This window comes from Falco rusticolus, chromosome 3 (genome assembly GCF_015220075.1).
Source record: "Falco rusticolus isolate bFalRus1 chromosome 3, bFalRus1.pri, whole genome shotgun sequence".
In the NCBI taxonomy this organism is placed as follows: Eukaryota; Metazoa; Chordata; class Aves; order Falconiformes; family Falconidae; genus Falco; species Falco rusticolus.
Window position 1 is genome coordinate 24,145,774 of NC_051189.1, and position 72,089 is coordinate 24,217,862.

Sequence of the window (72,089 nt, forward strand, 5' to 3'; positions counted from 1 at the left end):
AAAAAACCAAAGCCAGCTGGCCAGCTTTCAAGAAGAGCTCACTTGCTGGATGGAAAGAGAGGAACTTTGTTGACATGGAAACCTGTAATTTAAGTGTATATCTATAACAGATAAAATAACAAGATGAGAAAGACCTCAAAAAGCCGTGATCAACTATAGTTGTGAGAGAATTTTTAAGATCCAAATATTAGAAGTGAAAGAATAAAAACAGCAAGAAGGAAGATGTTGAAACAAATTGTTGTTTCAGGCTGATGTTAGAGGGCTTAACGGGAATGTGAGAAATGAAAAAACAGTAATTTGATGCTGGAGCATGGTTTTGTATCTGTGTTCTGTTGCTGCTATAAAAAGGAGCTTCATGTGGATTTTGTCTGTGCACATTCAAATGAGAGCCGCTGCCCTGAAAATTTCCAATCAGAATAGATGGCAGAGAGGGGGAAAAGGGTAAAATATCTCAAAAAAGAGGTGCAGCGAGTCAAAAGATGTAGCCACAATACAAATGCAGAGGTTGCACAACCACAGTCATATCTGATGACACAGGAGGACACTAAACAGCTCCTATTTGAGAACAATCCTTGGGACAAGGAGGTGGTACCAACCCTTTAGTCATCAGAGAAATCCGTATCAGAGATGACCTGGATGGAGAAGAGCGAATAAGACTTTCTGGACATTGCTGTACATGGTAGAAAGAATCCTTCCACTCCTGCTTTTCGCTCTTTCTGGGGCATTTCATGGCTACCAAAGACCAATTATGTACAGGGTGCTTCTACACATTGTGTGTATTATTCAGGTTTTGATAACGCTTCAGCAACAAGCCCTATATCCTTGGACAGGAACCTCCAAATAAGTACGTGGCCTAGGCATCAGTCCAAAAATAGAAGGGCACAAATCACAAGAGCAAGCTAACTTTTTCACATTCAGAAGTGACAGGCTCAGTCTGTCTAAAGAGAAAATGAGGATTGTTGTTATACTTTGCTTGGTATTTATTGTTGAAATACTTTCTGTTCCTGAATTCAGGTGTTTCACTGAAATATTTGGGCATGTGACATCCTTCACAAGTAGACAAGCACTGCTACAGGGATGACAGCAGAGACTGAACTAAATTCTCCGTGTCCCACCTAGAATGAAAAGGTAGAGTTCACAAGAGACTTCAGTTATGGTAACGAGTATTATCTCTAATACAAGGTCACTTGTATTTCTCCACTTGCCAAGTCTGGGCAGAGCTGGTGATGAAATAATATAATTAAAAAAGAGTCCATTCATTTGTATGTAAATGAGGTAAACACAACAGAGACTAACTGGAGTTACCATCTGCTGCACAGCTTTTTCACATAGATATAGTAACTACATGGGAGTAATGTAACTCATCTCTTGGTGTTTGATGGTTATTGGTCTACTCACTTTTCCAAAAGTCATTGCAAATTTGAGGCACTTTAAAACTTTCAGTAATAATGGGTTTTTTTCTATCCATTATGTGGTAGTATATGAGTGAGAGCAAAGGGAAAAGAACAAGATAATGTTTGAGATCACCCTAACTATAATAAAACAAAGGAGTTAAATGACAAGCTCCATTTTATTTTGTATCTTTTCATGTTTAACTACACCTTTGTAATATTCTTCCTTTCCTATTTTGTAAAATACAAAAGGCCAGAGGCTCCCTCATCAGGAAAAAAAGTTCATTGTAACTGGATCACTGATCTCTTCATCATTATTTTTATGGGCCTTGGGAAATTACAAGGGGATAAAACTGTGGAAATATAAAATAACTGCCTTCCTTGCTCTCTGTGCACCTGCCATCATCAGGAAAGAAAGGCACAATTTGCTGCATATCTGCTCTGCAGACTACTCAGACCCCCAGGTGTGAATCTCAGGGCAAAAATACAAACTGTCAGGCTTTTAAGTGTGGAGGGTGTTTCTAAGACAAGTCTTACATTAGGAGAAGTTAAACCTTGCGGCATAAATATATTATTCTCTTTCACATCATTTAAGATAGTTGAATGCTTCTTAGTGCTCAGTAAATATAGATGTATTTTGCTGCAGAGCCAGAACATGCTGCAAAGAGGTATTGTCCTGCTTAGGATGAAAACCAAGCATGGATTTAAAAGTCTTCCTCAGACAGATAGTCTGTTTTAATCAGTAGAACTTACATGAAGCCTAGGAACTTTTCTGCCTTGTCATTCACCAGTTGCCTCTGTGTACAAGTTTTCTAATTGTCCAGCTTAGAGGCTGTCATCACTTCAGCCACAAGCTCTATGACAAGGTTGTACTGGTTAAGTCGGCCATGGATAGGTAAGGTGATGGAGGTGGTGATGGGACTAGGAGGAGAAGAACACCAGCCCCATGCTCCATGCCGGGGTTATTATCCTCTTGCTGTGTGCCTTCGCCCCTCTGGCTAGGCAGCCCAGCCAGCCTGAGTATCAAAAATGGTTCATTTGAGCTAAAGAGGTCAGAATATGACAAGACACATCCCAGGCCAAAACCTGAGATAGTTACAGCTTTGTCTGTTGTCATTAGCTGTATCTCGATTTAATAAACCTTAGTTAATCACCGGACCTTAAAATTACAGAAGTTTTAAAGCAAATGTGACAGCTGTGGGCAAGCATGTACAATGTTGCATGACTTCTAAAAAAAACCCAACCAACCAACACCAGTATTCTCACACTGTATAATCATTAAAACATCACAGGCACAAATGTGATCAAGTCCTCCAGTCTGTGTTGACTGTCTCCTTTTTCACTGACATGACGGTGCTTCGTTAATTGTGCCATTGGTAGTCCAATGGCTGAAACAGGCATGAACAGTGAATAGATTTCAGCACCTGCACTACAGTGCATGGCTCAGATAATCTCTTTCAGAGGTAAATGAAGTGACATACCACATCGCTCTTCCTTTATCATGCTAGACAGACTCCTCTTAATGAAAATGCTGAACTGCACTGTCTTTCAATCAGTGTATCTTAAGCCATTGTTGATTATACGGGTCTGAAAGGGTATTTTGGGAAGTCTTGTGAGTTTAGTCGGGTGAAATACCTGAAATAAACTTAAAAAAACCCTTGTCTGGTCTTCAGGACTAGTCTTTTGCTATATGCCAAAGCAATAAATATCTCAGAAAAACATCCTTTATATTTTCCCTCTTACCAGAATAATTCTCTTTGGCCCTCCCAGGAAAGAGTGTTGAAAAATGTATTCAAAACCTGATTACATTTTCTGTCCCTTTTATACTTCTTTAATTAGCAAAAGTAGGATTTTAGATGTCTTAGGAGTCAGATTCTGCTTATTCTCACTAATTTCTGAGCCATATTACTGTATCACCTGACCCTGTACACATCAAGGCCTCCCTGTACTCTGTGCTGCGTGGCCTGTAACACAGCCCCTTTCCAAAGGGAGGGAATTCTTTCCCCTTGGAAGTCTACAGGAGTTCTGTCACTCATTGCAGCAAGTCACAGATCCTCCCCATAACAAGCTAAATGGACAGAGGTCCAAAAAGGACTACACCACCCAGGCACGTTTGGAACTTAGGCAAAAATAAATTAACATATTTTCCTGATGCACCCAGTGCCATCCTTTCTGTCATATGGGTTTTTTCACCCACATTTTTAACTGTCAGCCTGGGTCTGTAACACCAGCCCCTGATGCAAACCTCCGCATTTAGAATCAGACAGAAAGTAATTTCCCTCAGTCGGGTTATCCGAGGTGCTTTTTCTCTTAAATGCCTGTCTTATAAGTGCTTCGGAGAGGGTTTTCTTGCACAGATTTGGAGTCTGGTGAGTTACTCTCTGAGCTAGTCAGCAGACAGACATTTCTCCTTGCCATTTGGATTATATTTCCCTCTCCTTACTTTTTTCATTTTGCATGCAGCATTTCAGGATAATCAGTTTTATTTGTTTATTTGTTTGGTTTTGTGCTGGTTTATGCAGGATTCTGTAAGTCTCATTTCTGTGCTGGTGAAATATTGAGCAGGTGCAGATGCAGCCCATCTGTGAAATGTGTAGTTCATACTGGGCAGAGGGAGAGGGAGACTAAAGATAGTACTATTTTCCTTCTTTACAGGAGGAGAAGATAGAGGGAATAAAGAAGAGAAAAGTTACTGCTGTAGCTGCAGCTGGAAGGCATGGATTTGAGCATGCTTCACCCTGAACATGTGATAGTCATGTTTTGACATTTTCTGATTTTGACAAAATATGTCAAAACTTTGCTATCTAAATGATCCTGAAGAATGACAAAGACTGTCGTGAAAACCATATTGAAAACTCAACTATTTTTAGTTGTCACGGAGAATGGCTATTTCAGAGGCCTGATATCCCACATAACCATAGAATTGTAGAATATCTCGAGTTGGAAGGGACCCGTAAGTATCATCAAGCCCAACTCCCTTCTTGCAGGGCTACCTAAAACTAAACCATATGTCTAAGAGCATTGTTCAGACGTTCCTTGAACTAGGCTTGGTGCTGTGACCACTTCCCTGGGGAGCCTGTTTCAGTGACTGACCACCCTCTCAGTGGAAAACACGTGCATTCAGAGGACTGCTTTTCCTTTCCTGTGAAAACAGGAACGTGCAGCAAAGGTAGCTAAGGATAAAAGTGTTTGTCAATGATAAGAGGCCAAATGTTCCTGCTGTGGCCCTTTTTAGGAAGCACATAGACAAAATTTGCAGCTCTTTGTTTTCACCAAGATCGTGTATGCGTTTTGCACATTTTATCCCAGAACATGTACTGAAGTGGGCTCATCTGCAACTGATGCATCAGTTTATAATATGAAGAAGCACAACAGCACTCTAGCAGATGGGTCTAAGCATGCCCATGTCAGAAAATAAACATGTAAAATAAGTTTGAGTAAGACAAGTAGATAGATAATTTGCAAGGCAATACAAACATCTTGGTTCCCGCTGCTCAGTTAGCTCAAAAAGCAAAAAGCTGGTGTGTAAGATGTTCTGTCCTCAGGTATCTAATACAATTGAGCCAGTTCCAATGCTTTCAAGGTTTTCTGTAGCACAGAAAATCCTGTCAATAAACTCCTCAGCTAAACTTTGTTTTTAACTTCAGTGCGTGTTGTTTTAGTTTGTATTCACACAACATCCATGTAACCTAGGCAATTCAGTAAACTTTTAGCAAATGCTGGATGCTGTTTGGGTTTTTGACTTGTCTTTTTGTATCTGTCCCTGGTTTCCAGAAAAAATGAACCTTGATGCAGAAAACTCTTACAAATTTACCTTATGAGAGAGTTTAAGTACTAGGTGGGCTCTCTGAATAATCTCAAAGCATCTGACTTAGCATCATCACACTAAAAGCTGTGACTTACAAAGAAATAAATTAATTACCCAGCTGCAGATAATAATTTTTAGCTGTAACAAGTCTGTCTTGCTGTATTTTGGAAAAGGAAAAAAGTACTTTTTAACAATTTTCTGTGATAGAAATGTTTCTCACCAAAAAACCCCTTTAACTGTAGCTTTTGCCTGAAGAAACATATATATATATATATAATTTCTGCTAGCTATACTTAGATCTTAATTTCATAAAGACTTTTTTTTTTTTGTACTGTATCAGCACATTGATTTCTTTTAGCTGAAAAATGTTTTACAGAGAAATCATCATACACCTTTCTTTAAAAAAAAAAAAATTGTCTGGAAGAATAAAAAAGGGATGCTGGAACTGCCCTCGATTCCGTTTTGAAATGGCAGTAAAGTGTGCATTTGGACACCACACCACCAGTCTTAAAGTTTCCAGAAGTGGTGAGAATATTCTCTTGGCATTGATGGCAATACATATAAATCACGTCTCATATCTGACTTTAATGAAAGAATTTCATTACCAATTAATTCTATTAAGGCACCATTCCATTTTTTGTCAGGGAATTACCTATTACTGACTTGAAGTCATTACATTTTTCATGGAAGATCTATTTATAAGTACTCATAAAGCAAACTACTAGAAAATGTAATTAAATACAGGGAAGAATCTTAAATAAATGACAGATGCTTAGTCCCTAGATTAAGCACACTAAGCAGGCAATGCTTCTCACGTAACTTTTCCAGATAGTCCTGTATTACTATTCTGCCCTTGACAATGACTGCTGCAACTGTGTCATCCTCTGACAAAAAGGGGTATTTCAGTTCTGCTCAGGGGCAAGAGGAGAGCACATGTCTGGTCCCGATGGTGCTGGCCCCTGGCCATTGTGGAGGTTTTCTGCAGTCCCTTGCCAGTCTCAGCCAGCACGCCGCAGGCAGTGTGTGCACTGACCCTGGCACTGGCTCACACAAGGCACTGGACAATTTTAGTGTACAATGTTAAAAACCTCCTGCCCTAGGTTTTCATCTGGTTGCCTTCTGCTGTCAGTTCCCCCACACTGTAGAAGTTGCAATTTCATGTGCTTAAAATAATTTTAGGTGGCAGAGTTCCTTGGGAGGGACGGGGAATAACAAACCACCTCCTCTGGCCCTAGGAACAGCCTTGCCACGGCAGCACAGTGTTTTCACCAGACTGCATGCCAGGGTTGGCATGGCTCTGCAGGAGAGGCAGTGATTGAAAGAGATGATGGCTGGGAGTGATGGATTCAAGGAGATGACAGCTGGGAAAGGCATCCCCCGCAGATACAATCCTGGAAGGTGCTGTGCAGGATCCTGCTCTCCCCGCTGAGGCTCCACAGCACCATCCTCCCAGGTGGCTCCTGCCATGCCAAGCTGCTCAGCCACAGCCTTGCCAGGGCTGCCTGCCCACCTCTCGGCTTCGGCAGTGTAAGGACTGATATTTAGTATTTTCTAGAATAAATACTAAAAATAAGTAGTATGTAGTTACAAATGTAATAGTTTAACTAATTAATATGTTAACTAATTAATATATTTAATTTAACAAATTACTATATTAACTAATAATTTTAGTATTTTCAGCCTCCCTCATTATTTGCTGTGTTTCCCAATATTTTCATTGCCTGTACACATTGCCTGAACACTTAAGTGAATAACAAAGGCTATTTCTAACAGGGTTAACTTTTTCAAACCAGCCTGTACCAAAGTCTGTCATTAGCTTCCTAAATCTGCTGCCCTTCAGAAATGCTGAACTATGACAGCACCCATCAACTTCAGGCCTAAATGTGGCAGCATTGTCGGAAATGCTGTACATATCTCTCAAATGTCTGTCAAGAACAACTTTTCCATAAATGACATAGTGATGCTGCCTACCCGGCTACTTACTCCAGAGCTTGGACTCGAGTCCAAGGACACCACATCTGCTGCCGCTGCAGTGGCACCAGAAGCCATGTCCCTGCAGAACATTTGTGCAGAGATTACATGGGTCACTGTGCAGGAGCTAAACAGTGACATAGTGATAATATCACTTCACTCCAGTGTAAGTGAATTTCTAAATGGTGCCTCTTCTCATGGTTGCATGTGTATGATCAAAGAGGCAGAAATAATTGTTGCATATGTTCAAAATGACACTGCCATCCAGAGTGCCCTATATGTTCAGCTGGTCTATTATTTCACGCTCCATATAAACTTATGCTAAACAAATCTTTTCCTCCCTGCTAATCCAATATGAATTGAATTAATTGCCTCAGACTAGTGTTGAACATTAATGTGGCTCTCCTCTCCACCTCAGATTCCCTTTCCTTAGCACCATCTCCTATATACAGCTCATGGGACAGTGCTGGGCGTGCTGCATCGCCTGCCCAGCACGCAACACAGCGTGCTTCTCACTGCATCCATTTCTGCTCTTGGCAGAGGCTGAGGCTGTGAGCACACAGTAAAAGCAGAGCAAAGCCCACCATGCACAACAGGGACAGTGGACCCCAGGTGAAGCCAGCTGAAATCCTCCCGAAACACCTGTGCCCATTTCTTATTGATTGACTCTAAACTTTGTGAGGTATAGGAAAGCAGGCAGAGGAAAAAGGCTTAGAAACCAAACCTGAGCCTGCATGTGCCTGTGTCTGCCTGATCCTCAAGCTTTAGAAGAAAACCAGTTTCTGAGGTTATTGTACAGAGCTCATAGGAACAGAGTCCTGTTTCAGAACCCTTATGAAAACAAAACTGGAAGTTTCAAAGTAGTCTGTTAATTCTCAATTGTGTGAGCATAGAAAATGAGCAGGTAGATCCACCAATCTCTTCACTTTGCCAAGGCAATCTTTAATTTTCCTGTGATGCCTTGGGATTGCTTCGCAGAGCACACAACTTCCTTAAAAACATGCCAGCCGTGCTGTGACAGATAGGCATCCTCTTGTTCCAAGAAGACCTTGTTCTGCACTTTGCAGAAGCAAACGTGTCAGTGGAATGAATGTTCATGCAATGGATGGATTTGGAGATTAGAAGAAAGGTTGACTGGTGGCAAAAATACCACTGTTGGAGCATTTCTATTGCTCAGAGTAAATGTCAGCAGCACATGTTCAACTTCTGATTCTGAGCTTGTTCAGAGCACCCAGTAACTGAAAAATAAAATCTTCCACTTTGAAACATATACACTTGTCATTGCCAAATTAGAAGCTGGCAATAACAATGCAAGCAGATGTTTGGCTTTTTAAAAAGGCATTCTGTCTTTTGTCTGATTAATTTGGTGCCTGAAAAAATGTCAACATGAAATTTTCTGGACTAAAAAAAAAATCACCTATTCCAATACTAAAAGGTAGTGTTGACATATATTCTTAAGTAGAATAATGTTCTTTTTCAGATCATAGGCATAAATGTCATTGTAAAGCTTAACAAAGATAAGAACAAGCACATCAAAATCAAAATGCGCTTGAATCATCGGTTACTTAACAAATAGCAAATATGTGGATTTATGCTGATATAACTCGATGGCTGCAGTGAAATAATTCTGAATGTATATTAATACAGATGTAGTAGAGGTGAATTCTAAATTTTCTCTTACTCATTTATTTGTTTTTTTTTAATCCTGATTTGTCTTCGTTACACTGAATATATTACAACCAGAAACCCACACATCAGTAGCATCACACAAAGATTACAAAAGTGTAATCTTCAATTTACTGCATCCAAATTATTAGTGGCATTGGAATTATCACAAAACATTAAAATACACATATGTACTTAATTCTTCCTTTTTTGGAGGAATAGAAAAGCAAAACAGGCTGATCCTTTGTGAAACATGCTATCAGATGCTTACAGGTCTGGAAGTCACATGTAGAGAAAAAAAAGGAAAACATGGGGACTGAGTAAAGGTGGAGAGGACATTCCTGTCTACATCATATTGATCCTATCATCAGTCACATGAATTGCTTCCTTTTCCCTTTGTTCTCACTCTCTCCTTCTCCCATCATCTCATTTCTGCCCAGCTGAAGTGTCTCCAGCTACCAAAATCACAGACTTTGTCCCGGGTGATCTTCTGTGCCATTAGTTAACCTCTGGTGAGGCTTTTGAAGCCACAGATTTTTGATCATCATTGCCAAAGAGACAGTGGCCTCTTTCTTTTCTGTAAGCAAACAGTGCTTTTCCTAGCCATCCAGATCCAGGGAAGGACACTTCTTTGCAGCATGTAAAGGTGCATCTTCTCCAGCTGTTTGGGTTTTTTTCGCCGGTCTTTTGCAACACTGATGATGCATGGAGATCTTCACATCTGGCTTCTGCATCACCTCAACATCCCATATTGTGCTAGAGGGCTGTGCTTTGTTATGGGTAAAAATTATATTGTTTCTTCAACTTGAGATTTATCATCTATAAGACAATGACCGTTAAGATAGATATTATGTGGGAAATTTTTATTTGCTTTAGCATAAGAGGCCAGCATGACATTTTGCCAGATGACTTACGCTGCTTGTTCATCTTTATTGGAAAATGACCTCACTCCATCAAATAAGATATTGTTTACTTACTCCTATTTTAAATTCCATGCTGCAGGATGCCCAGTTAGCACTCTAAATGTCCTTGACAAGAAATTAAAAGCACAATAAAGAAACATTTCATCCAAACAAAACAGCAGCAGCAGAACTTTTTAATAACTATTCAAACCTTCAGTTAGATTAGTTCCCCTCTCTTAGGTATGCTTTAATCTTTCACCACATCTGCCCATCAGGTATGTAAAAAGCAGTAATTTCTGAGCAAAAGTTTTGTTTTCTCCCTATGTCATCAAGGAAATACTTTAGGATTCTTCAAGGAAAAAGAGAGATCTGTGCTCTGCAAGGGGGGTATGAGCATGTTCAGGCACTTGGTCACAATGGCAGGGGATGCTATCAAGGCTCCAGGCATATTTCAGTATCTTGCATCACTGGTTAAATGAATTTTTTAGTCTTACATCCTCCAAATTTCCTCCAGCTACTCAGGCAATGATAATTTTGACATGTGATTACAAGAATTTGTTTCTAGTTTGAGCAAAAGAGGTCTCCAGTTTGAATGTGATCTCTTAGCTACTTAAATCTGTTTTGTAAACTGACATTGGAATACTTTTATCAAATCAAGGTAGGCTGTCTGGGTGGGATTCAGTTGCTGGAATGTAGATGTCTAGTGACATTTTAGATGCTTTAGGGTGTTACACACAGCTGTTGTTCTAGACAGTTGGGCTTTTGCTGTTTTATCTGCTATTTGGTATCTAAAACAACACTAGAAGCCTGTATTTAGATACATGAATGATTCATTCTGTCCTTTCCATTATCATCTTAAACGATATTTAAACAGTACTGTAGAGTTATTTCAACTCTGTATTACTGTCCTCTTTTTTCTGCTCTGCATAGTATTGTTCCATTTTATTTTCAGCATGCCTCACTGGAAAGGGTAAAAGCCTGGTTCTCCAGTGGAACTCTAACTGGAGAATAGTTACAGTTTCCCTCCCTTATAAATTATATTCTCCTTAACAACATTAAAGCACAGGTATTCTTCTTGAAAGAAGTAATTTCTTCTTAAACATCATAAATTTTCATAGAAGTCCATTTAAAATAACTTTTTAGGGGTCCAAGAGGCTTAAAATAATCATAGGTTACCATCTACCTAAATACATGATGATCCTTCCTGAAAGTTTCTACAGAAAATTATTTTCTGAACACTGTTATTCCTCCAAATTTTTGACATCTCATGTGACAGACAATACTTAAAGAAGTATGGACCAAAATGATGAGTTTCAAGGATAGTGACTTAATTTTATATTGAATTTTTTTCCAGCTTGCAATTTTAGAAATAAATTCCTGCAATTTATAAAGACTGAGCACAACAGCAACATGTCCTCAAACAATATTCAGATAACCTCGTGGCCCAAATATCCGCTTTACTTAGCAGCATTTTTCCACAACAGCAATTGAATTTATTCTCGGAAGAATGGATAGACATTACACAGAGTAGACTGACAAAGGAGAACAATGCATCCACTTGGCTACTTCTACTTTCTAGTTATTAATCATTACTTGTAAAGTTAAATTCAACATCTGAAAGAACAGCTACTTTCTCCAATAACTGGTGTTAGAATGGACCCTGAAGGCAGAAGTTAAAACAAGCTGCTGTTTTGCTGCAGCCAAAGTTACAAACAGCCTGTATTGGAATGAGCAGGCATTTGGCATTACTTCCACACTGGTAAAAAACGAAGTGTTTGCATTTCTAGAAATGCATAAATCATTTTTGTAATACCTGCATGAAAATGCATGCAGGATTAAAATGAAAAGCAATGTTTATGATGTAACATTATCTATAACAAACTACATCCATGATTCATAATTCCCAAGAATTTTTTTCAATATTTTCTTACTTATTCTTGCCCAAAACATGCTTGTATATTTTCAGTATATCTAGATTAAATCACCATTTGTCCATATTTATAGAAAATTTCAGAACAAGCTTCAGTATGGGCTGGGAAGTAAGTAAGTTTTATGTGGTACTGACCCACCAATATATATTCATAATTAAAAGCAGTCATTTTCAATAAAATTTTCAATTATAGGAAAAAAGTCAAAAGCTAAAGATGTAAGAATAAAAAATATTGTTTAAACAGAAATGTGATTTAGTATAAGAAAATATATTTATTATGAAATGCAATTTCTTGGTCCACATTCAAAATGTACCTTAACGACATAAGTAGAGTGAGATTATGCATATGCTGGCAGCTATACATGTTTTTAACACTTTGGCTAATTGGAAACCTCCATTGTTTAATGCTCACATCTCCGAAATCACATCTTTACATATGCATACAAAATTAATGCACTCATTTTTGTTGTAATAGCAAATAATGCAAATTTATATTTGCATGTGACTTTGTGAGAGTATTGATCACTGTCCTTATTAACTGAGTCTATGCTCTTCAGGATAAGGTTTAAATATGAATGATGAATAAATATAAACCTAGAGAGCAAAGCAGCCAGGTAACTGCCTCTTTCACCAATCCACCTACCTATCCTTTAAAGTGGGAAGTAGATGATGAGATGGATGAGGGATACAAACCCTACACTTGTCCTGACAAATTTATAGTCTCAACAGATGAACAACAGGAGTAAGACACAAGCCCTTGGTCAAGAAAATATATTCACTGCAAAGTTGTGAAACTGCTATTTCTTATGCATATTTCCAGATTCTAGAGGAACTGACACATACCCATTTCACAATTGAGCTGGTCTCTTACTCAAGGCAAATGCTTCAGATACTGGATCAAAATAGACTAAGTTCAGCAAAAATATCTGTCCTGTAGCAGTGGCTCACAGAATTGAAAACATTCCTTCTTCACCTCCATAAAGTCATATTCAACGTATGAGGGAAGCACAGGAGAAACAGAGAGGAAAGTAACGGGGAAAACCTATGAGACATGAGGAATAGGAGACAAGATATGAGAGAAACTGAAGCCTCCTCACCTAGATCAGACATAGGGCTTTTGGAGCCATGCTGACAAGGAAGCAGGTAGTATTTTTAAAGTGAGATTGTTAAATAATCCCACTGAAAATCAATGACAAGCGCCCATTTAGGGTAGGATTAATCTAAACGCACCTGTCTACAGTGACATTGTGTGACAGAGCCAACATGAGCAACGATGACAGTCAACAAAGTTTACTGCACAATTCATTTGGTCAGGTAAATCTCACCTTAAGCTCTGTTGACTGTCTTGAGCTGATCTTCCCAGTTACAATGGTAGCGAAGATGGCCTGTTCAAATGTTGGCATCTATGTTGCATAGCTCTACATTTAGTCAGATGAACGTCAACCCGAATCCATTGGATCTACTTGAATCATAGAATGGTTTGGGTTGGAAGGGACCTTAAAGATCATACACATCCAATCCCCCTGCCATGGGCAGGGACACCTTCCACTAGACCAGGTTGCTCAAAGTCCCATCCAGCCTGGCCTTCAAGACTTCCAGGGATGGGGCATCCACAACTTCTCAGGGGAACCTGTTCCAGTGTCTCACCACTCTCACAGTAAAGAATTTCTTCCTAATATCCATTCTAAATCTACCCGCTTTCAGTTTAAAGCCATTCCTCCTTGTTCTATCACTACATGCCCTTGTAAAAAGTCCCTCTCCGTCTTTCTTTTAGGTCCCCACAATGTACTGGAAGGCTGCTGTAAGATCTCCAGATCCTTCTCTTCTCCAGGCTGGACAACCCCAACTCTCTCAGCTTGTCTTCCTAGAAGAAGTGCTCCAGCCCTCTCATCATCTTCACGGCCCTCCTCTGGACTCACTCCATAGCTGAACGCAGCACTCCAGGTGTGCTCTCATGAGAGTGGAGTAGAGGAAGAGAATCACTTCCCTCAACTTGCTGGCCACTCCTTCTTTTGATGCAGCCCAGGATACAGTTGGCAATAATTAGAATAATTGCAACAAAACAGATTACTGTTGAGAAGACAGTCTTAACTGTCTGCACAGAATGAAGGTACCCAAGGAAGGAGAATCATCTGGAGGCCACAGGAATGTCTTGCACTAATCCATAGACTACATTTCATGGCTTTTAACATGCTAAATAGACACAATGTCATTTTCAGACTTGAATAATGTTAGGAATAAAATTAGATTATCTCCTGAACACTCATTGTCTTGATGCTTTAAGTACGTTTCCTAAATTTAGACTTTGCCATAGATGTCGTACTTACTAAGTTATTTAACACATGTTAGTGCAGAGTAAAGAAGTAACTTCATATTAGCTTAAATATCAGAGCTATAATCTTTTCTCCTCCTGCCCCAGCTTCTGGCCAATTTTGAGAGTGATTCACTTTAAGCCCAGATGTTGCCTCATGCAGCAACTTTAGCATCCTTTACTCGCATTGAATCAGTTAGCTCCTGTTCCCAGTGGGAGACATATGTTCCCTCCGCCTTTGGTTTCACACTTGTAGAGTTACTGTTTGCTTATTTCTCCTCCAGCACAAAAAGTGTATCATTTCTGTTTAACTGTGAGTTGTCTTTTTATTCAAAGATCTCAATATCTTTTAAAACATTAATGAGTGTTACAGATTCCATATGAGGAAGGAAAAGAGCAAGACAGGTTTGTAACAATGGACAAAACCATGGGACTTTATTCCAGGAAACTCGTGAAATAGGTTTCAGCAGACCAGAAGGATGTGTGGATATATATAGATATAGAAGGATATATCAGTTCTGAGATGAATTGAATAAAATCCTTCATGGTCACAAGTATCCTTTGATTTCTCCTGTCATCCAAAAATAGGAATGTAAATGCTTGTGGTTTAAAAATACCACAAGAAAACCAGATGAAGAAACAGATCAGTAGTTAAAAAGTGACAATATTTCTCAAAGATTGCAAAGCAATGCAATTCAAATAGTTCTCACACACCTTCTATTTCAATACTTCAGAACACAGGCAGAAAATTCAGTCTCCAGTGTAATCATATGTTTTATTACCTTCTGATGCTCAGGTAGGAAAAAGGGTGATCACATTGTAAGATTACAGATAGCTAAACCCCTACATTATGTACACCAAATCAGAGAGATACCCATCCCTTTGTTTCCTCCTCAGAAATTACCATTATTTGATTAGGTGGAAAGAATCCATCATTCAGAATGCACATAAATTTTTCTTCATCTGCTCCCATTATCCTTTCTTGCTATCTCTGCTTAAAGAAAACAGAATTTTTCTAAATTAATAAAATTAATCAATGAAGCTAGCCATAAATGTTTTAAATATTATTTTCTCAGTCTGATTTCATTTTTATAAATCCATGGTAGATGTCTTTACTAATCCTTTGGAAGTATAACCACGGGTATTTTTTCCCCTGCAGGATCATGCCTTTGAACATGAAGAAATTGTTGGTCTCTCCATTCATTTTTTATTTTCCGTGTTAATTAAAAACTTGTCCAGATGGCACTGTACAAATGTATTTAGTGCAGATTTCTGTCTTTGAAATGCAGCTACCCACCTCAAAATACAGCATTTCCGTCTGCTTGGGAAAATAGCTCTCGATGGTTCCTTTTATGTATAGTATTGTGCGGGGGAAGGAGTGTGCCACTTGGAGTAAAAGGAGTAGAGATTCATCTCCGAACCTCCCACTTGCCATGAAAATCTCCATATAACTCTTCGTGCGTGCATATGTTTCATACATTTATATATATCTGCGTGCGTGTGTGTGTATGTGTGTGTTTGTATGCACACAGGGATGCCTCAGAAGTAAGAGTAATCAAAAAATTCATATTACCTTAATATAATGTCTACATATAATCCTCAGCCAGGTCGTTAATGACAGCAGAATCAAGTAGCATCAACATATTTCACATCTTTTGAGGCAAACAAGTCTAAATCTCCACCCAAGAAGTGCCAGAAAACCACATGCCCTCGCTAGGTCTGACTTCCTCACTCATGAGGACTCTGAGAAGACATACAACCAGATAAATCTCTATTCAGGGAAAGACAAAACAGTAAAACATTGATCACCAGTAAGAACAAAACTCCCTTCCTCGCTCACCCACCTCCAGATGCCCCTCATCTAGGAGAAGCTACTTATCTGCAGGGATCCCTTGGCACCTGCAAGCTGCCTGCTCAGACTCACCAAGTGCTGCTCTGTCCCCCCCAGCTAAGGGACTCCCCCACGGCTACTTGGATCACCCAGGCAGTCCTCTCCTGGGCTGGGTAGGCATCCTGCCATCCTTCACACCAGCCCTCCTCTTTTGATTGCACTCAAGGAGGCCTCATGCCAAGGCATTTCTCAACAAAAAGCCTGTTACTTGTCATTGCCTCTTACCCCGAAATCCCCATTGCAATGGAAAGACCGTTCGGGGCTGTGTGATGGAGACTTGTTTGCTCAGGAATGTGGTCTTTGCCACAAGCAAAAATCACCTTCTCTTTTTGAAGAGCCAACATTCCTGTAAAACGCAATCCGTCTGCGGTGGCTCCCCAAATGTTACCAGAGGAACTGTTGACAACTAGTCAATGTAAACTAAGGCCTTTATGGTCCTGTTTTCTGCTTTTCCCCAGCAGTGGAACAGAGACCTCTTTACTTTCTTGAATGGATAGATAGACATGTATATGTAGTTATTACAAACAAATATTGATTTTCCATAAATAATGTATTATGAGCTCTTCCACTCCCCAAATAAGCAACTGCTTTTTTTCATACTGTGTCAATAGTTCTGTCTGCATGTTGCAGATTTTACTATCATTGCAGTTCTGTTGCATGCACAATATACTAACCAGATAAAAATTACTCTGATGTGTCATGAACAGAAAATTGTAAAACATTTTCTTTAGCAGCATGTGACTCTCCAAGACTTCTGTTTGTGAAAGAGCTAAAGCAGCTTGCTATCCCTATTTGAATAGATGGCTTCGAAACACAGTACAATTAAAAGCTATAAGTTGGTTTCATATAGAAGATGCCTCCTAACTAATGAAAAACAAAACCATCAGGCCAGATTTTTTCCTCTATTGGTTCCAGATCCCTCCATTAAGCCCAATTTTAAGAAGAGCTGTTATTCCATCCTCCAAGGCTATCAAAGGAAGACAGCAAATAGAAAGTTCTTAGGAATATGAACAGTGGCTATGTGACAAGAGAAAGAATGTTAACAGCCTTAACCATATCTGATGAATTAAATGTTTACTGCTCTGTGGGTGTTTGGTCTGCAATGCCTGCCACCGATTATCAATAGAGGTCTTGTTTAAAAACCTCAAGCTGCATTTTCAAAATTCAGGGGACAGGCTGGACTTTAAAGGTTTGATTGTTGAAAAAGATGAAATATTTTTCCTTCTAATTTCACTCTGATCACACCCCCTCGGAAAGCAAACAGTAACAAATCATTGGGCACCAGAGAGGAAAATACCTAGATAGAGGGTCTAGCTCACTCACATGGCCCCATGAAGGGCTGCTCCTCGCACTTTATTTTCTAGCACTTTTTTCAAACTGTTCTCAATATTTGAACAGGAAATGTTGCACTTCGGAAAAGTCTGCCAGATCCATCAGTACCCGTATTACTGTAATTAGTCTTATGTTTCCCCTTTTGTTCATCTAACCCAGGTTCTAGGACGTTGTATCCCAACAGATTTTTCCATTTCTTGCAGAAAACGTTCTACAGGGAACCTTATTATTACTAGGAGATGGGGAACGGCAGTGAGAAATCCTGGTCTGCTTAAAGTTGATTACAAAAATGCTACAGTGATTGTAATGGGGCCAGGACTAGACACATGGGCAAGGCTTTGCTCCACACATAAATTTAGCATGATATTCAGTGTGAGGGACTAGGGAAGAGACAAAGAGAAGGGGGAGGAAAAAGCTCTGCCTTGTGCTGTCTTGATTCTGGGCTATTGTGGATGCTAATTTAGATACAGATGACACGACCAGCAATCTGCATGAACCCTAGCACTGCTTCAAAACCCCACTGAAATACCTTCCTGGTGTATCTGATGCTATGGCTTATGAGCTTGATATAACTCCACAGCTCTCTTCCCTCATGCCAATGTCTCTCAGAGTTTCGCTTGCCCACTTCAGTTAGCTAAAAGGGGCAGAATGAGGAACATGGCTCAAGCTCCTACTCTTTTGTCTTAATGATCACGTCTTGATTTTCATGCTAATGTGTTGCTGGGCTTGTAACAAATTACACAAGCTCCCCGTGTTTCAGCTTCTTTGCCTTTAAAATGGGAATAGATTTCAGCTTTTGAAAGTACCTTTAAACGTGGGGACACAAAGCACTACCAAGAAAAGAAGGTGGTGTTCTGGGTTTTTTTTTATATTTCATCTTTTTAATATAGTCTCATTCCATAAATTATCAGCATTACCTCTCAAATGTGAGCACATCTTCATTGTTGTTGAAGATACACTTCTACACTTTGCTATAATATAGAATCTGTCTACTATTCTGATAATTTCTATAAAACCTCATTCTGTCACCAGCAATATATATTTTACTGAAGGCTGTGTGTCCTTGTCTTGTCAGAAACTGCAGCCTTCACTTTCTTCTTTCACCCATAGTTTTATGTATACTGCAACAGCCATGAGTAATTTTTGTTTCCAGATCCGGTATAAAGAAAAATCACTAGTTTATGGGTCAAGCTATTATTTCCTCATAGTATGTTACACTCCCCTTTTCTCTGCACTGTCCTCTGTCCTTCAAATCCCTTGCTTAAAGCCTCCTTGTTGATTTCTTTATCATCTTTATTAAGCAGCCTCTGATTTTCAGATTGGCTTCCCTGCAGGATAGTCTATCATCTTGCTTCTCCTTTACATTCCTCCATTCTGTAATAAGTATTTGCAGTCTGTGCTGGACATCTGGTGGACTACAACTCCCAGATCTAACATGTGATTACTGGAGATGAATCACTGTCATTCCATGTAAGTGCACAGGAAGGTGATGAGAATACTATCCAGGAAAGCATCTGGAAAAGGCACTGACAGGAATCAGTCGTGTGCATGACGTCTGGCACTCAGCAGCCACAGAGGATTCAGGGCTGTAGCCTCCAGTCTGTGAGGTGATCCAGGGAGAAACATGTCCTTAATGTCCCAGGCATGGCCATGGTGGGGAAAAAATGGAGGCTCTTGCGGGTGAGTGACAGCACAGTGTGGTATTTCCCCATCAGTAGGCAGACACCCACTGGTACACGTGGTAACCCCAGGTCCGTGGCAGGGAGGAGCTGTTTGGGGTCTGCTAAGGCTCCTTCAGAGCACACCGCATAGCTCAGTGCTCAGCCTTACAGAGGCATGCAGGGAGGCAGGAGGCAGCTCCACCACCCCAGCATCCAACAGCTTAGGCACTTACAGAGGTGTCCAGGTGCCTGGCACTGGGCAGCCAGTCCGCTTTGGACACAGCAGGGCCAGCTCAGGTATGTCCCACTGTGTAACCTGAGCCCAGACTGCTGAGAAAGAGCTGTGAGAAAGTCAGCGGGTTGCTAGAAAAATAAAGGTACACTCAAGGCTAGGAGTGCTGAGGTGGGGGTTGTAGTTGCTCAAGGATTCAGGAGGGAAAATGGCCAAGTCTGAGCTCCTGAAGGAGGAAAGTAGGGAAGCTTGTCAGGATGAACGGCAAAGCCTGGGGTAGTGGGATCAGGTTGCCAGCTCAAGTCACTGGTGTGGGCAGAGCGAGTGGGAGACAGCAGCTCTGGGACGCCCAGACCTGGCCCTTCCCCTCCTGGTGTCCCTGAGGCCAGTAAAGGCTCCACAGGTGCCACACCAGGAAGCAGACCTCAGCCTAGCAGCTTGTTAAATCCTACCTGTCCTTCATGTCTGTTAGCCCATAAATAATTGATTTACATTCCTAAGTTGCATTTTCCCACTTGCAGAGTGTCTTTGCATATAGTTAAAAATGTCCAGACAAGCTGACCCAAAAACCTGGTCTATAACAACCATGTTTTTCAAGTGATCAACAGCCTATTCTTCTACCCCTGCTCCTCCAGATCACCCTTTGCTCTAAGACTGAGCAGTCTCTTCTTTTGTTCTTGCTCAGGAGCTCTAGTTATCCACGCTGTGTTTTCACATACTCAGACATGGGAAGCAGAAGACTTTAGCAAGGATTTAACCTCCACTTGACAATTCTGGTGCATTGTACCACACATCTAGGGTTTCTGTGTCTCTTCATAAATTTATTTACTGTTGTGTCTTTTATTAATGCACAATGGATGTGCATTAGTGAAGCAACCAAAGTAGACTGAAATTGCTTTCCTATCTACTTTTGCTTTATAGACCAATAGATCTGTGACAGTAATGTGTTTTAAACACACAGAAATGCTGGATACTTCTCTTCATAGTGAGTTGTCCAAATATTCGCTCGCTATTCTGAGAATACTTACATTCTGTAGGCAAAAAAATATCACTTTTTTCTTTTGAACTTTATAAAAAACTTAGCTTTGCCTCTTCAGCCACTTCTATTACCTTTGTTATTTTTCACAGACCTGTATATAGGTCCATATATTTCTTTAATAGGTTTTAAATTTTCCTGCAACCCCTCGTAATTCACTCCCTAGCCTGTTTACTTTACTCAGCAATATGATCTATTCAAGTGGAAATGGGAAGTTTATGCAATAGTCTCCCCAGACTTCTCTGAATATATTATGCTCTGAGCCACACTGGCTGGAGTGCACCTTTATCTTAGAAGCTATGCAGTCTTGCAACACTTGCACAGGGACTGCTGGAAACCCAAGGTCCTGTGATCGTGCAGGGTGAGCAACTGAAGATTCTGTGAACACAAGATCACTGAAGGACTCTGTGTACATGTATTAAGCTGAAAGGAATAAAAAGAATAAAAAAGAATAAAAAAAATAAAAATATTTGGGGCAATGCTCCACGGAGGATCCCATCCAGCACTGGAAAATTTTCTGGACTGGTAAAAGCAAGCAGAATATTTCTAAATCCATCCTTCATCAGCCCATGATGGGATGCACCATTCAGAAAATTAATTCTAGCTTTGCCTGGTTTCTCTGGTGTCTTCAGGGCTGATCAGGCCTTCAGCAAGGCTACAAATAAACACACAGTTAGATGGGGTGAAACCATTTTTAGATCCTCACAAGCCTCCTTTCAGTCTTATACTGAGCATAGCTTACTGAGAACTGAAAAGCTACATTTATCTAGTTCAGACACTCATTTATAGTTGGGCCAACGGGAAGAGAGCTTCCAAGCAGGTGTAGAGCATGGTTTAAATTTAATCCTGTATATCTGAGATACCTTTATTAGTCTACTGTCATATCGCATATTATCGCTGTGTTGCTACCACAGCCCTGCTCAGTCTCTGAAAGGGTGGTATGATGTGGTAGGCTGCAGCAGAGAGAACAAGGCTCATCAACCCTGACGTCTACTCCAGTCTTTTATTCCTGTCCCATTGTGTGTCCATCACTGGTTTTTAGCTCTACGCAGCCATTTTTTTTCTATGACAAATGTTTTTACTTCCTGCCCTTGCTTGATTAAACTTTTCACCAGTTGTATTTGTGTTTGCAGAGTATGTGTTGCTATGCATTCATTTCACCACCTCCACACCTCAGAGCATTGGCAACAATCACTTACGTTCTTTAAACAAAAATGCTGTTAACTCTTTGCATCCAATGCAAGAAAAAGAAACATCAGTATTATGGATTGTGACTAGACAATGATTTTGACATAAGAGCCTGTGCACTGTAGGAGGCAAAGGAGGGACAGCATCACCTGGGAAGACATATAAGAGTAGACAACACTCTTATGTTAGATAGACAGAATCGTGGTTCCCTTTGTTTGCTCCTTACTTTGTGGGACTGTAATTATTAGCAACAAATGAATATACTTGTCCAACAAAAGCTGGCACACAATGGGGAGGAGAGTGGGTGGCAGAGCAGCAAGCTGTTTGTGTGTGTTTAAATAACAAGTAGCTAAGGCCCTAATAAGCCTCAAGAATATGTGCTGTAGCTCCTGGGTTTTGAAAGATCAATGACACAGTCAATTGCCGAGCACTGACAACAATTTCCTGCTTTTGTATCAGCTATCAGAAAGAAACTGCCCACCCAAGGCTTTGGCAGATTGTGCTGGGGCCCAGGAGAGGTGCTTGCTTTCTTTCAGGCTGCATTGCTGGGGCTGAACACCACCTCTTGCCCTGTCAGTCATTTAATTAAGACCTGTCTATCAGATATGGCAGGTGCAGCTTGCAGTGTCAGCACCCAATATCTATATATTAGTATCCTGCTGCTTCCCAAATGGAAATGTGCAATAGCCTTAATGAGAGTTTGCTTCCCTGTTTGCTTTTGTTCGAAAGTATTTGAACAATTTACAGACAGGCTTTTTTTGTTTGTTTCTTTGATTAGATTTCATTTACTCCTTTATATTTATTTCAAAGAGGGCATTGTTACAAAAAGCTCCAAGGACAGTCTGTGCTGTTTTCCCTACTCCATAATTTTCTCCTTACAATTTTTCTTCAAAGACTGAATAATACACTATTCAATGCTTTGAAACTGCACTCTGCTAATGGAAACATTGCCTGGAGCTCCTTTGAAACAGTGGTTCAAACCAGCCCACAGCTCTGAGCAATCTGTGAGATGGGCACTGAAAGTCCCCGGATAATAGCGTGTCCTGGCAATTTTGGCATTTATGGGAGTTATTGCCACAAAGATTTTAGTCTTCTTGTGCTAGGCCTTTTGAGTTTCAGCAGGGTTTGTCCTCAAAACGTTGCCTAATGCAGTGTTTCAGGACTGGCAGAAAGTCCTTACGCAGAATTGCCTTGTCCCTGGATGTCAGGACAGGTCCTTCAGATGGTTTGGTCTGTCTTTCTCTCTTCTGTCTTGTTTGGTTCATTCCCAGCTCGCTTTGCCTCCTGTGTCCCTGCTTTCCTGCCCACTAGTCGTGCAGGCACTGCTATTCCCGTGGGCATCCTCATTTCAGCCCCACGCCGAAGTCCCTCCCTCCATGCTCTTTGCTCTTTGCCTTCCCAAAGCCTGGCCTCGTCCCAACAGCACCCTATCCATCCATTGTTCATCTTCAGTTCCTCCTCCTCCACAATTTATTTTCACATTCTAGTTTATCACTTCAGAGAAAGCCTTGGCAAGAAAAGTCTGTGAAGGTTTGTACTAACCGGTCATTTATTTCAGTAAGCACCTTTTGGCAACAGTCTGGTGCTTTAGCAGTCATTTATACCTGCCAGAGAAAGTGTGCGGGGAGCCGCCAGCATGGAGTGAGCTCCTGAGACTTGCCTGAAAGTCCTGTGGGGCGGGCACGTTTCTTGAACTCTCGGCTCTGGGAGTGCCGCGCTCATTTGGGAATCTGACTTTTAGCTTTCCACGGTGCATGCCCTAAGCTCCCGTGACGATGGGGGAAAAAGAAAAAAAACCACAAAACCAAAAGCCCAGGTGATGCTCGAGCTAGGCGCTCGCATCAGAGCACCCCCGCCAGGCTCCCGTTGTCGAAGCGCCGCTCGAAACCCGTGCCCGGGCCCCGGAGGGGGCTGACCGGCCAGGCTGGCAGCCCGGCGGCGCGGGCAGGCGCGGCTCCTTGCGCTGCCGCAGCGGCGCGGCCGCCCGCCCGCCGCCTACAATTCCCGGCGTGCCGCAGCCACCGCCCGGCCGCCGGAGGGCCCGCCCGCCCGCCGCGCCTCGGCACTGCCCGGCTGGGCTCGGCTGGGCTCGGCGCCGCCGCCGCCGCCCCTGCCCTGCCCTGCCCCGGGGCGCTGGCCGCGGCGCCGGCGGCGGCGGGCGGGAGGTAGGTGCGCGGGGCGGGCGGGCCAGCCGCCCCGCCGGGCAGGTGGGAGCCCCGCGGGCGGGAGGCGGCGGCGGAGGCGTGCTCCTGCCTGCCGGGGCGTGCGTGTGTCTGTGCGTGTCTGCGCGCCTGTAACCTCTGTACCACTCGGGTCACACAGCTGCGTGTGGATCCAGCTACTCCCGCGCCGGCAGGATCGCATTTCCTAGCGTGGCCGGTTCCCGCTGAAGTCCCGGGAAGACCGTGAGTGAGCAGCGTCTGTTATCGATCATGTATATGCTATAGGCGCACATGTGTTTTCTACGCATGCAACACATACATCGAGGCTGCGGGCTTCTCCTAATGACACCGGGCATCGGCCTCGAGGGGGGTGGGGCGCGGCAGAAGGGGGTAATAACGAATTAATTGCAGATGAGAAGCAATATCCGTCTTTGAGTCATCAGTCTTTGAGGCATAATTTCATTCTGAAAGCTCTTAATCGAACGGGAGATCTGCTATAGGAAAGCGCTGCTTTTCCCATAGGATTATCAGATTTCCACCGGAGAATACAGATCCTGGATTATCGAGCTACACGGGATTTGCGTGTTTCTTTCTAATTAGTCTTTGAATCTGAGTTTTAAATTCTTCATTTGGAAGGGGGTGGGGGAGTTACTTGTTTCTAAAAGAACAGACGTCTCTTTTCTCTGACATTTTACAGGGTTATTGCAGTTATCCTGTGCTCTGTAGATGACTTACTGCCTTAATTGGATATTGGTGTCAAAGGTTGATTAGACTTCCTAATAGATTTTGGATCTGCAAGAGGATTGCACTTGTAAATGCGTAGTTAAAACAATCATGTTTGCCATCTCCTCTCAGACAGCTGAGAGGAAGACTGATGTATTGCATTTACGTTATCTTCTCTTCAGTTTATTAATGTATCATCGTGAGGTTGTCAGGTTTGGTTTTGTTGTTGTTTTCTTTTTTTTCTTCCCCCCTCTGCTATTTCATTTGCAGACCGAAAAGAAATGAATGTCAGAGAGGATTTGTTTAATCATTTAACAGCTGACACAAGCCATGTCCCTAACAAAACGTTGGTGAAAGAGTAGAAGATTTCTGGGATATAGCAGCTCCGGCACCGCGAAGCCGCTTCGGCAGGTCAGGGACAGCGTTTGCTGAAGGATGCGGTAGCCCAGGAGTCGGGGCTCGCCGGGACGAGGTCGATGGCTTGCATGGAGCTTCTCTACCTGGCCGAGGAGAGCAGGCAGGCACCCCTGGGCGCTGCTGCTGGCTGGAGCCTGCCCTCCCCGCCCTGTGAGCAGCAGCAGTGTGAGGGGGGTGAGATGGACCCTAGAGCAGCCGCTGCCGTGGCAGCCCTGCACTGCAAAAGGCATTGCAAGCCCTTGCAGAGGGGGCCTGTGGCTGAGCCCCCCCTGGCACCCCAGCCTTTCCCCCAGGAGGACCCTGCACCCCCCAGCACCTGCCAGCCCTGCCAGCCGCCCGAGCGCTTGCCCGGGGAAGATGATAGAGGGAAGAAGAAAGCCTGCTGCTGTGCCCAGGAACTTGAGACATCATTCACCTATGTGGATGAAAATGTAAACCTGGAGCATGCAAGAAATCCCCCCAGTCCTACAAGCAGCCACTGCCAGGATGCCCATCTGCAGCAGCATTCCTTCAGGGAGCTGGCACCTGGGTGGGTGCACGATTCTCCTTCGCTGGTCTCTGAGGAGGACGACACAGCCTCGGAGGCGGTGGCAGGGAAATCCGTGGACTACGGGTTCATTAGCGCTATTTTGTTCTTGGTTAGTGGCATTTTGCTGGTGATCATTTCCTATGTGGTACCCAGAGACGTGACTGTGGATCCCAACACTGTGGCTGCCCGGGAGATGGAGAGGCTGGAGAACGAGCGCTAGGATCGGTGCTCACTTGGACCGCTGTGTTATTGCCGGGCTGTGTCTCTTAACCCTGGGGGGCGTGGTGCTCTCCAGCCTGCTGATGATGTCCATGTGGAAAGGGGAGCTGTACCGGAGGAGCAGGTTTGCGTCCTCCAAGGAGTCTGCAAAGCTGTATGGGTCTTTCAATTTCAGAATGAAGTCTGGTGCAAATGATAATATGCTCGAGCTATCATTAGTTGAGGAAGATGTGCTTGCCATAGATAATTAGTGTTGTCATGATTTTTAAGGCAGCATTTCCACAGGAAAATACGTTTCATTAAAGAAAACAGATGCAGCTAAAGATAGCTGGTGATGCAGTTTATTTGTCTGACAAGAATGTTTTTTTTCTTAAGCTTTATAATCGAATGTTTGCAGTATATGAGCACTTGTTGTAAAGGGAAAATGTGCCAGAGAAAATGCAACTGATACAAAATAATGAAAACTACTGAATAAAAAGAGATTTGTGATAAGTAGGTTCCTCAGATACTCATTTATCCTAATATAATACATTCCAGTTGTCTTCTTGCCTATATAATTTTCTTATTACTCCCATGTAGAACAGGAGCGACCTTGACACTTCGGAAGCTGTTAATTATTGCAGCCTGCAGGATTATTAACAGTCTGCTTGGTAGACTGTTAAGAAGCAGGACCAATAATCAAATAGTAGGGTTAATATTTAATTGAGATGCTTTTTTATCCTTTAATTTTAAGCTGATTTTTCCTCTGCTATCGAGTGAGACCTAAGGGAAAAAAGAACAGCACTTGGTTGTGACTTGCCACAAACCTACCATATTTTCAAACAATTGTACAATTAGTGATGATTATTTAAAATATAAAATAAGAGGCAAAGGGCAGGGAACCATATGGCTTATGGTATTGGTAGAAGACAAAAGGCTCTTTCAGCCTGAGGTCAGTGGCTCCATTTCAGTTCAGATTAGCAATGATTGATAGTCATTAACTTCTGATAGCTATAGTGACCCATATAAAAGAAGTTTAGTTCCTGGGGGACAGATGTCTTTGTATGAAAACCGCCATAACTTGAATTAACTGACCTCTTGTTTGGAGTGTCAAAAGACCCAAAGAGTGAAAAAGCTTGGGGATGCTGAGCCTGAATACTTTTCCTTCAGTACGGATGCCAGAAGAAATTCAAGCTGAGCTGCAGGACTGTGCTTATACAGGGGCTGTCTGCATCTTACTAGTCCTTTTGAAACTTCAGTTTTATGTCACTAGGCTGTCAGCCTTCTCATAACCAGCAAGGAAAGGTCAGGAAGGAGCTTTCTGGGGCTCGTTCAATAGAAACCAATTTATCTGAAAAAAATAAATTGACAGGAAATGCAAAGGTTAAATATCAGGCAGTTTACTGGCTGACATGAGACTCACTGAACATAGGGAATGATCAAGGATACATGCTATTACTCACAGTTCTGTGGCACAGTAGCCAAAAACCTGTACCACTAATGCTATTTATTATCAGCCATTTTCTATGGAACATTAAAGTTGTGTTCTGGCAGTGCTGAGAAAACCAATAAAGACTGTTGTATGCACCACTGTCAGTGCTTACTGAACAGTGGTTTATATATATATATATATTTATATATGTGTCCTGTTAACATATATATGTATGTTAATACATACACACACACACACACACACACACACACACACACACACGCATGTCCCTGCCAAAGCTAAATGTGAGTGAAAGAGCTCTGTCTGTACAGTCCCTGACTTCTGAGTCTTGGTAGAAACATGTGACGCTATCACAGCCTTGTCAGTTGCAAGTTAAATCTCAATCAGGAATATAAAATATTTTTTAAATGATACTTTTTTTTCCACTGTGACATATCTGAGAAGAGTTCACTTGGGAAAGGTAGAGGACATCTCCTTTGTATGTCCCCTTTACCCAGGAATATGTGGCAGCAGAAGGTTCAGAATAACAAATGGCAGGTGGAAACATAGGGTCCTCACATGGAGAGACTGAACGCTATTTTGCAGTCTGGTTCCTCATTCCCTCTTCTCTGACTGTTCATGTCAGGAGACTAATGCAGCACCTCAGTCTAGCGCTCGCCTAGTTCAGTCCCTCCTGCTCGCCAGCCATGGGTGCTGGTACAGATGCCTTCGACCGAGGGCCCGAGAAGCTGCACTGCTCCAGGTTCATGCCTTTGGTCACTATAAATAGCATAGCGTGGTAGCCAGGCTTTAACATTGGCCCTGCAAAAGAGATGCTGCTTCAGATGTTGTCTGCTCTAACCGCCAGTTTAGTTCCGTGTTATTTGGTAATTAGCCTTATTAGGTGGTGCTGCTGCCTAGTAGCTGATTTTGCCAGCTTATGTCATGATGCTGAGAGTGTTTGCAGGCAGGAACTCAACAGCAGCCAGCATCTCCACAGTGATCTTCGGAGAGCTTACATCCCTCTGGGTGTGTCATCAGGGATTCAGGATTGAATTTCTAGGGTAAATAAATGGAAAAGCTTCCAGATGTAAGGAGAAGACTTCAGCCTATTGTGATCGGTGAGAGTGAGGAAGGAAATAGCCTGAGAAGCAGGACACAGAGGAAGAAGACCCCTTCTTAGCTGGCCTTTGCCTGCTAGTGGGTACGTGGGCACTGCCTGTAGGACCTGACACATGGCTTGAGGTGGGGCAGTGGGGACAGTGCTGCCTCCCATCCTACCCCAAGGATGAGGGGTCCAGGGAAAGCCATGCCAGGTGAGAGGGCAAACGCTGCTGAGCTGAGTACAGCATGACTGTGTGGGACAGGGAGCAGATGTTGCAGGGGATAAAAGCCCTTTCAGCAGCCTGGCCCCTGATGGGAGTCGCTATACTCACCTATGCGGTAGAAGCTCTAATACTGAGTCTGGTGGTTTTGAGAGCTATTATTTTTATTTTTTAATGATACATATGCATAAAATCAAAGTACATTCCATTATTGCAGAAAGATGACAGCTAAAGCTGTAAGGATCACAGATTCCTTGTAGGAACCATGGCATGCCTTAATGCTGATTATTAGCACTAGAAAAGGGAACGCTCCCCTGACTGTCAGTATGTTATTATCAACTGAGAAGTTTTCTGACACTTTGTAAAATGCCTGTCACAGATCATGAGCCTGCAATACTTAAATGAACCTCAAATTTTCCTTTTCCAAAAAAAAGGAAACATAAGTCAACCTAATAACCTAAGTGTGCACTGTAGAAGTGCGAGGAGTAAGAAAATTTAAGTAATAGGACTAACACGGTTTCTTTATTTTGGTGTTAGTGTGCACTATGAAAGAGGCGAAGGCAGGCATTTGGAGTGCAGGAGTTTAGCAGGTAAAAACTCTCAGGATGTTTCTCTGATCACCCAACAAGATACCTTTACACATTACAGGACTGGGCGGGTTGGTGGTGCGATATAAAACCTCTGGACTCTCAGGTTCTCGTGCTGTGTGGTGCAACAGAGACCAAAACACTCACTTTCCGGTGGCCAGTGGTGGAAAATGAATGTATTAGCTCACTGTCTGGTGAATGAGCCTTCGCATCGTTCACCTTGCACAAGGTGGTACCAAAGGCTGAGGCCAAGGGAAATTAATTGCTCTGTCGTGCACCCTCGCAATTTGATTTCCCCTGCTCAAAATTTAAATGCTTTAAGGGTACAAATGTAAGAAAAATTGTTGGTTCTTTTTGTTTGTTCGTTACGCCTGGGCTAAGGTTGTTGTGTGGATCACTGGAGAGCTTTCTTCTTTGGGGATCTAAATTTAGAGGTGTCCCAGTGTTTTAGGTGCTCCCTGAAGTACCCCAGAAATGTATCAGGATTTGTGCCGTTAGTCAGTTTATATCTGACCCACCCTGAACAGCAAAACCGGACATTTTTCCATTTTCTACCTCATGACACGCCTGCGGGCCGAGCCCTGGCCTGGCCTCAGCCTCCCCGCTGGGGGAGCACGGGAGGCCTGCAGCTGGGCCCGGTGCCGGCGGCCTGCGGCTGGCTCCCCGCTGTTCACACAGCTCTCTGGTGGCCCCTTCGCCCAGTTCCTTTTCCTCGATCAGATGCTTGTGGCCGAGGCTGGCCGGTTGGGATGTACCTGGCACCTGCTGGGAACTCTCACCACACAGGAGGCCCGGCGCCCAGCGTGGCTGCCAGGCCTCGCGTTCTCACTGCCAGCCTGAAGCCAGCCCCACAGCAGAACTGTCTGAGACTCTTAGGAGGCTACCCTGGGTTGTTGCTGTTTCTTTATATGTTTACAGGTTTTTAATCTTTGTAATTCTTTTACAAATCTGTCTGTGATGAATATAAAGTTTACCAACTGGGAAAGCAATGGGTTTAATCTTGTAAAACTCCCTTTTTGACCCGCAACAGGGTGAAACGTCACAGTCCCTCATGAGCTTTTCAATAGTGCATTTGATGCCTTATTATAATAGCAGCAGCATTCTGTACAGACTGAAAAATAAAAAATAAAACCCTATAAAGCTGAGCGCTGTTGTCATGGTCCTCTTTCCTCCTCACTGAAAGGCTGGTGGAAGTGGCTGGCGCTTCCTCTCCGTGCCATGGGCACAGCCCCTCGCCCTCAGCCTCCAGGAGCCATGGCAGAGCCCATGCGGCTGCACCAGTGCACGGAGCTCATCCTGAGCTCCCCCAGCCACCACGGCCCTGCCAGCTGCTCCTTCCCAGCCAGAAAGTGCCAGGCAGTGCAGGATTTGTAACTGTGCTGTGCCAGCGTCCCACCTCACTCTGTGTAAACAAAGAGGGAGGGTGGGACCAGCCGGGGCTGTGTGAGCAGGCAGCGGGGGGGATCACTTCAGTACCATGTCCTCACTGCAGCCTGGCTTGTCCGTGGTCGGTGCAGGATGGCAGGGCTGGTGCCAGGCCCAGAGCCAGCCACAATGATGACAAGTGGGCACGGGGTCCCCAGAAAGCGGTGGTGGTGGTGGGTGGTGTGGGGAGAGGCAGGAGCGGTACTCCTGGAGAGCAGCTTCACCTTCCCTTCCAGGAGGGACACCAGCATGCCATGGCTGTGCCAGAGTAGGGCAGCGATGGGGAGGTGCTGGTGCCAGAAGCTGAGTAGGACGTCCAGGGAGCCACAGTTTGCTTGTGTTTTTTGTTTCTTCCAGATCCCCAGTGTGTCTCCAGTTAAGCACCTTAACCACCTTTGACAATCTCTACTCCCTCCTAAATGCAATACGAAGGTATGCCATGCAGGTTATGCCTTGTCATGTCACTTTTCATTCCAGTGTGATGAGATCAGACCCTTTCCTGCCACTGTCACGTGAATCAAAGCGTGGGTGGGAATGCTGCGGTGGGTGTGGATCCAGGCTGGAGCAGGGGCTGTCTGCTCTTATTTTCCAGAGTGCTTGGTACAACAGGGCCCCGATTCAGAATTCAGATTTCAGGCTCTTACTGCTATAGCAGTAATAAATGTGTCCCTGAGGTGGCTGAATTGGCTGCAGTAACATTGCATTGGTGCCAGACATAGCCTATGGTTTGCAACCAATGGTTAGTAAGAGGTTAGGAGAGTAGGTGTATTTATAGATGTGACAATCCATTAGCTTAAAGATGTGGAAGGCTTTCTAACTGAAAGCAAACACTAACATCATTGTTACTCTTTTTACAGGATTCTTTTTAATCATATCTTTTTAAGTTTTGAAGGATTAATCATCATGTACTATATTCACAGGGACACTTTTTCCCCATGTTTATAAGTTCTGGCAAGGTCAAGAGTCCTGTAGACTACAGGGAGGTGAGACTTCTTTGAATTTCTTATCGGTTTAAATTAAATTGGGGCTGTTGAAAATTTGCATAAAACCAGACAAGAACCTCTTCTTTGAAGTGAACCTAGTTAATATTTGTGTAAACATAAGTGTGGTGCCCACTGTAGAAAGTCAGCCAAATAATGCAGGATTATATTAGATTTTCAATACTAAACCACAGTTAAAATACTTGTGCAGATTTGCTGTATTAAAGCCTTGTAAAGAATTTTCTGCTCATCTGTGTGCAGGTTTGCCCACCTTTAGTATGGTAAAAATACTGAGGTATTACCATTAGCCGAGTTACATTACACAAGGATTTGGTCCTTGTGAATAAGGGCATTGCAATCTAACTCATATATTTTTTATTCACCTGCACCCAGTGTATAACCTGCAGACCAGGACTGACAGTGCTTCCATCTGCATTGGGAAGTGAGATACCATACAGCACAATACATAATGTTTTCAAAAAAGATATCAAAGCTCTGTATAGAGTATATAGTGCCCTCCTATTACAGATGAAGTGAGTCACCTCCTTTGTCCAGAGAGCCAGCTGGAGAGCTGGAGGACAGAAAGCAAGGTCCTCTTAAGTCACAAACTATCACTGCAAGGAAAGAGATAATTATTACAGAACCCCTAGAAATAAATTAATCCAAAGGGACGACATTTTTTTTCTGAAGAATGCCATTAAAGTTTGATTTCAAGTGAAAAAATCCTAGCAAAGTCAAACCCAATCTAAATTTTGCAGGAATTTGGAGAAGGTTTGCACATTTAAGCATTTTTATTATAGTAAGCTTTTTTTTTAAGGTTTCAAAAAATCAATAGGCTTCTGTTGAAATAATAAAACAGGTATCTTTATATCAGCACAAAAGGCTTCTCTCTTTCCCATAATAATCTCTGCTTTGACAGATGTGTATGCAGGGAAATTTAGCTATTGTTGAATAAAACATTTCCAGAAGCAGAATTGATTAAGTCCCTTTTGTAGAGAAAAAAAATCAATTATTTCCATTAGAAGTATCTAAAAGATGTTGATCAGCTAGAAATGTAAATGAAGTCCTTTAATCACTATTCTCCAGCTTTAGTGTATCCATCTACAGGAGATTGTCTTTTGTCTCTTTATAGCTTAAAATAAACTTGGTTCAACTCTAACATGAAGTAGCTTCCAACAAACTAGGCAGAGCAACTGTGCTCGAATGTAAATAGTACCAAGTAGATATCCTGACATTTTGGTATTGCTTTTCTCATGGATTAGCTCTTCATGAAATGAATCTATACTTGATAACAATATATCCAAGCTGGGAACAAAAATATATTCAACTGAAAGGCCGGGTGGTAGAAAGTACGTGACTATTTCAAGCGTCTAAGTATTATTTTCTAATTTCATGTAATAAAGCCAGTACTTTCAAGATCTCTTGATTAGTAATTGTGAAGGGCTATTAAGGGTCATGGAGGGCTATGAATGGAAAGATGCAAAGTCTCTAGCTCTTTAAGTCCCTAACCTTCTGATTGCTAAGAGCTGAGAGAGTATGCTGGTGCATGCTTCCCCTACACTTTGTTTTAGACACAGCAGTATCTGCTGCAGGCTACTATCTGAGACAATTTTGTGAGATGGACCTTTGATTTGATACAGCCTGACCCCATATTCTCAAAACTTCATGCTTTGCCTATAGTGAGAATACCAAGTAGTTGCTTTGCCACTGTGGCTTCCCAAAGAAGGAACTATGGATCAATAAGTCACATTCTTACCTTTGTTTTCCCTCCTTACAGGAATGGTAACCATGGCTGGAAGAGCTCTTGAGAGGTCATTTTCCACTCTTCTGGAACTTCATTCCCCTTCCATCAGTCCTCAAAGATAATTGCTCATGGCTGTGAAATTGCTTTACTCAATTCCCTGAACACTCTGGGGTGAATTTCATAAGGCTTACACAATTTGAAGATATATAATGTATCTGTGTAGCCTCTTTTTCTGCTCTCTACCAGCCTAAGTTCTTAATAAGTTCCTAAGTCTATCCATAGTGTGATTTTTTTTAGATTTTTTAAATGAGGTAAAGAAAAATTATTAGGGTGAAGCACTTCAGCCTTCTCAGCATCATTTTCAATTGTGCTCTTTTCTCCCTCCCCAGAAAGCAGAAAACCCATTCTTTCTTTTTCTTTTTTTTTTCTTTCTATTATAAACATAGAGCATTTCCTCATGACCTTTTTTCCCCCTCCTAGCAGGTTCTCACTTGCTGCCCTTGCCTGTTGTCCTCACAAAAAAAAAATAAATTATTAAATATATGTCATAATTTCCCCAGTGGGGAAATTTCTTAAATTTTAGGTCACTCTCATGATTAGCCAAACCAATGTTTATAGTGCTTATTTTTCTTTCACATTTTCACATTTTCACATTTCAGATATGCTTATCTTGTTTCCTTAATTTTGGTTAAGCATCTGCTAAATTTCTTGAATGTCTTTTGCCTTTAAACTTCTGTTTCCTGGGAGGATACCAACTAGTGCTTCAAGTTTACTGATGTTTTGTGTTCCTTGGGACCCCTTGTCTGAAGACAGAAATAATCTGCTGTACCAGCTCTATACTGTGTTCTTTTTCTTTTTTTTTTTGGTACAGATTGAACAGTCTGGTGACTGGGTTCCCCACTCCGGTCCAGATCCATTCATTCCTCACTCAGCCTTTCTTCAATGTGGGCAGCAATAGTCCAGGATGGAGATTTTGTGGCACTCTTGCTCTTTGAGCCAAACCATGTTACTAAGGAAAATACTACTGGCTTATATATGGTATCAAAAGGCAATGCATGGCTATTGAGATGGGAAATATCTTCACTTAAACTTCACAGGATATTGAAACCAGTCTAAGCAAAGAGATGAGTTTAGAGGCAAAAATCAATATCGGACAATGCTAAAACGCCTCTGTTCAGTGGCTGCTTTAAGTGGCTTGTACAGACCTTTCAAATCATGTTGCCAACAAATGGAGGAAATACAGCTTTTAAAAAGTCAGAGAATTATTAATAGTGTGTTTGACCTACAGCTTTGCACAGTCTACAAAAAGAGCATCATTTGTCATATGCTGCTGCCTGATTCTGCAGCCCCTGTTGGGAAGCAGTTGCACATAGGAGAATTGCACTGCAGAGAGTAAGGGTCAAAGCTTTAGATCCCTGATGGACTGTGGGAGGGAAGGAGGGAGGAAACAGCTCACAGTCAACCCCTGAACCAAAAGGGAGGGGTACAGGAACCATTCACCTCATACATCATTCACATGCTAATGATATTTCTTGTCCTGGTGCATGAGAGAAGAACTTGACTGTGCTGAGGTTACACTTTCAGCTCTCCAGCAGGGATAGAGAAGTGTGGAGAGAAGCCAATGTCATATGTCTTCATGAGAAAATGAATGCTGCAGCCACCATCCTGGCGTCTGAAGTGGTCTGGTGCCCAGCACATCCAGCTGGGCTCCTCAGCAGGCTGGTCTGTCATGCAGCTTTTGCAGCAGAAAGAAGCAGCCTGAACCTTCATTAACTTTAACCACTGTCTGAGTAACCTAAAGTGACAATCCATCTCTCCTATTGCTGTCATTAGGTCAGTTTTGGACAATGCCTTATCATCTGCAGAAAAGAGGAGATGTAATGCAGACAGCAAGTTTCTAGGTAAAATTAAACTGTCTGAGAAGGGGACAAAAATGCCACATATTGGGCTGAACAAATCTTTGCATTGATTTCTGGAACAAAAGTCCTTATAGGAGCACCACAAATGCATGTCTTTATTTAGTGCTCGGATTCAAAGGGTTGTCAGTCTTTATCCAGACAACTGCCGTTTGTGTTCATGTCTGGGGTGGTTCAGGGTCATACATTATTTCTGCTTGTGCTGCTCTTGCTTTACACTTTGATGGCAGCTCCATGGTCCTTCATAAGCCTCACGTACACACTCACGCATACAGAACCACCTGAACACCACTGCCTTGGTGGCAGCGGGCAGTGTCTGGCTGACACATGGCACCACTGCAGCTGCAGGAGTTCACGCGTGAGCCTGTATAATGGAATACACTTCTGCTCTCATAGACAGCCTTAATTATCCTTTAAAATATCCACAGAGATCTCACTTTCACCTGAAAGCCCAAATCTTGTACATCAATGAACATGCCTGTGCTGTGCTGTGTGGCCCAGCAAAGAACTAGTTCCTCCTCTTTGTCCTACCTATTACCTGGTTCTGGGTCCAGTACGTAGGAATAAAAAGGCAATTATTTTATATGTCCCCTCCAATTCAGATGGGATTAAGCCTACCTTTCAGCTCAGGGTGGCTGAGGTAGCCCAAGATAAAATTCAGGGCTGCTATTAAGTTACTGCTCCTGCACAGAGCAAGATGAGAGGAAAGGACTTGTGACTCAGAGAGATAAACAGCTCCTGAGAATGCTCTGCCGCACAGCGGTAATAGCTCAAGGCTGTGGCTCAGAATCACAGTCTTAACAACAGTAAACAGAACAGTTTTTAGTGGGTGGGTTTTTTGCAAGGGTGAAGGCTAGAATTCAGGCCATAGAGAACCGGTATGGAAAGTCTGTACAATATTTAAGAATCCTTCACTGGAAATGCCCTCCATCCTATTTACAAGTGCTAGGACTCATAACAACAAGCTTACATAAATAACTACAGTCATTTATTTACACACAGGATGAACCAATGCATTGCAAGTAAGGAGGTCTGTATCAAAACACACAGAATGTGAATCTGTAACAGCTCTGAGGGAGATAGCATCTCTCTTTATCTTGCACTCAAGCCTTTCTCAGGGGATCCACAAGCTAGTTGCTATGTTCACCCAAGATGTTTACTGTCATTAATACAGGACAATGTTTGTATTAGTTCATGTCTTAATGATGGTGCTTTAAGCGCTCACGGTTACCTCTGTGTCTTGCTATTTTATTTATCCTGGTGGACAGAAGGGGAAAAGACAAGAAAAATATTTTTCTTCTTTTGTCAGGGAAAGTATATGGAACTAAAAAGAAGAAAATGGGAGGGGGGTGAAGGGCTTGTCGGCAAGCAGGTAGGAATATGGATTTCATAATGTAAATAGCTACAGTCAATAATTATTGGGGAAACAGATTGCCCATTTCCTACTGAATTGAATTTAGCCAGCTTGACTTACGCTGTTGTAATACAGGAGGCTAATCAAGACTGTAAATCAAAAAAAAAAAAAAAAGAAAACCAAAGTCAGGCCTTTACACAGCCATACAAAAGCAATGACTTACGGATGTTATGGTGGTGGTGAACTCTTTCTGAGTCACAATGTATCTATTTACAAAAATCACAGATTAGTCGTTCTTTCTACTAGTAAACTGATTTATCATCAATAATAAAAAGTCCTGATTTTGGAAGCAATGGCTCCTTTTCATAAAATATGTCCTCTAATTATGTTCAGTGTGTTCACAGATCCCTATCCCTTTCTATTTTAATGGAGGGGACAGTCACTTGCCAGGAGTTTCTTATGCTACACTATATAAGACCAATTATGTTTCAAGTGACAGTAATAGCAAAGACTTCCTTGAATTTAATTGCTTTGGACAGACCTTAAATTCTCTCTCACATCATTCTGTCATCTTTCAGAATAAAAGTTGATTTTGCAATTAATTTGAGGACACTCTACATTCTGCAAGTTTCCTTAAGGGCACAAATCACCCCAAAACCTTAGGCAGAGGCTTCATGAACCGCTGAACAAATCAGCAGTTTTCTGATGTACCAAAGAGGGATCTTGTTTCTCCTCCATTTTTTCTCTCTTCTTCACTACCCTCCCCCCTTAAATAATAATTTAATGATTATTAGCATAAGTTTTATCTCTCATTTCCATTTTCCTATGTCCCACTTGCTTTACTTCATAATACGTTTCCCTTCTCTCAGATTGTTTCAGAGCTAGAGACTTATGAGCACTTGGGAAGAAACTAAGATGCTCCTGGGAATTTGCCTCCTGGGGCATACCTGTGAGTGGGGACACAGGCAAACCCTTGCTTGAGCTGTGCAAGCTTTTGAGCTAATTGGACACAGAGCCAGGTCTGGTCCCAAGCAGCGCAGAGCTGCTGTAGTGTGGCACAGTGCCCGAGCAATATACTGTGCCTTTCAGCTACGTGGTTTGTGGAATGGAAGTGCCCCACGCATGGTTCCTCTAGGTTTGAGCAAGGGTAGCTTCAGTTGAACGCAGCTGCCTCTGTAGCCTTACATCCCTAACCTTCATGGTGATTATCCTCACTGCTCTGCCAGCTCTGCCTGTATCCTCACCCCTCTCCTTCCTCAGCAATCTCCTCTCCTGTTAATTCTATATCTCTCGCACTACTCACAGTCTCTTTGCTGTCATGAGCTGCATGCAACTGATGGGCTTATTGTTCAAAATCATGCGTTTCTGTTATCTTGATTAAATATGTGTATTTCATTTGATTTATTAGCTAATTAAACTAATGTCTAGAAAACTTACAGAATTTCTGTCCTGCAGTAAAGCTCATTTATCTGTTCAGTGCTGCAATAGGAAAACAGTACACTGCAGAAAAGTTTGATTTTCATACGTTTTTATCAAAAGTGTTTCAAAATAATAACCTAAAAGTCAGATTCAGATATTCAGGAACATTTAGCTGAATGATCTGCAGCAAAAAAAACCACATGGGAAGTACAGGCATAGCCTGATCTTACCTCTCAATCTGACAGACAAACTATTTGCCAAAACAGGGATTGCTTAGAAGTTAAGAAATAATTTCCTTTGCTCAGAAACATGTCCTGATGACTATTCGTTTCCTTTGGATGACACTCAGTGTGTCAGCCTGCTTTCAGAGTTTCATAAAAACTGCTGCTAGAGAAGAAGCCATTTCACAGACTCACACTGGAGGTTGTTGGACACATCTGGAGCTCATCTGGTCCAGCCCCTGCTCAAGCAGTGTCAGCAGGAGCAGATTGCCCATGGCTTATCTGGTTGAGTTTTGAATCTCTCTACAGATGGAAACACCACAGCCTTTCTGGGCAGCATGTTCCAGTGTTTGACCACCTGCACAGTAAAAAAGGTCTTTCTGATCATTAAACAGAATTTCCTGTATTTCAGTTTGTGCCCATTGCCTCTTGCCCTGCCAGTAGGTACCATTAAGACTGGGTTTGTCTTCTTTATCCCCCCTTCAGGTATTTATACACACTGATAAGATCCCTTTGAGCCCTCTCTTCTCCAGGCTGAGAAGTTGATTGTGGTAAAGCCAGAGCATCATACTTTAAAGTCATCATGCACCAAGGAGCACAGACCTTGAAACAATTACAACTTCTAGCACCTTCTGGCTGGATCTAGAGATCCCTGCCTCTTGACAGATGAAAAGAGAAACACTGTTTCAAAGCAGATGTCTCCTAAAGGAAAAAGATGTTTTTCCTTAACACAAGCAAGCACAACAAGGTGCTCTAGAAGGACTTTCAGGATTCTGCCTCCCTCCAACAAAACCAAAATATTTTGTTTAGCTTATGTCAGTTTGAAAGGCAAATATATGAAATGAGAAGCTGAAGCCTTTTGCACAAGCAAGTTAAAATAAAACTGTACCATTTTGTGAATTTCCCTGTCTTTAGTTCATCTAAAACTAGTCATGAACTGCAGTCTTTGACAATTTTATTTCTCATCATAACACTATTAATCATCTTCATCTCAGTTCTCCATCTATCTGGTACATTTTGATCTCCTCATTTTTGCGTGGGCTTGATTCATGAACACCAGAAATAAAACGCAGACACTGGGCATTTTAACATTTTTTTTTTAAGCTGAAGAAAGCAACTTCTAAATTAACAAAGTCAGATATCTGAGGCATATATCAATTCATGCTTCACACCAGCAAAGGCATTTCATTATTTTGCCACTTGCTTAGCTCATAAATGATGTCATGCACTTTCTTATTTACTTTCTACAGTGCAGGAGGTGTCTGCATGATAAAATCTCTCTCCTCTGAAGTTTTAAATATCATGGCTTTTTTACTTTCTTTTTTGCCAAAGGAGATGCTTGGGCTCTTTTGGATTAATACCAGTTTTCTTGACCTAAGATTAAAAAAAACAACAAAAAACAACCAGTAAGTAATAAAAAACTGTATCCTCCAGCTGGATTGTTAGCATGATTTAAAAATGCAAACAGCTTGTAATTAACTACAGTGTGTGAAGAGGTTTATTCTCTGGCCCTGAATCAATGGGAACTTTGCCAGTGGCTGTGGCCCACATTCTTCAAAATTCTCCAAAAGGAAGAAGTATTTCATCCATGGCTGTGAAAACAGATATAGCACTAATGAGATTTGAGGTTACAATTGTAATTGATCTTACTGATATGGAGACCCAAATTGTGCTCACTTAGTATAACAGCATCTCCACTGCAGTGTGATTCCTTGAGTGCCTTCTGTTTCCTGCCCTTCTGGCAAAGCCCCAAGGGATGCACTGCACTAAGTAGTCCTCTGAACACCAGGATGAAGGAGGCACTGCTTCCAGCAGATTTATGTCTCATAGTTAATTGAAGCTTTTCCAAAGATGTGGTTGCTGTTTCTGCTTCTTTGTATTGTCTGGTGTCTAATAAGGTGTGAGCTGTCGCTACACTTTTCTCTCAGCTGGAGCACTTAAAAGGTTCCTGTCTGCTATTCAATTGCTAATATTCACTGAATGTAACAATATATACAGCATTTATCACACACACCCACACCCCACACCCCACACACCCCCAGTCAAATTAGGTTGGGATTGGTTAATGGGATCAAAATTTATGGAAGAAAAGTTGCCAACATGTGAACGTGCATATACAGGGTAAATGCAGGAGCCTTATTTCACTGTGTGGAAGTGACCTACTGAAAAGACACTATCTATCACTAGAACAAAGCAGTCTGGGATTATTTTTTTTATGGTTTTGTGATTTGGTTATATTCACAGTTCTAACAATTTTTGGATCCAAAAATATTTTAGTAACAATTCATGGCTGCTGAAAGTGAATGTAATGTAAGAACTTGATTGTTTTATGTGCATGCTTTCAGCAATTCCCATTCTGATAGGATATTTGATTTGTTAATAAATCTTGGACAGAGATGAAGTTATACTTTCCTATAGTAATTACCCATTAAAATTATAGCAGTGCAGGCAGGAAGAAAGTACAGATTAAACAAGATCTAAAACAAAGGCACTTTGAAGACCAAGTTTCTTACGTTAGTCCCTCCTGGGAAATTTATAGGCACATTAATTACTGCTTTTTGCCTCGAAGTTCTCCTGCACTCTAATGGTACATACCCATGTACAAAGACTCAGAAAGTATCTCTGTATTATCCTATACCACAAAGCAGGGCATACTGTTATCTGCAACTCAACAGAAAACGATACATTGATCTTTGAGAAGCGAAGGACAAAAGGAGGTTTATGATCTGGTATTTTGAAGTAGCACCAGTAAAGCAAAACCTTATGAACAGCACCGTATCAGATCAAGCCCTTTGTCCTGACAGAGTGAAGGCCTTTGCTCTGCATTGTTTAACAGGTACACACACAAAAGTACAGGATGTTCTTGTCCCAGTATAAAAATAAGTACTGGAGACCAGAAATTGATAGTAGAGGGGTCCTGGATTTAACAGATGGATTTATAGCCTGACTGGCACTGGTAGTTTAAGCAAGTAATGTACCATGTGAATACTTTACCGAGGATTTTACATCCCTGGAATTTTTAAAATCAGGATGGATGGTTTTCCCAAAATAATAGTAATAATAACTATAATAATTATTATAACCGGCGCCCTGTGTGCTGTGTAATACAGGAGATCAGAGAGGCAATTACAGTCTCTTGTGACCTTAATTGATTGTAACTACTCTTCTTTGAAGCCTTAGCATGCTTTACTGGCCTGAGTTGGAGCCACTGGGTCATCTCATGCAGGTCATGTACCACAACCACTTTGCTTCAATTCTCCAAACCTACCGTTTTCCTTACCTTATATCCCTGCCTCACAGAGGAAGGCTGTGGAAGAGCAGTCTGAGCATCCCCTCTCTGCTCCTGTGCAGCAGCCAAAGGAGATAGTCGGCACAAGGAATGGAGTAAGCCCTTCCCTCTGCAGGGAGAAGTACACTATGCATCCCCTTGTTTCCCAGAGGAAAAGGGGAGGAGACGCTGTTCCCCAAGGAGCTGCCTCTGGATAACTGTGTCCCCAGGTTAACCTGGAGCCAGGACTCCGATGTATCACACTTACTGGGCCTATGGCTAACAAGACAATTTAGCCCTAAATGAATAAAATATCTGTCAGGCAAAACAGGGCTGTGTACATTCCCCCTGAAATGCGTGTGTGTGTGTGTGCCAAGAAAGGCAATCTGCTGGTACTGAGCATGCACAGAGTGGCCTTACAAAATGCTGATTCTCTGTGTGAGCAGGGCAGGAGGGTGCCATGTCCCATAAAACAAATTGCTACTGTTCAAACCCCTGATAACAAGCAGAAGGAGAGGCTGCTATTGAGTGCTCAGACCGTCTTGCACTCTCTCAGGATAAATGGTTGTTATAGAAAAGGCTGCTTCAGTATTTCTGGAATCTGCAACATAGTACATCAGGTTAGCAGGAACAGGTAAATGAACCTTATTAACTTATATCAGAAAGACTCTGTATTGTTAGATTTTGTTTTTCTTCCAGTGAGTGATCACATTTTTACAAGGTCAAGTGTCATTTGACTCCAAACATTCCATCTATTAGGAATGGACAAGAGGGAATTAGTCTAATGTCAGCTCAGGAAAAAATACTTTTAATACAGACATCTTTTTCTATGGAAGGAAGACTTCTATACTGCCTCTGCTGTGGGTTTTGTATTAGTTGTTTCTTAACTTCTTGGGAAATGCAGAGCTTGAACTGACAGATGTCTCTCATTTTATTAAGCACAGCTATTATGTAATATAACTTACTTATTGCTTCTTTGTTCACCTCACTGATTGGCATTTTCAGCACCTCTTGAAGCAATGCAGTAGAAATGAGAGGCAAAGGCAAAGGCAGAACCTCTCCCAACCTCCTTCATTCTTCTGCAAAAGCATCCGCTTGCAAATGCCAAACACAAACGGTGTTTTCTCCCTGTGCTTAGTGTGAAATGCAGAAAGGATGAAGAGAAGCTCCTTGGATTCATCTCTTACTTGATAAACAGATGATCCGGTTTCAAACCTAGAGTTCAAAAATGTGCTGGGTTCTTCCAGGCACAGAGAGGCAGAGGCTTCTGCTGAGCCTCTTGCAGCTTTTTTGACAAAAGCTGTCCTCCTATAGCCCCTTTCTCCCATGCTGCAAGTGTATCAACAACAAACCCAGACCTTAGCTGACACCCGCTGCACAACCCACTTTACCTGCTTCCAAGTAACACTGGTTTCTCTGCACAGGATCATGAGCAGACATCAAAAGTGGCCTTTGTGATGCCTTCCTCTGAGCAATAGGCTGGTTCCTACCCTTGTGCATGAGTACATCTGATGAATTTCCTTGGAGAAATGAAAAGCTGAAAGGTACTGCTTAGAGTAGCCTGAGAGACAAATGAAGAGTTGAGGATGGAAATTAGTGTAAAGGAATTCCCAGCAGACTGCTAGAGATGCAGATGTCTCTGAGATGAGGAACAGTTCTGCAAGGCAATTACCAGGAGCCTCAACACTTAAGCCACATGATATTAGGTAAGAGACTTAAGGGAACTGTTTTTCACAGGCAGGAGGAAGAAACGTAATCAAATTCATCTGTTCCACATAAGTGGATCTAATACTATACAACATCTATATGCCCAGGGAATTAGTTTCCCTTAGGATACCAAACTGGCCAATTACATGACAAAGTGTGTATAAACCTTGTTACGCTGTTTGTGAGATGCAAGTAGACAGAAAGCCACAGAGAACACTAAGATAAACACTGCCAAAATATAAACCGAAAGCCACACACTCTTACTAAAAGAAAATACCTGTGTGATGGAAGGAGGTGATGGTGGTGAGTAGGGACTTAGGCATTAAAGCATCTCCTATTAAATTGTTTATTCTATCTCTAACTCACACGGGGTTGTTAGGGGTTTTTTTCTAATGTCCCCAGTTAATTATAATCCAGTCCCAGCAAGATCACGCTAACAGCATTGACTAAAGAAATGCCAATAAAGTGTTAATAGACATGAAAAATGAATTCCCATAGCTACATTCATTACTCTTGCCTTTGTATAAGGTAAAGAAAATGTCAGATACATAATGAACTGCACTCTTGTACTCTGAACATTGAGAATGAAGCAAAATAGTTGTTTTTAAGTCCTACAAAAGGAAACCACCTAATTATGATTTCAGAAAGCAGTGATCCTGGTGTGGGACAGGGGGGCAGTATAAAGTAACTCATACAAGAGAATATCCTATGTGAACAGTGTCATTTTCCCAACTTTTCAGTTTTCCTTACAGTTTATATTAATTCACAGAATGCAGTTCAAAATTCATGCTATGTACATATGTGTTCACATATTTCTGAAGGCTGTTCTTTAGCTTCTTCAATTCATTTTTTGCTCTAATAATAAAGCAAGCATCTGAAATTGCTCACTATACTTCCCCAAACATGTAGGGTGAATTTCTTTAAATACTTTTGCTGGTGTCATGTCCAGTCCATTTTTAGTGATATTCTCAGCTGCCTCACAAACCTCCTGTTAGAAGGGCTTCCTGGCCTTTCCTATCATGCAGACCTTACCTTCATCTTACTGTTGTTAGCTTTCAGAAATAAATCAGAATAATTACTTTCATCAACTCAATGCAGGCAGCGTCTTCTGTTTGAATCATATGCATAGATACCACATAAGAATTTATGATCCTTAGCTTGAGGTTTATTTTGGATATATTCTCCTCTGAGCCATGTTTCATTTCAGGAATCCAATATCTGGTAGAAAACAGCTCAATATTCAAAGCCATCCTTTGTCATAATTTGTGATTACTGTGGTCAGTAATCATTTGCATTGCTGTAGAATGTCTCATGCTGAAGTCAATTCCCAATTTATTCTATTCTGAGAAGTCAGTGAAGAACATTTCAGAACCCAAGTTATGTCTGTCTTGCTTCCTTCACCTTCCACTTTGATCTCTTTCCTCCTTACTTTTACCTGTAATTGATAGATCAGGTAAAGTTATTCCAAAGTGGATGCCTGGGTTATGTAGGATAAATGACAGAATAATAGAATTACAGAATGATTTGTGTTAGCAGGGACCTCTTGAGGTTGTTTTGGCCAAGATCTTCCTGAAAGAAGGGCTGACATCAATGTTAGGTTAAGCTGTTCAGGATCATGTCCAGCTGGATTTTGAAGATAGACATTCCCTAACCTCTCTGAGCAGCTGGTTCCAGTGTTTGACCACTGAATCATGTATGAGGGATATTTTTCCTTATACATGTAAGCAAAATGCTGCAAGCTGTGACAGCTACATCTGTCCCTTTGTCTGCCTCCTCTCTAACCACCCCACTAGGTAGATGCAGACAGCAATAAGGTCCCCTTCTTTTCCACAGACGAGCTCCCTAGGTTTAGGAGCCAGATCATTTACAAGAAGTAGCTGCAAGATGTACAGCTCACACCTCCTCTTCTGAGCTTGGCAGAAGTTGCTGCATCTCACAGGGGAAAGGAGTGTCAGAAAAGTATTCAGTATCATCTTGCCCTCTCTAAGGGCATCATTTCCCATCTCTGCTGAGAGGCTTAACTGCCAATTTGTAATAAAAAATGCAGTCTTTATAATATATCACTTATAAATTGTTTCTTGTTGAAAGATGTGGTCTAGGTGTTCAATGGTGGAACACAAAGCATACTAAAAACGTTAATATGGTCATCAGCACATTCATGTCATCCCATGGTATCAATTCCTTGTAAAACACAGGAGCAGCAACCTTACCTCAATAAACATGCCTTACTGTTGTGCTTCAGAAGGTCCAGCTCTGTATCACCACCTCTAACCTTTCAATTTTTGAACATTTAGTACTGACTGAAGCTTGTGAGCTTTCTCTCCTCCCCACTATGAGCATTAGTTTTGGGCCCTCACAATTACCACCCCACCCCACTTCTCTTAAAAAAAAATCAAACAATTTATCTGCTACTCTTGTACATTCTTTCATTTTTTTTTTTTTAATTTTTTAATGTTTTAATTACCACAAATGAAACAAGAAAGAGTTCAGGCTCAGTGGCATAGATGTCATATTAATAACTACTTCCCCCTAAAGATTTTTTTTTTTAATTTTATTTAACAATGAGGTTTTAATATTTTACTTGATGTTGTATCTTCTAAAATTGATTAAAGCTGTAATTATTCTTCTGTAAAATTTTTAATTCAATGGAAAGGAAATGAAAAAATAAAAAAGTGGAAAATACCTACCCCTTCTTGTCTATGTTCTGTCCTCATTTCTATTTGAATCAGTTGTAATCACTTTCTACCTTTCCACCAACAATAAGCATTTACCTAAAAAAGATGCTGCTGCACATTAAGAAGAAAGAAGATGAAATTGTTCAGATGTCACACCGAGAGGTGTTACACTAAAGACAAAACCCCAAATAAAAGCAGGTAGAGGCATTAAACACATAATATAACTGCTTTTGAGATGCGGAGATCTTACGTATTCCATAGACATTGCTCCCTCTAATGGGAAATTAGTGTTAAAAGTTGCAAGTAGAGCCTGCCTAATATAATCCATAAACATTTGTGGATAAGGTTCATGATGCTTTTGGGAGGATTTCTGGTCACCCTTGGGAAAAAAGTTACCAGAAGTTACATAGGGAATGAGGTGACTGCCATAGCAGGGGAAAAGAGCTGAGGCACAGCAGGACTGATGGGGCAATGGTGAAGAGAAGAGAAATGATACAAGTTGCATGAAGAGGAGAGGCAACTACGTACAGCACCCACAGGTAATAGAGGCCTAGTGAAGAGGACACAGAAGACGTCAATGCCCACAGAAGTAGCTGCACAGTGGTAAAGCTAAGTTTCCGAGAGAGCCAAGAGACGGAAGGTGAAAGAGAGAAAGAAGTGCAACATGCTCAGGCCCAGTGTTTTGTAGTTTCAGCATACAATAAGACAGTGAGGCACCTACTTCTCTTTATTTTCTGTTTCAAGTTGCAGATCAGTTGGGAGCCTTATGTATTCATGTGAAATCCCTGTTTTTTCTTGGACTTCAGGAAAGAACATTAACACAGGAGATTTGGTTTTACTTGTTCCTCTAACTGTTTTTGCTCAGAAAGCTCTTAATGCATCATTGAATCTCACCTCTGATTCATCCTTTCCAACCTGACCTCAGAGGAACCAGGGACTGAGACTCAGCTCAGGAACTACAACTCTGGCCTGAAACTAACAACAATTACCACAATTACCATCTGCTTCCCTCAAAACTGGAAAAACAGAACCTCAGCTTTCTTCCATATTGCCTTGGCTGCCTTCCTTTGAACATGGTAAGTCTTCTCAGGTTTTGTTGCGGGAACTGACAAGACAAGGCTCGCAGTCGGGAACATATTGGCTTCCATACTAATATTCCATCACTTAAGAAAAGGGTTAAGAAATGAAACTAGTATTGTAATTCACAAAGAAAGTGTGTTCCAAAGTCCTCTGAAGTCAGTGGAATGAATCCCACCAACGTCACCAAGTACTGGCTTAAGGCCTTAGTAAATACAGTATTTATAAAGGAATCATTGTTACATAGTGGGTGCGAAAAACCGATGTCTCAATAATTCAGAAACCACAATTGAGGGAAGGAGTAGATGCAAAGACTGAGGCAATGATGGCTAGAGGTGAAGGCTGAAAAAAGTGGATGTTAGACCAAAGTGAGGTATAGAAGTTGAAAGACATGAAAGCTAGACTGAGGTTGGTCCAGTATCACCTACTCCTAGAAGGCGGCAAGCATGTTGTCGTACTCTGATATGCCTTTTATTCCTTGAAAAGCTGTGGCCTCTGCAAATTTCTTTATCCTTAACTGATATTTACTACTTCTTTTCCTGACTGCAGCTGCACTATACATACTGTTAAATTAACACCTTAATTCACATAATCTGCCCAAGAATAATTCTCCCAGTCTTCTCAATCCTTTGCAGGTATAGACACTTCTAAACACACTGGTACCACAGCCCTTTTCTTGTGCAGAGAAGCAGTCCATGAAGAGATAAGACAGGAGTACTTTGAGTGCTGGGATGTAGCACTCCTGAGATCTGAGGGTTCCTAGGCACAGTTTAATAAGAATTTCTCTGTGCTTTGTGAAAGTATCTTAGTACACTCTGTCTTTCCATAAGGGGTTAGAGGGTGCTGTGCCCATCACCTTACATGAGGCTAAATCAAGTGGGTTGGAACAGATGTTCAGAAATTGGCCTAATCCGGGACAGCTTTTGAATGTATTTTCTGCTTAAATGAACTTGCATAAAATGGGTTTGCATGACAGCTTGTCCAGCTAGCTCACCTCTTGTAAATCAGATCTATGATCTTATGGCCTTGTCTTCTCCCAGTGATATCCAGCACACGATCTTCAGACGTCAATGGACATGCTTCAAATGTCATAACTTTAGGGTCCGAGTTCATAATTGTTGGCAATGTTCATCAGTCATAGAAGAAACACTCTTTGCCTGCTTCTCTGCATTTGTATGCTTGATATAAGATAGGCAGCTAAGATCATTCATTCATTCACTAGATAACTTGGCTCTTTATGCAATAAGTCAATGGGAATAGCTCTGCGTTTATAGGCATGTAGACATGCTGAATTTCATCTCAGGTACAAGAGCAGCCACCAGGTGGTCTCTACACGGCTTCTCTTATTTCTCTCTTGTACTGCCAAATCCTCGGCAGGGAGGGTGCCTCAGCACTTGTGATGTCTCCAGTGCTGCAGAAGAACAGCCCTGCAGAACAGGAGGGGTAGTATGAGGTCTGGCAGCACTGCACTAACATTGATCCATCAAGAGTTTGCTCCCTGGGGACTGCACTTGTCTGGTTTTGTAGTAGATAATTTACATTTTCCATCATCACCTTTTTCATAATGAAAATATCAGCGAACTGCAGCATACTAAGAGTTTCCAGCAGGGAGCAGCATTTATTCATTTGCGGAGGAGAAGAGGCTCCAGCCTGAAAGGCTCAGGCACCTGAAGCTGAAATAGGCAGAAATTCTTTGCTTAAGAAAAAATGTGTGCAGATGGGCAGACAACCAGCAGTGTGAGGGGTGTAGGAGGGGGAGCAGGTTAAACGGTTGGCACTAGGTCTCTCTCGTCTTCTTCATCGGTTTGATGCCTCTGAGAGCATGGCTTGGTATTTAGGACTAGAGAAGTTGGATGCTCAGAGGCAGTGCCAGCAGATGAGCTGGATCTAAACATTCCCATTTAGGGAAGCATTTTAATCAATAAGTTCACAATGTTCTCCCTGATTCAAACTTTTTACTTCAGGTACTTGCAAACTAAGCTTTCATTGATAACAGGTGCATAATATTATTACAATCCTAACCATATAGCGTATTTTGCTTTTAGAAGACTCATATAGTTCTTCATCCATCTAGGCTACTGTTTTGAACGCTTTCAGTTTTAAAAATACCCTTCTAAGGATGTTTGTTACTTAACACTTTCAAATCCACAGTCTTAGAATGTCACAACTTTGAAATCAGCCCTCACAGGGAGAGACAGCCCAGCTGTGAACATGCACAAAGGAGAATATTTCAGTACTTGGAAACTATAGTGAAAAACCCTTTTCACTACATAAGTGAATTTCTATTAAAAACAATTTTATAAAAAACATATACCTCATTGACAGCACTTGTGGTTCTGTCACAATGATTCCTACCAATCCTTGTGCCGGCTGTGTCCCAGTGGTGGAGTCTCGGAGTGAGTGAATCAGTCCATGCAGAGTTAGGTAACTACTACCGTGGACATACACAAATTGACTTCAAACCCTCAGGTTAGATTTTAAGAGCAGTGAAGCTAAATGTGCTTCTGTGATCCTCTACAGGATCCTGGGACTGTCAGTGTGTGCTTAACAGGTAAAGCCTGTGCCACTGGCACCTCAGGTTTTCAAACCTAGGTTAAGAAAACAAAAACAAGTTCCATCCTACCTCTAGCTAAAATGGTATATAACTTTCCAGTACCTCGGCCTTCTCTGCAATCAGAAATGTGCATAGTCACAAATTAAACTGACTTTTACAGACACACTTTACTTCAATCATACTTTTTCTCGTCATGTTGGGGCTAAAGGTTTGTTTTACTATGATCATTCAGCAGTCTTAAATATGTATTCCTACATTTTCATTTGTCTAGATTTATTTTTTAAGTTTACATTTACTTTGTGCAAACTTAACTTTGCGTGTCCTGGGTTCATAAGGCTTGGTTCTGAGAGAACAGTAACATTCCTGTAATATTTTTTACTTCTCAAATTACTATATTCTTTTAGCAGTAACTAAGATTAATGTAGCTCTGTTTCCTGGCATCTCTTAAATGTTTTTAAATAAGTAAAACTGCATGTATGATCTCTGTATGAAAATCCCAAAGCCAATACCAACAGTATGTTTTCACTCATTTGAAAAACTGGTAGACTTCGTATTAAATTCCTTTTAAAATTTCAACTTTGAGGAATAGATCGGCCTGTACAGAAGTGTCCACAAAACATCAGCCAACACATTTCAAATGGCAGCAACTCTGCAACACTGGTATTATGCAGTGACCAATGTACCTTACTAAATTTCTCTCTTAATTTGTAACTTGGTGGAAACCAAGTATGCATACCTAAATTAATGAAGAGGCTTGTGGACAATAAAGCTAGCATGTAGCTTGAAAGCGGGTAGGAGCAAGGGGCACATCTGTGGCAAATGGGAGAATTCTGGGTGGCGGGAGAGTCCAGCGCAGTGCTTGTCTCCATCAGTTGCAGATGGAGATTTTGCAGATTTCTGGGGAAGAGCGTAGGAGCAGCACAAGGATCTAGTGTTGCATGCCCAAGCACTCTCAAAGCCTACAGCATCTTATAGTTTAGGAACTTTCTGAGGAAGAGTCACTGTATTCATAGCTTCAGGAGCTTTTTCTTCAAGAATGGATCCAGTTTCCTTTTTAACTCATGGGAGCTGCGTTTTTAGTTGCCTGTGGTGAGGACTCGTGCAAGTCTCTCACACCCTGAGCAATGAGCTCCCTCACTTTGTCTGTCTGAACCCATCACGTGCTAGCTTCATTTGGTACCTCCAATTATTGCACCAGGAAAGGAGGCAAAATCTATCCACCTACTACACTTGATAGCTCTCCACCACCTGCTTCTGTGATCTCCTTGCTGTGCTGAAGATGCTTAGCTCTTCCTTTATGGGAGTCACTCCCTGAAGTGACCAGCCACTAAGAAAAGGATGGCCAAGGACACTGACATCTTTTAGGACTACTAAAGCCATCAGGTCTATGACTATGACCATCCCCCAAGGATCTGATCCCCCGTGCAAAGCAGAGTCAGGCCAACAGCTCTCGAGGAACCCTTCAAGCCCCGCTGCCCAAGCTGCACGAAACCCCACATTTCTTTGTCTGCAGCATATGCTGCAGTGTGGTGTGGTAATAGCTGAACTCGATTTAAATGAACCACAACCCAGCCACAGCAGCACGGAGCTCAGCATAGGGTAATTCACTCTGCCTTTTAGCAGGGATCCTTAAAGAGTCATGACAGGTCCAAGTAATCTGTCAAAGAGCAGCCTGACTAGCCAGCAGTCTCTGGATGCTAATCCCTTACAAACAATAGACTGTTTATATGCAAATTAACAGGAGAAGTGGTGATTGGCTACTGCATCTACCCAGACAACTGCTCAATTTAAAAGGAACTTTAAGTACCCTGAAATCTATAAGTTAAAAAAATTAAGTGACCGCAGTCTGCATCTCTTTAAAAGCAACCTGATTTCCTCAGACAGTCTGTGAACGGATCCTGTGGATGCTGCCGACATGGCAAGTTGGAAGTAGTGCTCAGTGATTGAAATCCATGGGGAAAATAACAATAACAAATCGATGCAGACACTGAATTTCTTAAACAGCCCTGTTTTTAATTACTTTTCATTCCTTACTCCATTACAGATTTACTTGTTAAATGTCAGAAAATCCATCTGAATCCAGGGGATTGAGCTGTGTATTTGTGGAACAGACACATGGGTGGGTTTTATACATTACTGCTTCTTTACAGAGGAGTCAAAGCTGAGCCAGAGGAGCAGGTCAGCAGCTAGATACTGCCTGACAAACTGGAGCAGGTTGCCACCTTGGTTCAAACTTAAACACCACCTCTGCAGTCAACTGCTTACTGCTTTTTCCAGTTGATATTTGATTGTGGGAAGGTTATGAGTTTTCCAATGCCAGTGTGCAAAGCTGATCTTAATTAAAATATTCCATTGAAAATGTTTCATAAGATAGGAATACAAGACTGACGCCAGTCTGCCACAAGTCACTAGACTGCTTGAAATCTAGAATCGGCCTGGAAGGTCAGAAGCTGCTGTTGCTGTACTGTGGCCAAATGGAGTCCCGGACAGAACATATGGCTTCTAAAAGGGTGGCTTTTTTGGGATTTGTGTTTGTTTTCTTTTTTTCTTTTTTTTAAAGCACACCATGTCAAATATGTTTACGGTGCTTTTCAGTAGATAAGAAGCCTGTAGGGTCTTTATGACCCTGTTTTGCTCATGGTAATAACATGTAGGATATGTAAATATTAACTTCCATAGACACAGCAATAGATACAACTTTTTAAAAAATTAGTCTTATATGGATGGATCTAGTTATGCAAATATACACATCTGTTTTTGAAAATCTCAGCCAGAGTTTGACAGAAGTTGACTCCCCAACTCAACTCTCCCCTTTATAGCTCAAAATCCCATTCTCATTTTCAGCTTCGGTTTGAAGCAACAATCTATCTCACATGTTGGAGCCCACTAAAGCACAGCTGATTTCCTATGCCAGTTCATGGATAAAGCCCAAGGAGCTGAAGCTCACATGATGCTGTGGCTATTGCAGTTATAGCATGCTTCAGGAGTGATAGGGAGCAGTTATCCAGTGGCTCATTTTAATCCTCTGTCCTACATCAGATATTGTCATAATTGGTACCTTTTTATAACATATCAAGTTAAACAACAACAGCAACACTTGCGTCCCTCTTCCCTGTGAAAAAATCTACACAACTGGCAGGTTTAAAGCATCTGCAGCAGATGTATGCATTGATAAACGTGGCTCACCTGTGTTCCTGTTCTGTTCCCATTTTTGAGGGTTTTCTCATGAGAAAATACTCAGCACACACAACCTTAAGCACCAGTGCTGTTACATCAGTGATGACCATACCATACAGCACACAGAACACTTTGCAGGCTTTTCCTAATTAAGGCTAATACTAAACAGCTATTTCAGCTGTACATATAGAATAGGGGCATGTGATTCAGCCTACATAAAAAAAATACTTTGCACTTACACTGTGCTCTCTTCCAAGGATTTTAGTGTGCTTTCTGAAATAACTCATTTAGTCTCATAATATCCCTGGGTGCTTATCGAAGGAACAATTTCCCCACGCTTCCTGATGGAAACATTGGCAAAGAGGTTATAGGTGCAATTTTCAGATGTTTTCAGTGCAGAAATGTACATGTACAATGCAGGCATATTGCTGAAAACAATTCTTAATTTCACTAACTACACACACAGATGACCAGCCAAACACATGAAAGGTCACTTATAATCCACATCCAGCTGTTGTTTCGCCAAAATAAACATTACAAAATGTATCTATATTTGTAACCCTTAAACTTCTGAACTTCAGGCTTCAAGGTCAGGAAGGAAATCTGTAGGTTTATTTGGTGCAGCCTTGCAGATAGCTTCAGTGACCCTGCCTGTTTTACTATATGCTTTTTTTACACCAAAGCCATGCATGCTCTTGGGTCTACTGAAACAAACCTTTAGCAGAGTTCTTTGGGGATGCTGTTACTGGTGAGTGCAGCAAGGATCTTTGTGATGAGCAGGAAGCACACACATTGAGAAGTTCCACACTCTGGTGGACCCACTTCAAATTCAGGGGAAAGTATAAGCTGGAAAGAGAGATACCTTTTTATTTTGCAAAGTTTTGCAGATGAAAATATTTTCCCATATGCAAAGAGTTGTCCTTTTTTCTTTTTGCACTGCTCATTTTTATGATATTCTGAGTAATTTCCCATTTAAAGTTCTTTTTCTTCCCTCCACAGGCCACCATCCCCAAAAGTATCATATTCAACTTTCTTCTGACTGGATTTTTGAATGATTGTTTTGGAGTCTGGCTTTATCTCCCTTGAGTGTCATATCTAGGGATCAGCAAACTGGCTCATATAACTTACAAGCTGACCTGAACCATAATTCAGAACTAAGGAAATGTTTTGAGGTTTAAAAAAAAAAAAATCAGTGTGCTTTTCACATTCATACACCTCTCTACTTCCACCGCCTAGAATGAGCTGGAATGCCAAATGATGCTGGGTTACCTGCTGCCTCAGGAGTTTGGATACAGTTTTGAAAGCCCCATGGGTTTACAAATCATCTGATTTCTTGAGTCCTTGTTTCTACACTAAAATGCCAATTGTTAGTGACTGTCATTGAGGTTTCTTTTTCTTTCTCTTTTTTTCTTTCATTCAGTTGTGCAATAATGTCTAATCCCTTTTGTGTTTGGAACCGGGGGGTGGGGGTGGGGGTGTGTGCGGGAGGGCACAGCTGGAAGAGAACATTCAGAAAGGAATAGGAAATCCAAAGTAATGAATGAAAAAAGAACTCTATGTTCTTGATTTCCAAATCCCCTCCCCCCAAAAAAACCCCCCCAAACTCCCCCTCAAAAACCCAATATTCTTGCAATGTTCACTGTGTCTTTTACCCCAGATGAGAAATTTTGTGTGTTTTTCTGCTCCGGCCCCTATTGTAAACATGTAATGAAGTCCACTACATTTTTTGAGAGTGCACCTATTAAATAAATCCAATGCAAAGGCTTTCAATATATGATTTTTATCTTCATCCTCACAATTAGATGGAGATAATGTGGCACAGCTCCACACCTTGGAGAAGACACAATGCCCCACAGGATCAGTGGCTGGGTTTTGCCACACTGCCATTTGTTTTGTTTGATTTACCTGGCATCTAACCTACGTTGCTCACTTCTTTAAAGTAAGACTGTATGAACATGCAGGCTCATTCTCTAAAGGTGAAGAGAGGTAGTGGAGAATCAGCAGAGAAGTTTTTGCTGAGCTTATTTGTTCAGAAAACACAAGGTGGCCTTTCATTTTTATTAGTTACATTCCAGTTAGCAATGACATCACTAAAATTCTCTCGTTACACTATATGTAAGTCCTTTTCATGGTACAGAGTATTGTTTCTTAAACAAAGAACGTTTGTTGACAGTTTCATCAAAACAAAAAGAAATACTAGATATTGTCAGTTCCTGACATAGAACTTATTTCTGCTTTCACTGAAAGAAGCAGGAGTTTTGCAATTGATTTTAAGGGAAATAGTCTCAGGTCCTCAGCTATCACAGCAGTTTTAATGTCTGCTAGCATGACTTTTTTTTTTTTTTTTTTTAACAAAAGTGCATCTGTTTTTATGTCAGATTGTGCACACCAAGTTGACAAGGCTTATTTGGAATGCATAGCTGAGTGGATGTGATATTGTTGAAATAACAGATGGTCCAGTAGCTGAACTAGGCCTCCAAAGCGATAAAATCAAAACTCGTTTGACAATTGGAACCTGTTTCAAACATGGTAGTCTGATAAAAGATCACCATGCTGCCTGTCTTTCTCTAGTCCTGGCCTTACAATCATATTAAAATCTGAGAGGGAAAAAAATAATCAATTGATGTCCAGTGTCTATAAATTATTCTTGAAGATATCCCTCCTGCTTTAACTATTTGTCTAACTTAGCACGCTTGCTGTTGTGCCCATCAGCTCTGTTCAAGTGCTTTCCTTGATATACCATCTGCCCCTAGATAACTAACCAGAGAAGACACTTAGCAACACTTAAAAATTCACAGACATAGGTCAAAACTATTGGGCATGATCTTGCCAGAAGATGAAGATATATGGCTAATATTAAAAGACTGCTCACCTAAATGGAGGTATTCATACTGGTAACTTTTTTCCAAGGGTTGCAGGTCTAGGACCAGGACTTACTGAATATTCATTTGATGTGACATTTTTAGCATTTTAGTTTCACCATTTGTACGTGAACCATCTTTTTTTATGTATTAAACTGCACTGCTGGGTTTTGGATTTAATATTTCAGGAAAAATAGGGAAGGTCACAGATTTAATAGAACAACTGCAAGACTGAAATATTTTTCAGGGGAACTCACCCATGGATATTCCTACGTTTCAGCAGTGTTAATTCAATTAGTCTGAAATTAATTCAAATAGAGCATTATTGTCTGCAGTGGTGGAAGTTCTAGGATGTTCCTTTGAAAGCATTTTTATTCCCATGAAAACTGAATGCCAAAACCTAACTTAAATTTTCCTGCAACAGTTTACAGAGCCTGATCCAGTTCCTGCTGAAACTAAAAGAGCCATTTAAATTACTCCTCCAGTAAGAACAATTTATTATGACAGTGACTCACTCTTCATTGACCCCTGTTCAATTTATCTTCAGCAATAACCCCCCCCCCTCCCAATCTCTATGTTAAACTACTACTGAACCAATTTCCCCTCTCTTCACCTATTCTTATCTGTTTCATGATTTCTTCTCCTTCAAACCACTTCATACTGGCCTTTGCTGGATCCTGTTGATTGACTTCAGTTCAGTTTCCCAAGATGTAATTCTAAAGTTGATTGGATTTTCAGGCCTCCCAGATCTCCTTCACCCACAATTTGAAGTCTGCAATTGTCAGTGAGGCAAATATGGGGACTTCAAATTGCTGGCAAATGAAGTAGAAAAATGTATGCAGCCCGGGATTACTGGAACATTGGGATCTTCTTTTCTCATATCTTTGCTTTATGGATGGCAGGAATAATGTAAGAAGAAATGCAAAGCCACTTTATCATTCACACCTTTGGCAGTTCATTCCTTTAGAAAAGCATCTGCTACTGCCAAACATTTTTGTTGCTGATGAGTATCACTAAGAGAATTACTGGAGGTGCAGGATGCAGGAGACTAATAGATACTCTATTTCTTGACTGACAATTTGTATCATCCTGTTTGCAATTAACTAAATTAACCAACTAAAACACCTTGGCATGATGATTTAGTAATCACTTAAACACCCTGTTGAATTAGGCCTCACAAATGACATCAGTATTAACTCAGCTATAAACTGGAAGGAATTTTAACAGCTAGAAGCCTTAACAATGAATTTTAAATTCTCAAAGTCCTGGGCAAAAAATTGACAGTCTTAGAGTTGCCCATAAATTTGTTTCAGTATCGTTTCGTGGCTATCACTGTCAGCATAATGATCTGCTGTGCACTAGTACTGTGCTCACCTTGAGAACACTGTAGGCTCACACTCATAATTAAGGCGTTACAGCTGAACATATTTCTAGAGGCCACAGTGACAGGTCTTACAGTGCTGCTGGTCTCTGTGCAGGGGTGTAAGAACAGCTGTCAGGAGTCAAACAAAAGATCTGGTGGCCAAACTCTGTCAACAGCCAGTAACAGAGGCCAAGAGAAGAGTCCAAGGGCAGGTCAAGCATATAGTGATGATTCCCCAGCCTCCCCTTCCAGCCTACAGCAGTCTGCAGCTCAGCAACCTCCTTTCCAGAAGAGGGATCTATGTATTCAATAGCCCTTAAGGGATTACTTTCCTTTTCTTTTCCCACAAATTTGGCTACCCAAGTTAGAAGCTACGTAAACCTTTTGGCATCCACCACTGACCATACAACTGTGTGTTCCACATCTTCACTAGCAAGGGATGAAAAAAATCTCATCTTCTCTTTAATTGAAACTATCACTCATTTAATTTGATGTTCTCTACTTCTAATATAGAGAGACAGTGAGTGAACAGCCATTTCCTACTTAGATTATTCATTGTTTTATAGACCTATGTCCTCATTTATCTCTTTTCCAAGCTGAAGAGTCCTAGACCATTTGCTCTTGATGTTAAAGCTCTTCCACACATTTGATCATCTTTGCTGCCTTCATCTGAATTTTTATTTTTACTGTCACATGCTTTTGAGATGGGGCATCTGAACTGTGTGAATTCCTCTGTAGATGTACCATGCACTTACAGTGTGGAAAAAAATATGATTTTTCTTGTTCTTTATTTCTGAACGTTTCATCTGAGTTTGACAGCACACAGGCCACAGTTCTCTTGCTTTTAGTTGGAGCCTTGCTGTTCTTACATACATCTACACTGAAAGATGATGCATTTTAAATAAATTTATTTATTTTGCCTAGCTGGCATTAAAATAACAGTGGGAATAAGGTTTCATTTCCTACTGACAGTTTGAGTTTGCCCTCTGACTTCCCTGTTGTCTCCAAGTCAAGTCTCTGACCTAAATTGCCCTTTATTCATTCTCATTTTAACCTAAGATAGCCAAGAGTTTGTCACTGCAAAGAATGTGTGCTTCTCTCCACGCATCTTCCACTGAGCTAAAACATTTTTGTTTTCTCACTTCAAAAGCTCACAATAGCAATACTGATCAAGGACCTTTTTAAAATAAAGCATTTTAAATTAACAGTTGAAATGACGCATTGGAGACATAAAGATGTTAAAATAACAAGCAGTTGACACACCTAATTAGTTTTGTTATTTTGTGCTTCACAATGTAGATTGTGTTCTACATCCCCAAGATTTTAGCTAGGAGGAATATTTTTTTCAGCAGAGTTTGGCTGAAAGACTCAACCATAGACTATGTTAATCTATTCAGTCTTTGAATAAATTATTCAAACTATTTCAAGGCAGGATTAAATTATCACAAAGTAAGCATTTATATGTATTCTTGCACACTTACACTCTGAGAGGCTTTTTGTTTTAGCTAAACCATACTCATCTCTCAGATCAAGGACAAACACAAATTCTGTGGATCAAAGAGCGGGATTATAATGCCCTCTGAATTAGAAGTGTCACTAACCAAATGAAAACAACATCTGACAACAGCTGTGGATCTTGAATGATGCTCAGGTGAGCCCCAGTAGAGTTCAAACCTGGGTATCATCAGTAGGTTAAAGACAACACAGGCTAATTGCCTCACTCGGTTTCTCACCAGCCTGAACATGAGAAGGGACTGAGGGAACAAAGCGTTGATGCACAGCAGTGAACCTTTGATGCTGACAATGAATTTTACAATGTTACCATCTGGTCCTCTGGGTGAGGAAAGAATATGATCATTCTGCTTCTGCCCTGCTCACAGAGAAATGCAGGCTTTGATTCAAAAATGACTGATGACAAGCAGAATGGTGAGAAGATGCTTAACCATCAGCTTTTCTCAGTTCCTTCTGCAAGAGGAATTTCTTTATTCAGGCTACAACATTTCTAAGTTCAGTTTTGTCAGTGAGATGGTTTTGCATTTTCAGCTAGTGGTGTGAAGCTCTCAAAGGATACAGGGCATCCAGGAGTAGCACAGGCCCACCTCATGTAGAATTACTTGCCTTTGTCATGCACAAAGGACACAGTCAGTGCTCTGAATCTGAAAGCTGTTCACACCACTGTGAAATTAATACTTCCTTCTGGCAAAAAACCGTGCAACTCCTCTTTCAAATATTGAAGCATTATAAGTACCATTGGTAAAGATATGACATGGAAGTAGAACAATACCTTTAAATTCATAATTAAAATTAATTATTTGAATGTAAAGCCAAAGTCACACTACCACGACTACCATTTTCTTGTCTGGCAGCAGCCAGATCTGAGCAGCTATCAGTCTTGATGGCAGTCATCTGCACCAGTCGATGAAACAGTCACTGATTTTTCAGTAAGCTGGAAGCAAAAGCCAACACCTCTCCAGCTCTGGCTGTTCTCTGGGGGATCTCTTCTTGCTCAGACTTGGCATTGGTTCTCAGTTCCTCTACTACAAGAATTACAAGAGTGAAATAAAGTGGAAAACATCAGATCACCAAGGTCATGTGATATATGAGGCTATTAGAGCAATTAGATGAACAGTTACTGAGTTTTATCTGTTTTGCTTGGTAAAATAAATTTTTAAGTAGGCTCATCTATCTCGCCACACCTGATTACTCTAGAGGTCAAACTTGCAGAAAATATTTAGAATGGTAGCAGCATGAAAACTGCACATATGGGCATCAAATTACTTGTAAACACATTTTGCCTAGCCTATACAAGAGAAGACTGCAAAAACCCTGCAGTAAAGGTAAGATCTGCTTGACTGAAGAAAATCTATCAAATGATTAGGAGTTTAGTTTAAGCCAACTCTCCATGCATATTCTGTAACCAAGGGAAAAAGCCAGACCCCTCCAATAAGACATCATTCGCTCATAAAATAAGTCTCTGAAATAGGTGAGAAGAATCACTCTTCGCAGATTTCTTTCTCCATTACCCAAAGAGCAACTGCAGATGTTTAGCTCAGACATGACACCTGACGTTTTGATGGCTGAATTTATCCCACTCCCAGTGACTGAGCAATGGCACTCAGCATTTCATGTTGATTCATGACAAGTGATTCACCCTGGAAGACACAACTTGAATGACATCAAATGAGCTCTGCAGTAACTGCACCCACCCTGAAAAGGACCCAGGCTTCATATCATAGCCCTAGGAATGCTTTGCTTACAGCAAAACTCCTGCAGTCTGGAAAGCCAGGCTCACACGGGGCTGTATCAGCAAAAGCATAGCCAGCAGGTTGAGGGAAGTGTTTATTCTCTTTCGTTCCGGAGGGGAAGCTCTGTGTCCCGCTCTGGACTCCTCTGCACAAGCAAAGCCAACAAACTGAAGGAAGTCCAGCAGAGGGCTATGAAGGCAATTAAGGGGCTAGAGCAAAGAGGGACATACAAGAAGAGGCTGAGAGAACTGGGATTTTTCAGTCTTAGGAAGGCTAAGAGAAGACCTTATTGCTGTTTAGAAATACCTAACGAAAGCATATGGAGAAGTCGAGCCAGACTCTTCAAAGTGGTGCACAGTGGAAGAATGAGACACAAGAGACATAAATAACAGCAAGGGAAATATAAAATAGTTATAAGGAAAAAATCTTCATAATGAGAGTGGTCAAACACTGGAACACCTGTCTAGAGAGGCTGAGGAGTATCCATCCCTGGAGATATTCAAAATTCAACTGAGCCAGGCTCTGAGAAACTTGACCTAAGTTGGCTCTGCTTTGAGTAGAAGGTTGTGCTAGATGATCTCCAGACGTCTCATCTAATCTAAATCATTCTATGACTTTTTTTTAAGGAATGGTATGGAATGTGATACAGAAAAGACTGGGTGATACACAAATCCATGATAATGATTCAGGTTTGGTCATGTCTGTAGGATCAATCTCACTTAACTTTAGCTGTGCAAAGTATCAGTGTGCAGTTTCATAGTCGAAACTACACTTCCCTCTGTAATTAGAAGACAGACAGACAGACCGACCTTGTGGATGGGAATTGTCAGAGCTATTTCAAACACTTATCTTCAAATGCAGTTAGATTCTTGCTGGATGTTAGTCTTCCTATTGAGAGGTTCTAGATGACTGTCTTGGACTAGACGCTACCTTTTAAATTGTTATTAGGGAGGACAAAACCCAATCTTTTATCAAACAACAGAAATAGAAATATATTCAAAGGAATACAGAAAACTGACAAGAGTCATTAAAAGGAACAGTCATTTTAGGAGAGAGAAGAGTCAAAGTAATAAACACAAAGGGGTACAAATATTCCAGGTCCTTTCACATCCTACAGTGGACTTTCAACAAAACCAAAGAGCAAGATTCAAACTGTTAAGAGATACGTCATCTTCCCACAGTTTATAACACAGTGTAATTCACTGCCAACAGGGACCGTCAAGCCAAAAAGGAAACATAAATTAAATATTAACCACATCTTTTCTTTTCTGAGATAATATGTTCTTAATCCCAAACACAATTACTTTGGCAATGCTGAAGATAAAAGCAGCAACCAATCAAACACATATTAATATAATAAACTATCCAAAGTTACTTTACCAGACAGCAGCACAAAATAATCAGTTTAAGATAATGTGCTTTGGCTAATAAATAAAACTAGAAGAGACCCCAGACTAGACACAGGAACACACACTCAACGTTTTCTCAACAGCCATACCAAATAAACAGCAGACTGGCAGTTACATTAAATTAAAACAACAACAACAACAACCAAAACAAAAACAAAACAAAAAACTCAGTCATCAAGGTACAAGTGACTTATTGGTATGAGCTAGGAAATTCCCTGCATATTACCACATAGATGGTCTGTTCTCCAGCATATCTGCTGCTGACCACTCGATTGTTAAAGCTAAATACTAAATTAAGTGGACAAAAATTCAAAGGTGTGGTCTACTATAGGAGTTGCCATGTTTCTGTGTCTAAATCCATTTAAAAAAAAACCTCAGTATTTTAATCTCTCCCTTTTCACTAAAAATGTATTTTGGTCATATCCCTTTCCGATTTAAAGAAAATAATCTTTTTCATATATACTTCGTATTTTGTAAATTGTATAGACAGTTCAAATCAGCTAGACCATTTTAATAATGTAATCCATCCACCATCCAAAAATCTACACCAATTCTTGAGTCTAGTCAAATGTTGTCCTTGAGAAGGGATGGTCAACATGGACCTACTCCAGTTTGTCAGATTTTTCTACTCAATGATCTGATTCCTCTTTCCAGCCTCCCTGTGGCCCCTCAGATGCAGTTAAGGGCCCAGAGCAGCTCATGCTTCACTGCTGCTTTCTTTTTACAGATGTGGGGATCCTCTTCTGTCATATGGCTCCTCTTCTGTCAAAAGCATGTTCAAATGAAATTCAGTTAGCTGAATTAGGTACATAGAGTCCACTGGCCTGCTAAGCAGTGAGGGAATATCGATTTTTTCAGTGACACAGCAGATGCAAGTCCTCCATAAGGTGAGACATGTGAGCAGCCTTCAGCTATCTGGCACACACGTCCTCCAAATGGCTGGAAATACTCATAGCTTGGTGGAAGACACCTGGATTTTGTTTCTGTGAGCAGTACCATTCCTGTCACAACAGGAAAAATTGCTCATTCATACCTTCGGGCTGGAAATAATTTATTAGAAATTTGTGTAAACTCTTTCTAGAATTAAAATCGTCACCATTAACATGATCTTACTACCAGCTTCCACTCTGCTCACTTCAGCTTCCTGGCTCTAGGTCTATTAAAGGTCTCTATCTGTTATCAACACTTACTACTAACAGGATTATTTACAAAAAAATCATTTGACTGACCCTAAAATTCCTTTCTTATTAAGTTAAATATATGCAGCTCTTTTAGATATCTGGTTTTAATTTATTGATTTTTAACCCAGTGTCCTCTCCGCAGTTATTCAAACTGTTTCCAGTTTTTCAACGCCCTTTCCAAAGTGTGGATGCTGAAACAGTGCACAGTGTATCTGTGCTGGTGTGGTGGGTTGACCCTGGCTGGATGCCAGGTGACCACCAAAGCCGCTCTATCACTCCATCTCTTCAGCTGGACAGGGGAGAGAAAATATAAAGGAAGGTTTGTGGGTTGAGATAAGGACAAGGAGAGATCGCTCAGCAATTACCATCATGGGCAAAATAGACTCAACTTGGGGATATAAGTTTAATTTATTGCCAATCAAAATGAAAGTAGGATAATGAGAAATAAAACAAACCTTAAATCACCTTCCCCTCACACCTCCCTTCTTCCCAGGCTCAACTTCACTCACGAATTCTCTACCGCCCCCCCTGCAGCGGTGCAGGGGGATGGGGAATGTGGGCTGTAGTCAGTTCATCATGTTGTCTCTGCCGCTTCTTCCTCCTCAGTATCAGGACTCCTCACACTCTTCCCCTGCTCCAGCCTGCAGTTCCCACCAGCTGCAGTTCTTCATGGATTGCTCCAGCGTGGGTCCCTCCCATGGGGTGCAGCCCTTCAGGAACAGACTGCTCCAGCGTGGGTCCCCCACAGGTCACAAGTCCTGCAAGGAAACCTGCCCCAGCCTGGACTTCTCTCTTTCCATGGGTCCACAGGGTCAACCACCACATCATGTAAGTAAGAGCATGCGTGTCCTACATAGTCAGTAGAGAAAGTTGGGTAACTCTACAGATTAGCAGGATGGCTATGGTATGAGGACCCCTCATATGTGAACAAAGCAAGATTCAACACAGACTTCTGCATCACTTATTTCTGCTTAATTTCTGTCTATTTTCTTCCAGACTTTCCTAGGCACTTGGTATGAAGTTCAGTGTTGCTTAGTAGCATGTAGTTGTGCTTTGGGACCTTTCACTGTAAAGAAATTATTTAAAAGTTAGAAAAATCAAAACGATGTAAAGTTTCAATAGTATCAATCTGCTGGATAAATCAAGTTTAAGGGGGTGGAAGAAAAATTTGCTCATCATCTCTTACATTAAACCCTGTGGCAAACCCTTCCTGGATATAAGACTATTCCTATCAATTTTTCTATGTCTAGGTAACACGAATAATTGGGGCAGCCTTCTCACTCATCACAGCGCTGAAGACCTTCTGTGACTTATTGTTTTATAGTCTGTTACAGCCTCCTGTTTTGTGGCAAAATTTGAAGAGGCAGCAATGAATAAGAAATAAAGTATGCCTGGGATAATACCTAGTCTGATATGTTGTTTCTTAAAGTGTAATTTTTATTTTAATAAATATGGTAGTAAATAAAAAATGGTGTCTGCTACGCATGAGAGAAGATAAGAGAGTTGTTTATAAGGAATCCAAATATTCCTGAAGTCGAACAGTTGGTGTGATTCACACAATCGGTTGACTGCCCTGTATCCTCTTTGGATGCTTTTTTTCCTCAGCCAACAGGTACGTCAATATTTTCTATTTTACAACTTGACTAACTAAGTATCCATATTCTGTGGAATCTTAAAGATTATCCCCAGACAAAAGTAATGCTGATTCAGTTTTTTAATGTCCTGCACCAATGCAGACCGTCAGATATTGCTAATCCCCACTATAGACAATGCTGTACAAGAAGATTCTCCACACTCATTATGTTTGTCAATGTATAAGCATTTCAAATAATATTGCTTGCCTGAGGTTTTTAAAATAATGATTCAAAGTAAAATTATTAAAAATAAACTGGAAAAAGGAATTAAAAAAATCCATAAAGCTTCCTGTATTTGAATTTCCTTCTAATTTATTGAAAGGTTTCCAGTAACAGAATCCAATATCTCAAATTCTGAAAACTTGGGTGGATCTTTACTAACACTTAAAAAAACCAGAACTGTAAAAAGTAAACTTGTGAAGTGATAATTGACAATGGATGACTAGAACCACTAATCATTTGCAACCCATAAAACAACCGGTATGACTGTAGGACGTATGGTATCTAAATGGAACAGGAGAACATTAACACCATTATACCCATGTGAGACTTTAGCCAAAACAATCAGCCATATTCTAACCTCCCAGTTCAGAAAAGATCAATCCAAGCTGTAGCAGACAACAAGTGTATCTAAGACATATGAGTTAGTGAAGAAAATGATGTAGAAAGAAAAAAATAAGAAAAAATACAGATTTGCTTTAGTAGAATAAATTAAAAAAATAATATGGTTTACTTCTGAGGATATGATTGTTGTCTGGAAGTTCTTTAAGAGAGGAAAGGACAGGCAGGGAAAAATATTCAGCGTACCAGGCAACACGCCCATTAAAAGTAGAAAAGTGAACTTGCTATGAATACATTCTGAAGAAAATCAGAAGACAGTTTTTGACGATCAGAGGAAAGAAAGTCTGACTCAATTCCTATTAGGAAGCCTGGGAACAAAACCTACCTGCTTTTAAGTTGCAGATTCAGCAGTTTGGAATACATACTGTCTTTGACATTAAAGAATTGTGCAAAATGTTCTGAGGATGTACAGTCTTCTGTAGTCCTATGAAATTGTTTGTACTCAGAAAACTGTATTGCTCCTGCAGTGTATTGAAAACTAAATCTTTCAACCATTTCTTACTGCATCTGCTACCAAAGACATAATTTAATGGGAAAAATATGATACCTGAACAGGATTACCATGGTAGCAGAGTCAATCTTGAACAAAATGGGATTACTGTGATCATTTGTGCTGCCATCATTCACCCAGTGTTACTCAGAAAACTCACAAGTCTTTGGCTTGGGACTCTTCACACATATAAGTTTATTTGCCTGTAGGGGAAAACTCTCATGGACTTCGCATCACTGCAGAAGAGATTATAATTGGGTATAATTGCAGTTTCAGGAAACAACTACTCAAAATCAGTCAGTAAGATAGTAATACTATCATTAATCATTCTTGTACATAAATGTATTGAAACTATTTTTCTGAGATTCCATGTTAGTGCAATGTGGGCATCACCTTTCACTGAACCAAGTACTATAAAATTCCTTACAAAAGTTACATTCTTAATGCAGAGAAACTGTCACCAGGGAATTAATCTAGTTCTTCTGGAAAAGGGCAGTATTTCAAATCATGTGCAGGTAGATCCATTAGGTGCAATTAAAAGGTCTAGCCAGTTTGACTAGGATCCCTGGGTACTAGTACTCAGGTTGTCTGGGGAAACGTTGTGGGTAGTCCCATGCCTGACTGTTGTGTCTGTGAATGCAAGTGTCACAAGCTGCAGATGCTGCAGCACACTTCCCACCTGGGATGGGAAACACCTTCAGCAGGCAGCCCTGGACCCGTGAGTCCAAAAGGTAAAAAGAAGAGATCCAAAAGGCAATAAAATTATGTTTATAGCAAACAGATAAATAAACCAGAAATCTCCTTCTATGACTATTTGAGAAATGATAAAAACCCGTTGATAGGGCTGGGGCAAGATAATGTCTGTGGGTAAAGAAAATACACTTTCTGGGCCATGATATATATCTGGACAGAATGGAGAGGCTTCATCAAGTCTGAAACAGAAGAGCAAACTTCAAGTTCAGTATTGGCTGAGAACCTGACAGGACAAGCAGACTCATGTCCACTAATAGTAAGACTTCAAAAACACAGCGCATGCACATAGTCATACTTCTGGCAAACAAACAAAGGGACCAGTCTTTCAACAGCAGTATCTAGTGGAGGCTGAGCCATTGGGGAATATGGCTTTAAATCATTTATTTAAACGAGACAAGATTCTGATCTCGTTAGACTGGTGAAAATCCAAACTAATTCCAAAACCTTCTAGACTGGGGTTCAAAAACACTTAGTATCAGGGAAAAAAAAAAAAAAAAGAAGTACAAAGATCTCCTTTTTCAATAACATTGACATAAGAATTCTGTTTGATCTTTGTGGGCATGTGCTTCAAACATTGTTTCCTTTTATTAAATAGGAAGCTTTTAAATTTTTTCTATTTTTTGAAGGACTCTCTTTATTATTTCTTCACTTTTGCAGTCTCACTATTCCAAGTTATTTGGAGATTTTTTATTTTCTGGTTCCTCCCTTGTCAATAGATTTATAACAAAGTTTGCTGTATATAAAGATCAAAGCATTCATCCTTAATTTAACACAATTATGAGAAGTGAAAAATAAAACAGAAAAATAAATATAAAGGTTTCTTAAAAAGCAGGGTGGGTGGGAAAGATGGAGATCAGTTTTGCAGTCTGAAGCAGGACACAGGCTGACACTAGGGAATACCAGTTACACAAAGCACATGTTTTTCCAGAACCTCTGAAGATGTCATGAGCAATTCTCCAGGCCCCCCTCTCCCATTCCTTAACCATACCAGCCTCCCCCTTCCAGCCCTGTCCTAAAAGCCCTGAGCTTGTAAACTTTGTGCCTGGAAACAATTGCATTGACCTCACTGAAATTTTCCACATGTGTGGCTGTGGGTGCTCTGCAAGGTGTACCTGCAAAGCTGGACCCAAACTCCATCAGCTGTGAGCTCTTTGCCTGCCTAAGACATAGGAAATGCAGGTACATCACCAGGGGCTGGGGAACAGAGTGTCTGCAGCCAGGCTATGTGTCCTGAGGCAAGGTGAGGGGCTCCCCAGCACCGACCGACAGGCTCTGCTGCTCCAGCACATCGCACTTCTTCTCCGCAGGGTGTCCACCCAGCCCCAAGAGCAGAGGCCAGCCTGTAGGCACCAAGTCGGCTCTGCAGGCAGGAGTCCCACTTGTATCTCTGACGAGCTACTTGAATATGAGACAGCCACCTCTACAAACTCGTCCCCAATTTCTAATGAATGATTGATCGTTTTTAAACTGGTGTGTTGTATATTTTGGGAAAGAGTTTATGATTTACCAAAAAATTTCCTGCTGAAATAAAGCCAAATGGAGACTGGTCTGGGCCAAGTTGCTCAATGTCCATGAACAAGAACATGTTTTTCGTTTTCTTCCTTTCTTGTTTTATGCATGTTTCTGGACTCATTTCATCAGCTGTCAGTAGTTAAATACCATTTCAGAAAAGGGTTTATTATTGTAATTTCCTCAATTATTCTGTTTGTCTCTGCTATCGTCTCTTGAAACAAAATCAGTCAGCTAAAGTACTAATAAAATATTTTCCCCTGCTGCTCCTTGCAAAGGGCCTAAGCCTTCAAGGTGCTGTATTTCCTGAGCCAGTTTGCACCTTGAAGACCATGACCTCAAATGAGGGGGTTTTAATGTGTGCTGCATTACTGCTTTCCAAGGGACACCACTGACTTCAGTTCACAGCCAGCTCGTATCCCCAGGTCATACCCAACGGCACAGCAGTGAGTGATAACCGGGACAGGAAACTAGGAGAAATAAAATGGAAAGCAAGAGCCCTTTTTCATCACATCAGCAAAGAAATATAGAACAGATATGGTAAGTGGTGAAAGCAATCAAGCTTAAATATATAGCGAGATAATGGATTAGCTTAGGAAATTTATGGTTTTTATGTGTCTTTTGAAATGTTAAATTAAATGTACAGTAAAACATTTGGAAATTTCTGTTTTTAAAGCTATATAGTTTATAGGAGAGAAAAGCAATTTTCTATATAAGGGATAAGCAGAGCAGAACCCAGCCTCTGGCAAACAGGACATGCTCTGACACCATGGAGGTCAGTGAAAGGCTCTTGCTGGACCTTACAGGGTTTTGGATGAGGAACCTGGCCATAAACGATGGTGGAACATGACCACATGCAGCGACATCGGGCAGCCCTGGTGCTCCTTTGCCACTCCCCCCAAAGTGGGTCTGGAACACAATACGTGACAAAGGCACAGAATGAAGCAGCCAAAAAATCATAAGCTTTTTAATTTCCCTGTGAATCATGAAAAAGTAGGACAACGCTTCCAGCATTAGACATTCAAAATCATGAATCAAGCCTTGAAAACAAGCATCTGGCTTTAAGAACTCAGATTTTTAAAAATAATAAAAGCTGGATTTTTTAAATTAATTTCTCTACATTTTGGCATTCATACCACTGCAGTCCTTAGAACTGGAAATTTACATCTCTAAAACTCAGCTGAGAGTCTCCCTTGTTCACTTGACACCAGGGGATGAGGCTTTAAAGGAGCAACCAACACTTCTGAGTCCAGCAATAATTTCCAAGATTGGTTTGTGTTTTCACTGCTCCACATGGGCAGGCTAAACAGGTATCAAACACAGAATCTCATATTAGAAACAGGCTGCAGTGAAACAGCTCAGTGTTTTGGTGTTTCAGCATATGTGTTTCACATACATAACTGCTGTCATCCAGAGATGGGATAATGAAGTGTCATGCCTTTGCAACCCTCAGAAATCTTTCAACTGTGTCTCAGGACTTTGCATCCTTCATACCGTCTACTTGAATCTAATATTTTAAAATTAATAAAAACCAATAAATAATTTTTGCACTTTACTGCAAAAATAGACAGCAGCAGAATTTACAGAATATTTGTAAATCAACACATATCCACTCTGTAATGCATCCCTCCCTCGTTTCCTTTGTTGATGGTAGATTCACGAAGGCAGGCAAAGCTGTGCCTGTATGTTTGTATAGTGTCCAGCACAGAGGAGATCTGATGGGGCTATGTTTGGTCCCTTACTTTCAGTTTACTCTCACCTCTGTGCTTCAAGGCTGCAGCAGGCAATAAAAGCAAAAGTGCCAAAATACTGCAAGTGTGCATAGTCTCACTTCATTTCTAGCCTACCTGGAAGCAGGGGCACCAGGGACTTTGTGAACTCTTGTAAGACTTCCAACAGCCCTAAACTATTAGATTAGATAAACTGCAGATTATCATCTGAACACTATGATGTTTATCTACATGAAATCAAACCTTTTGAAGTTCATCTGTCTCTCTAACTACTAGTATCTGTTGCTTTGAGATCCTGCATCCATCCCTAACAGTTATGTAAGGTCCTTGTGATGCTCATAAACAATCCCTCTATCATTTGTAAAAATGCAGCCTCTCATTAAATACATTTATGACTTCAACATTTGATGCATACAGTATTTTATTGGCTTTTTCTCAGAAATACACATTTATTTTATCATCCGATACTTAAAAATAACTATTGCAAATAAATAAAGAAAAAATGTGTGTACAACAGAAAAAAAAAAAAAAAGAAAAGCCATACAAAAGCTTTAGCTATGCCAAGATTGCTTAATTCTGATTAGCAATGACCATTAGGCAATCACTTATGGATTTACTGTGAGTGTTCATAGATACTAATGGGTTTTAGAATTCCTTGGGAATCCTCAAAGGTCAAAGGAAGAAAATGAACTATGAAGTGATAAAAAATGTATTAGGTGACTAATGGACAGGTTGTATATAGAACGGTTCCAGCAGAAAACATTGAATTTTACCACTCCGATTTAAGCAAAAGTAAATCTTGGGAGCAGTGGCCCTTTCTCATTGAAGGAACTAATGAAGAGAAAATTAAAATGCTTCATGGACAGGCATTATGTTGTATGTTTTTCCCTGTCACTAAGACTACATAGGATATGGCAAGGTCACTGACATGAAGACAGAACTTATTAGATTTTTCTTTAGAGAGGTAGCTTCTTGCTCTTTATTTAGCTTCAACTTTTTAACCATAGATTTACATTTTTTAATATTTTTACACTATTGCATTCTGTGCAACTCGAGACTCAAAGCTCATCCCAATTTAATGAATTTTTCTTTATACCACTCAGGTTAACAGTTTGGTGCCCATAGCAGGAAAAGCAGTAGGGAAAGCTGGAAGGGACTTGCATGTGTCACTTTAGGCATGACCTCAGGATCTAAGCCCAGGCTTGTGTGTCTGCCCCGGACCCTGACCCTGTCTTGTGCACCATGGGGCATCCTCACACCTCCACAGCAAACCCAGTTCCCAGGGTCCTTCAGTGAGACTAAACCCATTGAAGGCACACAAATCCAAGTGTTCAACCAACGCAAACTTGTTTTGCAGTCAGATATGTTCAAAAATTTCTGACAGGGTGAATTTGTCTCAGCAGACCTCAGGCCAGATCAGATACCGTGTGCTGGGGCTGCCGGGAGCCAGTGCCAGCTCCAGCTGTCTTCCCACGGCTGGCAAAAAGCCAGAAGCCAGCAGGCATCCTGCGTAAACACTATAGCCCTTGCTCTGGCTTATTTGACAGAAACACTAGCCTGGTCCACAGCAGATTTATATGGGTGGGTGACTCAGCTGTGCATAGATTAATGAATGTGGAGCTGTGTGCAGAGCACACATCCAGCTTGTGAGTGGCCCACAGAGTTTACTCAGCCCTCCTCCTGGCTGAAGTCACCTCGACCATGAAGTATTCTTCCCGGTACCATCATTCAAAGAGTGATGACAAATCCAAAGGGTTTTTTTGGAGGCAATTTTAGTGTATTTTTGCATAGTGAACAGCAGTTTCACTGTGCAGGGAAATGGATTTGGATTCCTGTTAGAAATACTTTCATTCAGAGCAGAAGCAAGGAATCAGAAGTAAACACAACCTGCAATGTGATATATGCCTGTTACCCACATGGATTCTGAGGACTGATACCACACTGCATACCTTTAAAGTTATGCTATTAAAATTAAGTAATTCCATTCTTCCATTCCAGTTTTTCAATCAGGTGGATAAATACAGGCCTCATTTTTAGCTTGTCAGCAAAGTTACTAATCTAAGTAAGATTGTCCACATATAAGTACAATTAGGTTGGGGTTTTTTTTTTGATTCCTAATTAGTCATTTTCTGCAAAAAACATTGCTTTGTTGGGTCTGAGTAGTTTTTAAATTTGAATTGCATACATATATAGGGAAAACAGGGCAAGATAAAGAGGAAAGAGAAAGGCAAAGAGCAAAGGCAAAGGCAAGAGCTGTTGACATAAACATTTCCAAATCAGCTATGTTGATTTCAGAGGCTGAATGCACAGGAGCAGAGGAAGCAGTTTCCTGCCAGTTTCCCCCTTCCCCTTGCTTGTCCTCTCTAGCCCGGTAGTTAATAACATGCACATGGGCTGTGAGAGATCCAGGTTCTGTCCTCCTGCTGCCTGATTCAGCATAGAGGGCTGGTGTGAGGTCTCCCACTCTCCATGTGGGTGTCCTACCTGCTAGACTAGGGGGCATGCAGAGGAGGAACTCCTCAAGCTTTTCCGCTCTAAACTGCTTACACATGGCCTGAATGAGGAAGAAAAAACTGTGGTAGATAGTGACTGAGGCGGGCGCTGAGACAGTCAACATACTGAACAGCTACAAAAATGCTGAATCATTTATGCAAAGGACAGTATCTTCATCTAAATGGATTAAGACAATCAGCCCATAAAAACTTGCAGTGCACTATCAAGTCCTGGTCCTAGAAAACAGAAGAGAGACTCCTTAGATAAGCACTGTAAATACTGGGCCATACATGGGAAGACTATTACTTCTCACTAGCTTCATGTGAGTGAAGTGAACATAAAAACCTTTGGGTTTATTAAGTGTGCCTAAAAATTACTTGAAAGCATTTACTTAGTGAGCAAAATGAACTGTTTCAATACTATGGAAAAACTGAGTGAATATTGAGTGATTTGCTTTTTATTTTTAAATTACAATTTATATAAGGAAGGAGGAAAAGGAAAGAAAAACTAGCAAAGAGAGTGGATCCAACAGACCAAAGCAATTGGGGATTTACCATGACTAATACTGTAGGTATCAGTACTTCTTTTGCAG

General features: G+C 41.1%; 1 protein-coding gene across 1 annotated transcript; it reads left to right on the plus strand.

The window, feature by feature from the left end:
* The first annotated feature begins 23,496 nt into the window (after positions 1-23,496).
* Positions 23,497-29,836, plus strand: TMEM74 (transmembrane protein 74). Its single transcript, XM_037381816.1, is given in 2 exon segments — positions 23,497-25,362; positions 25,364-29,836. Coding segments are annotated over 2 exon segments (939 nt in total). The 5' UTR covers positions 23,497-24,679; the 3' UTR covers positions 25,620-29,836.
* Positions 29,837-72,089: the final 42,253 nt, after the last annotated feature.